The sequence below is a fragment of the Telopea speciosissima genome, chromosome 2 (assembly GCF_018873765.1).
Source record: "Telopea speciosissima isolate NSW1024214 ecotype Mountain lineage chromosome 2, Tspe_v1, whole genome shotgun sequence".
Classification (NCBI taxonomy): domain Eukaryota; kingdom Viridiplantae; phylum Streptophyta; class Magnoliopsida; order Proteales; family Proteaceae; genus Telopea; species Telopea speciosissima.
Genome location: NC_057917.1, coordinates 45,779,347 through 45,851,435, shown reverse-complemented (window position 1 = coordinate 45,851,435; position 72,089 = coordinate 45,779,347). Strand labels below are relative to the sequence as shown.

The following is a 72,089-nucleotide window of genomic DNA, read 5'->3' as shown; positions in this document are numbered from 1 at the left end:
CACTTGCGAGGGTGGTGATCGTCCGAGCGTGTACACGTACGTGAGGTGCAATGTGACGCTTTGATGGCGCACTTTGCACTTGGTTACAATGAGGCGCCTTAATCTTTTCTGGGTCATAGGTTTGTGGACCAGTGCAATGGTTAGGTCCCAACCATTGGATCGGTGTTTGATCAAAGGGGTGCTTAGGATCTGACCGTTGGATCGGTGACTAGTCAAAGGGGGGTGCAACCCTTGGAACAACGTTGAGCCCAGTGGTTGTGACCCATACAAACAGCCAGGTCCAAGCCCATAAATAACCTGAGTTCTGTCATTCAGAAATAACAATTCTTATAGTTTCAAGGTGATTACAGTCTCTGCAAAACAATAATCAAGTCCAGGCCTGTTTTATCTTGGGAGATAGATTTGCTGTAACCCAGTGTAGTAGTATGGGTGCAAATACTGTCTTAAGGATAGAGCGTTCTCATTTGACTCAGTCAGCCTCACCGTTCTCTCCTTTTTTATCTCAGATTTTTAACAGTTGGGTTTGATATTATCGATACTTAGAGGCGAGGGAGATGATATTTCCCCATGTAACAATGATACGATGCCTCCAAGTCCAAGTATGAGAAGGGAGAAAAGTAGGAAATGCTTTTAAAGAGTTAGCTTATATTCTTGCTGCCAAAGAGGTGAATTTAAGGCATCCACAACATAGTAAAGAAGTAACAAAAGACAATGTCATCAATCGCTTTAGGACAATTAAGAAAACCTTCAGAAATCTGCTTATTTGTATAGAGCAAAGTGGGTTTAGTTTTGACCATATGGAGAAGAAATTGAAGGTAGAAGACCAAATATGGTATCCTTTTGCTGCCAAAGTATGGGTTTTAATTATTAATTGCATAAGTATTGATTTAATTTTTCGGCTCATTGAGATTAATATAACAATTACATTTGTTATAGAAAGTAAGAGAATTTATGAAGTTGAGAAACATGTCTTGGCATCTATTCAAACAACTTAAAGAAGTTGTGGGTGAAGATCATGCCACAGGAGAATTTTCTCATTCGAATAGAGATCCCTTACGCCAAACAAAAGATAATGGAATGACTTCTGAAGAATTTGCGTCATACATCCACCAAATAGGTCACATGGAGATTGGTGACACAAGTAGCAATGAAGGGTTAAACACCCAAGTCCCAATGTCCACATCTCAAGTTGGAGAGGGGAGTAGAGCTGGTGCATCACATGACGTGCCTCAAGAGAGAAAGAGAGTAAAAGGTAGCATTGGGTGATCAAATATCTGTTGTCGCTACCTCCATAGACCTTTTGGCGACTGTGGTCTAAGAGAGACATTGTTTATTTATTTCTAAATTATTGTTGGATGCCATACAAAGAAGTAGATGTTTTTAGTGAAGATACACTTGACCACATCTTTGAGTTCCTCAAAACAGTAAGGATAGACAATTACACATAAAAAAACAATTATAACAATCACATATTAATATTATAATTAATTAATCTAATCCTATTAGATTAGATTTGATGGATACACATCAAACGTCTAAATTGATGAAACTCTGAATCTCTTCTCAACTTTATTAACTGAGGTTGGAGAATATTTAGTACAATACTCTATGACATGTACAATAAACAAGAACCACTGAGACACATGGACTACAGAAAGATGCTCCTACTGCACTATGTAATCAATTGAGTGGTCCTACTTCTTTACACGCCCCCTCAAGCACAGCGGGTCCATGACCACAAGCTTGGCTTGAAGTTGGTAAAAAATGTGAATGTGGCAAACTCTTAGTCAATACATCAGTCACCTGATCCATAGTAGAGATAAAAAGCAAATAATAAGACGCTTGGAAGCGACCAACTCACGAACATAATGAAAGTCTCTCGAGATGCTTGGTGCGAGAGTGAAAAAATAGGATTCGCCGTCAGGTAAGTGGTGCCAACATTATCACACCATATCGTTGGTGGATGAGGAAGAAACACACCAAGTTCACCCACTAAAGAGCGTATCCATACAAGCTCAGTTGTTGTGGTAGCGACAACATGAGATTCGGCCTCCATGGAGGAGCGGGAAACAGTCCGCTGTTTATGTGAACACCAAGACACAAGATGAGAACCAAAAAAAGATGGAGTACCCCATGGTGGAGCGCCAATCATCGGGGCAGCCCGCCCAATCAACATCTGAAAAAGCCGTGAGAACAGTAGTATTTTGCTGACCAAAGAACAAACCATAACATGTGGTACCGTGTAAATAACGTAGAATCCGTTTGATGACAGCTCAATGAACATCGATCGAAGCATGCATAAATTGGGCCGCATAGCTTACCGAAGGTGCCATCAACATAACCTAGAAGTTTATGACCATGCAGAAGGGGAATGAACTATGCTTGCCAGAGAAGGTAATTCGTTGCAGTGAGTTTCAGAGGAAGAGAAGGAGAAACATTGAGTGAGACAGGTTAAGCCATGGAGGCAATGGAAGGAGCAGTAGAGTGAATTCTAGAAATAACAGAGGACATGGAACACGCAGGAAAGAAGAAAAATTAGTAACTCGCAGGAAAGTTGGCTCTGATACAATGTAGAAACTCTGAATCTCTTCTCAACTTTATTAACTAAGATTGGAGAATATATAGTATAATACTGTATGACATATACAATAAACAAGAACCACTGAGACACGTGGACTAATAGAAAGATGCTCTTACTGGACTACGTAACCAACTCAGTGGTCCTACTCATTTACATAAATATCCAACAAAAAACAATATATAGAGATCATTCTATTGATACTCTATATCTCTTTCATTGTAATTAGAGGTTTTTCTTCTCTTAAGCACTTAACAATTAAAGAGAATGTGTTTTAAAATTGTTGGTAGATCCAAAAGCCAATGCATCTAAGATGCTGTAATGGGTTCTTAATCAAGTTTCATGTTTCATTGATTAAGAATTTAAAAGGAAGAGGATTCCCTAAAAAACAGCATGAATCATGCAAGAACACATCAATAGGGTTAGGATTTTCGCCTTTCATAAGGTGGGGAGATCATTTCCTACCCCTCTGTAAGTGGGCGCAGGGCCACGCTGCCTCTCATATTTTTTTTTCATTTATTTATAAAATAAGTGCCAATATTTCAGAATCCAGGTTCATATTAAAATCTCAGCACTTTTTCCTCTTTTTAACTCTCCACCGAAGACACTGATTAACACTCGTTCAATTGCCAGCTTTGAAAAGGAAGGATGAAGAAATATCATAAACTCACGCATAAGTTAAGATTTTTCTTTTGGGTAAATTACACATCACCCTTTGATTTTTAAATGAAACTCAGATCATCCCTTGGTTTTTGAAAAAACTCAATCACCCTTTGGTTTAGACCCCAATATGATAAATTAATCCTTACCGTTAGTTTTATGCTGTTAAGTAATGATGTTAGTCAATTAAATAAATTTAAAATCCTAAACTACCCTTGATCAATGTTGAAGATGAAGGAAGGGAAGTATTGTAAATTTAATTCTAATGTTTTAGTACAAGGATAAAATAGTCCTTTCACACCAATAACTAATAGTAGATTAACACCATTACCGTAGAGGGGGTGATTTTATTTATTTAAAAAACCAAGAGTGATCTGAGTTTCATTTGAAAATCAGAGGGTGAAATATAATTTATCTTTTTTTATAAAATTTTTGTAATACGAGGTAAGATAAGAAACCGAAGAATAAAAGAGAAAAAAAATAAACATAAAAGAAAGGTGTCGGTCTAACGAAACCTACTTTTGCCCAACATACGTAGAGAGGACTTGACTCACAAGACAAATTGATGGAGCCCACTCCACCTACTCACCCAACAACCAGGAGTAAGAAGTCAAAATGTCATAGTGAATGGGCATTTTCGTCATTACACAATGAATGTGATCCCAATAGTTTTTCTAAGGATAAAATATCTGTAATCTCACGTCTTGATGCGAGAAATGATGTCGCACCACGGCACCACGGCACCACTATTGGACCCACCAACTTCGGCCACCAACTCCACGAACCTAAAACCCCTAGAGACAAACACTTGAAACCAAATCGAAACCAAATCGATATAACTCAATAATCCACCCAAAATTCATTGAAAGAGAAATTTTTCATAATTTTACGTAGAGATGTAAACACATTGAATTTGGTCGGATAGTAGCATTATCATATTCGTATCTGATTATATTCGGGCGGATTCGAATAATATCCTATTGATTTTCGGATAGTATTTTTTGAATACAGGTTCTCCTAAATGGATATGAATACGGATCGAATACGATTTTTCGACTATCCATTGACATATTTACCGTTTTTATGATGACAGTTAGTATTGAGACTTGAGAGTTCAGTAACTACCCTTTCTTCTACTCTTCTTAGTCTTTTATTCTCTTACGTTTTTTACTTTTGATTTTTTAATAGATATGTAATTACGTGTATCACATTGCATAAAACAATATATATAAATCAATAGCAAATCTAGAAAAAAAATCACATTATCTTAACTTATTAATTTATAAAAATAAAATAACAAAATTCAATAAGGTAACATAAAAGGATAGACAAACACAGAGTTATATTTTAGATATTTTATAACCGTTGGACTGCTAAACGAATCAGATAATAATCGATCGGATAAGGAGATTATCATATTCGTATCCGATTAGTTTTAGACGAATTTGAATTCTCCTATACTAATACGAACGCGGATCGAATACGGATTTACGAATATCCATTTACATCCCTAATTTTACGTACATATATATGTCAATCTGAACCCAAAACGAAAAACCAATCGGATAAAAAACTGATAAGAACCCAAAATTGAATCGATCAATTGACACCCCTTGTTTTAGTCTTTAGATTAGATTAATTCAATCCATCCCTATTGAAAATCTAATGAAGGAGTGTCAACTCGATCAGGCCATGTTGGTTTCTATCAAATTTAATCAGTCCCTTCCAATTTAAGGAGTCTTTCATCGTTTCCATTTGTTTAGATAATCAGATCTTTTAGGTTAGGGAATGGATACGTTTCTATTCAGTTGATCGATTACTGATTTATAATTAGACTTAAAGTAATCAGCTATAATCGAGCTTTGAACAAACTAATTGACTAATTGAACTAAAAAAAATTGTTAATCGGGCTATAAATGATTGATTATCAATCAGTTATAGTATTCAATTGATCATAGTTGGGCGACCATTGTGTCACTACTATGGTTCTAGTGCACGGTATACCAATATGGTATCAAAACAAATTGGTTGTATCAGACAAAATTATCCCTAAATCTCCTTAAAAATAAGTTTTTTGACCATTTTATCTCTTGTCCATACCATATCATCGATATGATATCGACATAGCATCGATTGGGATCGGCTACATGCAAAACCAGTGCATTTAGTAATCAATCGTGTTCAGGGTAGGCATACCATTACATGTCAACTTTTGACAGAAAAATTATCATCTCAATTTGCCTGTTCGTCAATTTCCTCAATTCCTCTACTAAAGGGAGGTGGACCTTACTCGGACAATGTATTCAGGCACGTGTCAGATGATCATTTCCACCTTCTATTAGATGGAATTGTGAAAATTGAGGTGCACGTAAATTGAGAGGATAAAAATTCGGATAAAGATCCTTTTTGACACCCCTTGTGGTTTGGTTTGGAGCAATTGTAGGCAGCCGAAAAATATCTCAAATAAAATAATAAGAAATCATGGTAGAGTAGTTGGTAACTACGGGAAGGAAAAAGAGGGAAATTAAAAGAAAAAGGAAAAAAAAAGGAGAATAACGTCACAGAGGACAGGCTTCAATGCACTACCTTAGATCTACCACCACCCCACGGTTGGCTATATATAGCATCAACAAACGTCTCTCCCTTCGCCCGCTCCCTTCGCTTCACTTGTTCTTCATAGCCACTACTTTGCGTAGAACCAGTCAATCTCCGCAAAGGTACGCTCATTTCGTGCGTTGTCTTTCTTTTTCTCTATTAGGGTTTCTTTTGTAGTTCTTCTTAAGGTCAAACTGATCTCGATCTACGCTCTCAATCTATGTTTTGTGGTTCATTTTTTTTTTAAATTTTGGTGATCTGAGGCAGTTCTACTGGTTAAGTTCGATCAAGGTCTGTGATTTTGCTCTATAGATCTGTTTGCTTCTGTGTGTTTTCTTGTGATTAGTTCGTCGCTATTAGAGAACATAATTGGTAAAACATGAAATCATTTCTAAAATCAGATCCTTGGATTTCTACTCCATTGCTGTCTAATTCTCTACGTATTCGTGGCCGATGTGTTTTCCCGATCTCTTCAATTGTTTTGAATATCCGATTCCCAAGTTTAATAATTCAGAGTAGTGGACTACCTAGATCTGATACTGGATCTGTGTTTTCCTCTGGATCTAGTATTAGGTAATTTTTACCGAGTTTTGGTAGTCTCAGTGAATGGATGTAATAGTGTTTCCCAATCAGGTTTCACGTTTCTCTTCGATTTTCAGATATTAGAGTTTCTTGACTCAACGACTTAGATCTGCATTCTATGAGTTTCTATAGTAAATTTACAGATAGTTAACCAAAGTGCATGTGCATATCCTGTTCTTCCTTTTGTTTCTGCGAGTTTCTATGGTAAATTTCCGCTGATTTGAATCTTTTTAGAAAATCTGCAAATTGATCCGCCACCTTTAATCCCTTTTCCTTCAAAATTTTTTTTCTTATATTTGTCTAAATGCCATTAGTTTAATGTGGTTACTGTTTCTTTTTAATAATTTAAATTGTCCTTTTGATTTTCTGCTTTTGCACCTAGAGATTCTGGTCACTGTTTCTTTTTAATAATTTAAAGTGTCTTGTTAATTTTCTGCTTTTGTATCTATAGTTTTTGTTCCTTACTTTGTGTACCTGTTGAAATCAGAATCTGATAACACTCTGTTTTGGCTGCATCTGATAATCCAGTATAATGGCGTCTCACATTGTTGGATATCCCCGCATGGGGCCGAAAAGAGAGCTTAAATTTGCTTTAGAATCTTTCTGGGATGGGAAGAGCAGTGCAGATGATTTGCAGAAGGTGTCTTCTGATCTCAGGGCATCCATCTGGAAACAGATGGCTGATGCTGGAATTAAGTACATCCCCAGCAACACCTTCTCGCACTATGATCAGATGCTTGACGCCACCGCAATGCTTGGGGCTGTTCCCCCTAGATATGGTTGGACTGGTGGTGAGATTGAGTTTGGCACCTACTTCTCTATGGCCAGAGGGAATGCCTCTGTTCCTGCTATGGAAATGACCAAGTGGTTCGACACCAACTAGTAAGTGACTACTTCCCTCTGCATTAAAAGCTTGACCATTTAAAAGAGTTTGTACTTTACATTGATCATTTATTGAACTATCTTAATGTGTCTTCTCTCCATTGCAGCCATTATATTGTTCCTGAATTGGGACCAGACACAAAATTCACTTGTGCTTCTCACAAGGCTGTTAATGAATACAAAGAGGCCAAGGCGGTATGTATTGGTCTAGTATTTCTTGCTTACTGCTCATCAGGTCTGCAACTCATTTAGTATTATGAGGAGTCAAAAAAAGAAAATATAAACACTATGCTTCATTCAATCAATAAAAAGGTCTTGAAAAGTACGTACCGTAGGGAATCTGATACACTCTCTCTTCCTGTAAACTTCCCTTTTTCTATTGTTATGGGATTGACCACTGGGTGGATGTTGATATACATATGATTAGGTCTTCCTTTCTCTCTGCTTAGTGTGATATGAACTCTTGCCCATGAGAAACGGTTGGAGAGATATATGACACTTGAGCCATCTAATATGATTTTTTGGAGGGTGGGGGTGTAGATGAAGGAATGGACCCAATCTGACGATGACAACTTTGTTCTAGATTTTCCTTAATACCTTGTTATTTCCTTGCCAAAATGTGCTTGATATACATTAATAAGTTCTTAAAATAGGAACAAATTGGCAGAATTTTTTTGTAGGTTGGACCCATTGAACTGTAGAGTTGTCACATTCTGCTGATGCTATTTTTATTAATATTTTCGATGTGCCCCTATTTTCTTCCTGCAGCTTGGAGTTGATACTGTTCCAGTCCTCATTGGTCCTGTTTCCTACTTGCTGCTATCAAAACCAGCCAAGGGTGTCGAGAAAACTTTCTCTCTTCTTTCCCTACTTGACAAGATTATTCCAGTCTACAAGTAAGGACTTGAAACTTGTCTACAGATGGAATTGCTTGATTCTTCACTCATGCAGGTTCTTCCAATTGTGGTTGTATTAATGATTGAATCTTGTGTAGGGAGGTCGTGACTGAATTGAAGGCAGCTGGTGCTTCCTGGATTCAGTTTGATGAACCCACCCTTGTGTTGGATCTTGAATCTCACAAATTGGAAGCATTCACTAAGACCTACTCTGAGCTAGAATCATCTCTATCTGGTCTGAATGTTCTCATCGAGACTTACTTTGCTGATGTTCCTGCTGATGCGTACAAAACTCTCACTTCTTTGAAGGCTGTTACTGGCTTTGGGTTTGACCTTGTTCGTGGAACAAAGACCCTTGATTTGATCAAGGGTGAATTCCCTTCTGGCAAATACCTCTTTGCTGGAGTGATTGATGGAAGGAACATTTGGGCTGATAATCTTGCTGAATCTCTCAGTACCTTGCAGACCCTTGAGGGCATTGTGGGTAAAGGTAGTCATCAATCTTGAATCCGTATGTGATCTATTGCCCAAATTTATTATATGTCAGAGTTGATTTATGCTACCTGGTGTTTTTGTACGCAGACAAGCTTGTCGTCTCCACTTCATGCTCACTTCTCCACACTGCTGTTGACCTTGTAAATGAGCCTAAGCTGGACAAAGAAATCAAGTCATGGCTTGCATTCGCTGCACAGAAGGTAGTTGAAGTGAATGCCTTGGCCCAGGCATTGGCTGGACAGAAGGATGAGGTAACTTCTTTCTTCATCCATATTCCAGAAGTGTTGGAGTCAAATAGTTACACATTGTAATCACTATATAGGAGTCAATTGTAAGATTGATCTTGGAAATGGGAGCCATTGCTGTAAGGGTTTCATTTTTTGTATGATTGTCTTGTCAAAATGGATATTTGTTCTTAGCTTAGACACTAGAGTGAATGTAATACAATCCAGCCAAATTGATTAAACTTGGAGTCAGTTTATTTAATTGAGTTTATGAACATTGGAGGAGACTTAAATAGCATCTTTCCATGTAACCTACTACCTCTTTAAATACAAATTTAAATAAACATACAGAAATTATCCAAGTTTCTCACTGCATTGTCACACCCATCTCCAGGCATTCTTCTCTGATAATGCTGCTGCTCTGGCTTCAAGAAAGTCCTCCCCAAGGGTGACAAATGACGCTGTTCAAAAGGCTGTAAGTGCATTAATAAATTTAGTTCTAATCCTTTCTATCACAGTGCTCTGAATGAAATCTTTTTTTGTACTCATTGATGTGTGCTGGTATATTTCCTTGCACAGGCTGCTGCCTTGAAGGGCTCTGATCACCGCCGTGCTACAAATGTGGGTGCCAGACTGGATGCTCAGCAGAAGAAGCTGAACCTTCCAATCCTTCCCACCACAACCATTGGGTCTTTCCCACAGACCATGGAACTTAGAAAGGTTCGCCGTGAGTACAAAGCTAAGAAGTGAGTGGTCTATAATAAGAAATGTCGTTAGCTGCCATTTAAAAATTTACTTTGTTCACTGTTTTACACCTCTTATGTTCTGCCCATTACAGGGTCTCTGAGGATGAATACGTTAAGGCCATCAAGGAGGAAATCAGCAAGGTAGTTAAGCTCCAGGAGGAGCTTGACATTGACGTCTTGGTCCATGGGGAGCCTGAGGTGAGCTTGTTATTAGCGACATACTATGCTGAGAAGCATTTTAGGCATTATTTATGTTTTTAGGCTTTGTTTGGTATGCATTCTTGGAATAGATTTTGGGTCTAGAGCGCATTGTGAAACAAGAAAATAGAGAAGAATCGGGATTTAGACTGCGTTCTAGACTAGAATCTTTTCCCAGAATGCATACAAAACACAGCCAAAGGTTGGGTGCAATCTTATAGTTAGTTGAGGACATGGAAATGGTGCTCTAATTGTTTGTCATTTCTACCAAATGTAGAGAAACGATATGGTTGAGTACTTTGGAGAGCAGTTATCTGGTTTTGCCTTCACTGCCAATGGTTGGGTCCAATCTTATGGGTCCCGATGTGTCAAGCCACCTATCATCTATGGTGATGTCAGCCGTCCCAAGGCCATGACTGTGTTCTGGTCCTCAATGGCTCAGAGCATGACCAAACGCCCAATGAAGGGTATGCTCACGGGCCCTGTCTGCATTCTCAACTGGTCCTTTGTCAGAAACGACCAACCCAGGTAAAAACATAAGATCCAATTAACTTGCTCTCTTCTTGACTTGTATGGGTTTCAGTGGCAAGTTTTAACATATTTCATGTTTATTCTCAGATTTGAGACCTGCTATCAGATTGCTTTGGCCATCAAAGATGAGGTTGAAGACCTTGAGAAGGCTGGTATTAATATCATCCAGATTGACGAGGCTGCTTTGAGAGAGGGTTTACCTCTTAGGAAGTCTGAGCAGGCTTTCTACTTGGAATGGGCAGTTCACTCCTTCAGGATCACCAACTGCGGTGTTCAAGACACCACACAGGTAATTTATCTTCACTGCTTGGTGGTTTATCAATTTTATGTGTACCCATTTGGTTAAAGCTAATATTTTTTTTTTTGTTTTCTTTCCATGTCTTCGATAGATCCATACCCACATGTGCTACTCCAACTTCAACGATATCATCCACTCCATCATTGACATGGATGCAGATGTGATCACAATTGAGAACTCCCGATCAGATGAGAAGCTCCTCTCAGTCTTCCGTGAGGGAGTTAAGTATGGTGCCGGTATTGGACCTGGCGTATATGACATCCACTCCCCCAGAATCCCATCCCTTGAGGAGATTGCTGACCGGATCAACAAGATGCTTGCTGTGCTTGAGACCAACATCCTATGGGTTAACCCAGACTGTGGGCTTAAGACCCGCAAGTATGCCGAGGTCAAGCCTGCCCTCAGCCACATGGTTGAAGCTGCAAAGCTCCTCCGCACCCAGCTGGCCAGTGCCAAGTGAAATGAAGATACTTTGAACTGAATTTGGCTGGTGCGTTACTCGGCAAATCTCATTAGTGTTCGAGAAATGTTTTCTTTCCATGTGCTCAAATAACTCCCGGGCTTGTATTACAAAGTAGTATCAAGTATTTTAGATCTTCCCAGGGCACATGATGTCTGCGCTGTCGGCAATTTTTTTCCGCATTTTGGTTTTTAAATTTCTCTTTTTGAAGGGTTTGTATTATCTATTACTTGGAAGGCCAATGAGGACCCTAGTGTATCTCAACCAATGGAAATTTAGAAAACTATTAGTACCTCTCTCTCTCTCTCTGTGTGTGTGTGTGTGTCTGTGCATGTGTCTGTGTTACTAATTTTCTGCCATAATTGTGGAGAATTTCAAGTTAAAGATGCATTGGTAAAACTATCCTTATTGCATAATAAAGGTTCACGTATCACCACTGTCCAAAAATCGGAACTGTTCCTAATTTTGGATAGGGTTTTCTTTTGCACCACTATGGAGAGAACGAGTTTGGTTCACCATTATTTTGTTTACCCACACTCGAACAGGCAGTTTTGTAAATTAATTTTTTTTTAAATTCTCTATATAGGCACCCTCTCCGTCACCACCGTCGGCTGCCCCACCTCTCTCTCCTTCACACAGCCTCCACTCAGTAATCCCATCTGCAATCCTTCCCTCAACGACGTCTACCTCTCCCAAAAGCTTCCTGCAGTTTCATGAAACTAGTTTTTCCGGGGAGCAACAAAGTAATGTTCCTACTGGGATGGAGGCTGGGAAAACTGCCTACAAACCATCCATCTTCCAGCATACCACTTCCCGCACCCTATCTTTCCCCACCGTTGGCCACATCTCCTATCTTTGCACCTTGGAAACAACCATCTTCCATTATATGTGATATAACATATTTACCCATATTCTTACATATTGTCCAAAGTTAGAAACAAGGTGTTTGAGTTAAAATAATATCGCAAGCATACGGGTCAATCGTAGTTACGGGTTGAACAATATGTCACTCTATTTAACTAACTTAAAAGTAGTACAAAGTGAACCAAATTAAAGTGTTAAATTAAACTAATCAAACTAATGAAAATTAATGCATCCTAACTCATAAGCATCTAACAAAATTAAGGGATTAAGTTGGTGTCCTAACACATGAGCATCTAACCTATCAAACTAACGTAAATTGGAAGGAATAACAAAAACGCAGCCACATTTCATAATCACATAAAAAGAAATAAGGGAATAAAAGTGCATCCACATACCACAACCATATAAAAAAATTAAAAAAAAATAGAGGGAGAAGAAGAAGAAGATAGAGAGAGAGAATGAGATTAAGGGTTTAGAGAATGAGATACATTGATGTGCTTGAACCGGATTGAACTTGCTTGCATGAATACTTGAATAAACTTATCATGGCTTCCTCTTCTAAATCTCCAAGTCTTGTCGTCAACATAGGAACTTAGAATATGAAGCTTTAAACTAAAATTATTTCAACCATATTGAAGATATTTAAGCAAAACCTATTACAACCATTAAACTAGACTTATGAAATCAAAACTAAGAACTTGAAAGAACTAATCTTATGAAATCAAAACTAAAAATTAGAAAGAACTAATCTTATGCTAAAAATTAGAAAGTCAAAAATCACAATTTAGAAGGAAAAAAAGAAAAGAAATTTCACTAAGTGAATGAACAACATTACAAAAGAGAGGGTAGGGGTATTTATAGGGGGAAGAGAGGAGAAGAGAGAAGAGGGAAGTGTAGGAGAAATATTCCCTAAGAAAGAGAATATTCTCTTCTCCTTCCTATTTTACAATGCCTTGAATCCCAAGAAAAAAAAGAAAAAATAGAAAGAGGGAGAGAAGAGAATATTATTTACATAAACCTTCTATTTTTAGAAAAGTAAATTTCTAATTCTAACTTGTGCTTCTTTTTCTTTGTAGATATCTTCTCCAAGCAATAAAATCAAAGCATCTTTGATTTTTCAACCTTCCATAGATGAGAAAATATATTTCAAAATAAATCTATCCCAAGTGAAGTTCCAGGAGTGCCCTTAAAAAGTTGGAGGAGAGAGAGAGAGTGATGACTAGGATTCCACTCATAATTATTGAAATGCCAAATCTGTCCTTCAAAAAACGTGAAGCATGGGGTGGTTATATAGGCCTCACCATTGTGGTCCTTGCGAAAAATCACCCAAAATATACCCAAATTTCGTCCAATTTGGAGTTGGGGAGCCTAAGATATCTCAAGTTGAAGTTGGACTGTCCAGAGCCCTCCAAATGGAATCTCTCGGCTAACAGAAAAACTTCTCAGAATTGTGCTAAAGCCCCTCGAATCCGAACTTCTGCTTTACTTTGTCCCCGGCCGACTGTCAATAATTATAAATAAACCCTTGCAGACCATTTTCGCGCGTCGTTACGGAAATTTTCATAACTTCTTCGTTTCAATTCGGAATCAAGTACCGTTTGAACCGTTGCGAAGCTGGCTCGATGGGCTACGCATCCATACTATTAACACATCTAAAGAACTTAAAAATATTTTCTTAGCATCATCTCCTCCATTTTCACAAGAATTCACCTAAACCCTGAAAAACACAAGAAAGCACCGAGTAACTCTGTCCAATGTGGTAAAATATATGTTTTATGCCTTAAGATTTCACACATAAATGTGTTTATCAGATTCCCCCACACTTGAACGTTACTTGTCCTCAAGTAAACAAAAACAAAAACTAACCTAGAATGCAGAAAATCCTAACTCACTTTTGTAGGAATCACGGTTGCACTTAGCATGTGCAACAAGCCTTTAAACCCCTAGGTTACCCCTAGTGGACGAGTTGTGTCTCGTGGATGTTTGCAATGAATACACACCCAAAATTCAATAAAGCAAAAGGAATGATGTAAAATTTTCTCATGGCATAAGTAAGATAGTGCACACAGTCTTAAAGAAATACTCAACTAAAGATTAAAGAGCCAAAGATTCCCCCACACTTGAATTTTATCACCCCAGATCAATTCAAGCAATTAGCATATATCAAGATTAAGGGATCTCCTCTTATCTTCTGAACACTACTCACCTTCAGGTAAACCACTCATAGCATCGATGGAACCAAAGACTTAGGCTTTGAGTATTTTTTACCATATTTTCTTTTCAGGCAATAAAGTAGAAGTTTTTTTTTTTTTTTTTCTTAACCATAAACTCTATTTCTACTCCACTACTGTTCTCAATGACATGGTGGAGCATACACCAGACACCCAAATACTTGGTAGGTTCGCTTGTTGCATATATCCATAAGACATTGAGACATTGCTGCAAAAGTTTTTTTTTTTTTGAGTTTCCTTCCAAGGAATTTCGATCAAGTCACCCTACTTCATGAGGCACAGTACCCTGTCTAGTCCCAATGAATTCCACTTTTCTTTCTGTTTCTCTCTTCTTTTTTTTTCCTTTCACTTTCACTTTTATGCCTTGCCATAAATAAATTAGTCTCAACTACTAGCCAAAAGATCAAAGGGGTCTATAAACACATAGAAGAATCTAACCATCAAATGAAATAGCACTCATATTTTCAGACTCAATCCCCATCACCGGATACAAACCAACTACCGTCCTTGAAAAGAGATTTTCTATTATTTCGCATGCTAGGGCACCTAATTCTCTCTTTCTCTAGCTTTGCAATCAAAGAGACTTATGCACAAAACCAAAACTACTGCCATAATGAAAATTCAAAAAATTCACCAATTAAGCCCAATACACCCCCCACACTTAATTCGTGCAGTGTCCTCAATACATGCAGAAAAGAAAGAATAAGAACAAGGGATGAGATGGGGGGATTTACCAGATATAATCAATAAAGAGGATCATGAAGAGTCATGACCTCTACAAGAAGTACTAGGGGCAGCAACAGAAATCTCAATCCATGGTCAGTAAATGTAGAAAGAGCTTCAGAACCAGAATATACTCGACCATGAATTTTAGTAAAGTGAGACATAAGATAGAAGTTAAGCACAAATGAGAAATATCCAACAGGAAAATCTGTCCTCATGGGACAGTGAAAAATGAAGGCATTGAAACTCAGGCCATAAATCCTCCCATTCTCTCCCGTTTGCAATGTAGAACACATGTCATTATCATAAAAATTGATTAAGAATGGATCACAGTAAGCATAAAAAGGATTATGAATAACCTCATCCAAATAATCATAAAAAATTAGAGGTTTACTCAAATCAATCATAACAATACAACTATCCGCCCTTTGCATAACTTGGTTTGCCAAATAAGAATCACGATAATATGCTTGGGGAGCATCATGACTAACATTGTCATCCTCAATAAAATCATCATACCTAAGAGGTTTGGACAAATCAACATACTGGACAATCATGGGAGAATCAAATATGAAGGGTTGAGGAATGGAGGTGGATAGGGGTCCAAGGGGCTCCAATGGTGGTTGGATGCTCCAGACCTCAGATAAAGTGGTATCATCAACACCTTCTAAATCCTCCAAACAGCCCTAAAATTCCGAATCAAAATCAAAAAAGAAAGTCTCATCATATAGGAATTCCTGAAGCACATGTACCTCTTCATCCATATCAGGCTGCCTGCCCAACCTGAACACATTAAAATCCACAGAAGTATTACCAAAAGAGAGCTTCATAAGACCATTCCTGCAATTGATCAAAGCATTACTAGTAGCAAGGAAAGGTCTATCCAATATGATTGGGAACTGGTCCTTGAAGTTAGCAGTAGATTGGGTATCTAAAACAATAAATTCCACAGGAAAAATAAATTCTTCAACCTTCAACAGGACATTCTCAATCATTCCCTTAGGAACTTTAATCGACCTATCTGCAAGTTGAAGAGTAATTCTAGTCGGTTTCAGTTCTCCCAATCCCAGTTGTTGGTAGACATGAAAGGGTAACAGGTTCACACTTGCACCAAGGGCCCATAGGGCATGATCAATAGTAGTGTTGCCTATAGTGCAAGAGATGGTGGGGCTTCCAGGGTCCTTATGCTTGACTGCTATTGGCTGTGTGATAAGAGAACTGATATTGATAGCCAAGAATGTCTTTTTTGGTACATTGGTGGTCCGCTTTTGGGTACATAAATCTTTGAAGACTTTAGCATAAGCGGGGACTTGGGCTATAGCATCCAGTAAAGGAATGTTCACTTGAACATGTTTAAAAACATCAAAATTTTTTTCCACAGAAGGAGACTTCTTGCTAACCAATCTATTTGAAAAAGGGGCAGGTGGGGTATAAACTCTTTCAGGGGTAGTCCTTTTCTCTTTCTCAACAGAATCACCTTTGGTATCCTCAACCAAATCATCTGGAATCTCTTCAGGTTCATCAGACGAACCAAGAACAATAGGCACTTCAATGGCCTCATCAGAAGGGGGAGAATCAACAGGAGTATAAGATGGTAAAGACTGAGGTGTACTAGCCTGTTGATACTCACGGCCGCTCCTTAAAACATATACAACATTAACCTGGGTGAAGGTCCCTTGAAGCTGTTGGCCTTGCACCGGGTTGAGTGGGGGGGGGCTTGGGTACCTTGCTGAATACGAACCTGATGCCTAGGATTTGGCTCAGGTTGGCTAGGTAACTTTCCTGTTTTCCTATCATGTACGATGGTGACAAGCTGGATGAGCTATCTCTCTATATTATTTTGGCCTGTCATGAGAAAGGCTATCTTGCTCTCGATCTCACTCATTCTTGTTGCCTCTCCTGTATTGGTAAATCCTGGGGGTTGCTAATAAGGTGCAAGGAGAGGAGGCCTAGCAGAATTCACAGAAGGTCCTAGATGAGGACGAGGGGGAAAGGGGTTAGGAGACATGCCTTGGCTTTGTGGTGCATAGTTGGGCCTTTGGAGACCAAGCTGGCCTTGATTGTGAAAGTTGAATGGGCCTGCTTAGTTTCCTTGATTCCAGGAGAAATTAGGGTGATTTCTCCATCCTAGTTTGTAAGTATTGCTATATGGATTATTTTGGTAGAGAACACTTATATTCTCAGTGTTGGAATTGTCTACCAAGGTGTTGGGGCATTCCTCCAAAATATGTCCAGGTGTTTGGCACCAACTGCATATTGACCCCTGACTGACCTGATTAACCGGTATAGACTCTTTTAGAACTTTGGACTCCAACCTTTTTATGAGGCTGTCAAGTTTGGCCTCTTTTGCTGTCGTACCCTCAATAAGATACCCCTTAGTGGTTCTTTCAGTCTCTTGGGATGATTCCCACTCCCTAGTCTTATCAGCCAAGTTGGTTAAGAATGTCCATGCATTATTCTCCTCAGAAAAAGAAGTAAAGCCTGCTGGACACATGGACTCTACAAGTTGCTTGGTCTGATAATCAATACCCTTATAAATAATTTGGCATAGCTGCCACAAATCGAAACCATGGTGAGGGCATTCTAAGAGGAGGTCCTTAAATTTTTCCATTAATTTAGAAAATGACTCATTTGGTTTCTGCCTAAACTGGAGTATGTCACTCTTGAGTTTATTAGTCTTGTAAAGAGGAAAATATTTTTTCAAGAAGACAATGGTAAACTGATCCCATGTGGTGATGGAATTAGTAGGTAGTCCATAGAGCCACTTCTTGGCCTGATCTTTCAAGGCAAAGGGTATAAACCTAAGCCTAACTGCATCATCAGTCAGCTTTTAGACCTTAATTAGAACACAGACCTCCTCAAATTCCCTAAGGAAGAGATATCCATCCTCATTAGCCATCCCATGAAAATGGGACAGCATGCTGATGAAGTTGGTCTTGAGTTCATAGTTATTCCCTGTAACAACATGTAGACTAATGTATGAGGGCTGTGCAGTTCTGGTAGGGTAGAACCTATCCTTAAGAATCTTGGGTTGGTCACCCATGGTCAAAGGTGGTAGAGAAGGTGGTCTTCTAATAAGACGATTACTTGAATCACGAGTCCATACCTTAGCCACCTAAACAGATATGAGGTCTCCTTTAGAAAAATTAAAGAAAAATAAAACACTTAAAAAAACTAGAAACAAGAGGGAGCCCAAGGTAGATAGTGCATCTATCCCTCAAAAAGCGAGACAATGGTTCAAAAGTTGTAAGGATGCCATATAGGTTGACAGCAAGGGAACCCGTATAGTCTTCTATAGCCACCTACGTGCGACTCCAATATGGATTCTGATGTAGAGTGGAGGTCTACTATACGTTTATGTTTCCAACACTCTCACTATGTCGCTTTCCTGTTATCAAGAGTGATCACTTTCAAAGATAAGTCACATGTCAATCCACCCAACCAAGTCAAGATGTAGCGTCATAGGTAACTTAATCCTATGAGGGACATCAAAAGATGGAGGGTTGAAGCATATGAAGGACTTTAGATTAGGCGCACACTATTTGAAATAGAAGAGAAACAAGAAGAGGTTTTCAGAAAAAGAAGAGAAAATAATAAACTAAAACACTTCGAACTACTTAAAAATAAAAAAAATAAAATGGACTATAATCTCCTCGGCAACGGCGCCAAAAACTTGTTTGAGTTAAAATAATATCGCAAGCGTACGGGTCAATCGTAGCTACGGGTCGAACATGAGGAGATATACGCCACTCTATTTAACTAACTTAAAAGTAATACAAAGTGAACCAAATTAAAGTGTTAAATTAAACTAATCAAACTAATGAAAATTAATGCATCCTAACTCATAAGCATCTAACAAAATTAAGGGATTAAGTTGGCGTCCTAACACATGAGCATCTAACCTATCAAACTAACGTAAATTGGAAGGAATAAAAAAAACGCAGCCACCCTTCATAACCACATAAAAAAAAATAAGAAAATAAAAGTGCATCCACATACCACAACCATATAAAAAAATTAAAAGAAATAGAGGGAGAAGAAGAAGAAGATAGAGAGAGATAGAGGAGAGGGAGAATGAGATTAAGGGTTTAGAGAATGAGATACCTTGATGTGCTTGAACCGGATTGAACTTGCTTGCATGAATACTTGAATAAACTTACCATGGCTTCCTCTTCTAAATCTCCAAGTCTTGTCATCAACATAGGAACTTAGACTAGGAAGCTTTAAACTAAAACTATTTCAACCATATTGAAGATATTTAAGCAAAACCTATTACAACCATTAAACTAGACTTATGAAATCAAAACTAAGAACTTGAAAGAACTAATCTTATGAAATCAAAACTAAAAACTAGAAAGAACTAATCTTATGAAATCAAAACTAAAAACTTGAAAGCCAAAAATCACAATTTAGAAGGAAAAGAAGAGAAGAAATTTCACAAAGTGAATGAACAACATTACAAAGGAGAGGGTAGGGGTATTTATAGGGGGAAGAAAGAAGAGGAGAGAAGAGGGAAGGGTAGGAGAAATATTCCCTAAGAAAGATAATATTCTCTTCTCCTTCCTCTTTTACAATGCTTTGAATCCCAAGAAAAAAAGAAAAAATAGATAGAGGGAGAAAAGAGAATATTGTATACATAAACCTTCTATTTTTAGAAAAGTAAATTTTTAATTCTAACTTGTGTTTCCTTTTCTGTGTAGATATTTTCTCCAAGCAATAAAATCAAGGGAGAATTTCTTAGATCTACTGGATAAAAACATAATTTACAAAAATGGTAGATGTAAAAAATGTTTTACAATCACATGATACCACCTTGAACAGATTTACCAAATCTCCATATGACTAAAAAAATTTAATTGAATTACCTAAAATACCCTTAACCTCCTTTCTTTCACTTTGATTTTGTTTCTTTATTCAATCTTTTCATTTTTTTAATTTTTTATTATCCCTACCATTCTTCTTCTTCCTCAGACGAAGGAACACCCACAGCCACTCTCTCCTCCCTCTCCCTGCAACAACCCACACCGCCTAGAAAAGGAACCTCCTTCCACATCAATAGTCTTCAGGGGAACCCATCTATGGATCTGCCGGGCCCCTCTCCTTCCTCCCTCTCCGTCCACCCAAACCGCCTAGAAAACGAACCTCCTTCCACTTAAATAATCTCCAGGTGAACCTGTGTGGATCTGCCCAGCCCTAGTGGTGCCATCCTTCTCAGCCAGAGGGCGTGATAGCCCGAGAATTGAACACACTGGCAGCGTGGCCGGAGGGGATAGGGCCGTCCAATCTTTTGAGTGAGAAGATGAATGATATGATATATTGACAATTTGAGAAAGACTAAGACATAGTGAAGGATTGTTCACGTTTAAGGCTTTTAACCTGTCAATTTTCTCCTTTTTTGATCCTTAATTAATTATTCATGGATAAGTTTTTACTCTTTAGTGTTTAAACATTTATGAGGTATTGTAGTATAAGTCTTCCTGCTGTTTTTTTATGGAAACGTTTTCCTGCTAATTGCTGAACAGGGAGTTTGGTGTTGGTGTCTGCAGAAAAGTGAGGATGTCTGTATCACAGAAAGAAAGCCTATTTGTGTGGGTGGGTTATAGTGTTCCAACTCGAAGAACAGTGAAAATGGTGGGTTATAGTGTTGCAACACGGAGAACACTAAAAATAGCAAAGAAGACATGGAAGGAGTTCCCTTTTCTCGGCGAATCTCACGCTTCATTTTCTCTTTTCTTCTTTTGTATTAAGAATCTGAAAGACTATTGACATGGAAGGAGCTTCCTTTTCTGGGCGGCGTGGGTGGAGAGAGGAGAGGGGAAGGGGAGGAAGGTGGGAGATAGGAGGAAGAAGGGTGGGGGTCAGTAAAAAATGGAAAGGTTGAATACAAAAATAAGAACGAGGGGAGAGAGGGAGAATGATGCTGAGGGTATTTTGGGTTGTTTGTTTAACTCTTTTTACTTACACGGGAATTTGGTAAACCTTTTCAACTTGGTGACTTGTGATTGTAAAACATAAGTTTCATTTACCAATTTTGTAAACCTTTTCATAATCTAAGTAGATCTAAATAATTTTCCCTAAAATCAAAGCATCTTTGATTTTTCAACTTTCCATAGATGAGAAAATATTTTTCAAAAATAAATCTATCCCAAGTGAAATTTCAGGAGTGCCCTTGAAAAGTTGGAGGAGAGAGAGAGAGAGAGAGTGATGACTAGGATTCCACTCATAATTATTGAAATACCAAATCTGTCCTTCAAAAAACATGGAGCAGGGGGTGGTTATATAGGCCTCACCATTGTGTTTCTTGCGAAAAATCACCCAAAATAGACCCAAATTTCGTCCAATTTGGAGTTGGGGAGCCCAAGATATCTCAAGTTGACGTTGGACTGTCCAGAGCCCTCCAAATGGAATCTCTCGGCTAACAGAAAAACTTCTCAAAATTATGCTAAAGCCTTTCGAATCCGAACTTCTGTTTTACTTTGTCCCCGGCTGATTGTCAATAATTATAAATAAGCTCCTACAGACCATTTTCAAGTGTCATAACGGAAATGACCGTAACTTCTTTGTTTCAACTCGGAATCAAGTGCCGTTTGAACCGTTGCGAAGCTGGTTCGATGGGCTATGCATCCATACTGTTAACACCTCTAAAGAGCTTAAAAACATTTTCTTAGCATCATCTCCTCTAGTTTCACACGAATTCACCTAAACCGTGAAAAGCACAAGAAAGCACCTAGTAACTCTGTCCAATGTAGTAAAATATATGCTTTATGCCCTAAGATTTCACACATAAATATGCTCATCAGATTCCCCCACACTTGAACGTTACTTGTCCTCAAGTAAACAAAAACAAAAACTAACCTAGAATGCAGAAAATCCTAACTCACTTTCGTAGGAATCACGGTTGCACTTAGCATGTGCAACAAGCCTTTAAACCCCTAGGTTACCCCTAGTGGACGAGTTGTGTCTCGTGGGTGTGGCCAAGTAAAAAATAGTAAATCATTTTACTTCATTCTTTATAGTGACGTATAGAAAGACCTACATTTACATATATTTATCTAAAAAAAAAATTAGGGATATTACATGTTGAAAAGTTTTCCAGTCTCTGAAAATTTTAAGCACAAACGTATCCTTTGCAATGAAAAACGGCCTCACTTTAAGATTATTAGTATTGACTATGTATTGTTCGATTCAATTCTTCATAGAAACAAGATCGTTTTGGGCTTTTTGATTTAACAATTAACCACTGATTTTTTCCCCCCCGATAGATTCATAGATTGTACATAAAGATGCACTTAAAATTGACTTCCTACAATTCCAAGTCGTTATCATGGATCTGATTAGGGTTTTGGATGGTGACAACCAACCCAAATTGGATGTACATATAGATAGCACATTAAACCTGTTGGGTACACGTGCTTGCGCCATGAATAAATCGAGATTCATGTAAGGGAGAACGACGAAAAGTACTAACTGCCCAACATTCTCTTTGGTCTATGTTGTATTCAAACATAAATAACACGATAAGAGAGACCTTGCTAAGTTAATGGGACTCATGACTTTATAGACACATTTAGTCGAACACCTTGTTCTCCATAGAAATATACTAATTTTGATAATAAAAAGGTAAAAAGCTCATAAAATCATTAACCTTTTGTAATGCCCCAGAATTTTGGAAACTTGAAAGTGTTGATAAATAATTAATTATCTATATACAAGGGTATTTTTGTAATTTTATATTTCATGGGCAATTTCGTCAATTTATGTTTATGCTTTCCTTAATCCCATTAAGTGTAGAATTTAATCTTAGTTATAACCTAGTATTAATTGGCACAAACGTATATGAGATATTTAAAAATTATAGTACTGATGGCATAAATGTATATGAGATATTTAAAAATTATAGAGTACTTTAATTTTATATTTAAATTGATTTGTAGGTTTAATAACCAATTGAAGTTTAGTATAGTAGTTGTCACGTTAACTAGTGAGAGGTTTTGAGTTAAAGTCTTATAAGCCTCAAAGAGAGGTGGGAGTTATAATTAAGCTTTTATTTATATTTTTGGATTTAAGTCCAAGGTGGATCACACCATATCTAGCAAATAAATCGTGGAGGGGGGGGGGGGGGTTGGGAGGAGAAGGAGAGAATTCTGAATCGAGAATAAAATTGCGAATAATTAATCAAACCATTGTTGGAAAACCAGGTGTTGACTCGGATGACAGAGGCAAAAATTCACAAAACCTTGTCAACAGTCATGTAGACTCGACCAAGTTAAAAAATGACCAGACTCAGTCCATTTAGTTGTTTTCCTTGAGTCACATAAAACTCGACAAGTCAGCTAATCTTTTTAAATATGATCTAACACAAATATTAATCTACTCAAACTTCAACAAATCCAATCCAATCTCGACTCGTCTCTACCCAACTTGAAATTTCATTTTCCAAAACGTGTAATCAGGCTGCAAGCCCACAATAGTATTATTTAAGGGAAGTAGTTTTCTATCCGGGGGTGTGACCTATGCCAGCACTCCCATGTGTCTGTATCTCTCTTTCTTAAAATAAGGGGGCAGAGGTGTCTTTTCACATGGAGAGGAGAGAGATAGACTCATGGGAGTGCTGGCGTAGGCCACACTCCCCGACAGATCTTTTTCCCATTATTTAATTATGATATTTATGACATGAGATAAAAGGCTTTAGGGTTTCGTTCACTCACTCCATTCCAATTCTTCAATGTCTTTATTGGGAAGCGAACAAGCAACACGAAACAAGGAACACCAAGTACAAAAAGGGTAATGAATTTAAACTTCTCCTAGGATATGAAATTACCATACTATCCATATAATGAAAAAGAGTTCAGTTTTAATTGGAGGGGTATATATGTACTTTTATTAAAAACTTAATAATAAACACAACTCACTTTGACCAGGTTTGACTCGCCTGGTCACTAGGTTTTGAGCAGGGCGAATCGAGTCTAAAAACCTGATTTTGCAACTATGAATTAAACTGTAAAAAATTGAGATTAAATAGAAGGGAAAAAAAAAAGGGAAAAAGGGAAAGAATAGAATCGATCGAGAGAGAGAGAGAAGCTGCAGAGGGAGGTGGGAATTGTTATTAAGCTTTTATTTATATTTTTGGATTTGAGTCAATGGTGGACACCATATCTATGTTGCAATTAATTAAATCGTGGAAAGGGGTTAGTATTCTGGATCGAAAATAAACATGGGATTTATTAGTCAAACCATAGTTTAAAAACCAGGTGTTGACTCGAACAACAAAGTCAAAAATTCACAAAACTTGGTCAAGAGTCATGTGGACTCGGCTAGATTAAAAATGATTAGATTCGGTCCATCTATTCCAACAGAGACTCGGTTGTTTTCTCTGAGTCACATAAAACTCGGCAAGTCAGGTAATCTTTTTAAATATGATCTGACACAAATATTCATCCAGTCAAACTTTAAATAATCCAATCCAATTTCTATTCGTCTCTACCCAACTTGAAATTCGATTTTCCAAAATGTAACGGTTAGGCAAGGGGATCCTTTGTCCTCTTATCTTTTTGTCATATGTGCTGAGGTTCTGTCTACCAAATTAGCAATTGCATTGTAGGATAAGAAAATCAAGGGCATACAGATTAATAGAGGAGGTGAGAGAATTTCTCATGTGGCTTTCGTTGACAATCTCATTCTCTTTGGAGAAGCATCTATGTCGGAAGTCAGAGCATTGAATGAGGTTATTCGGGAATATTACAGCTTCTCGGGACAAGCGATAAACCTTAATAAGACCAGGGCTTATTTTAGTCGGAATGTGAATTCTGACATCAAAAGACAAATAAGGGATTTTTTTTCAGGTTTGTCCTTCCTCTGCGATTGATATTTATCTTGGTATTCCTTATGTGGGGGGGGGGGGGGGAAGATATTCAAATATCATTGCTCAAATTTGATTGACAGAGTCAATAAGAAGCTTTTCCTTTGGAAATTGCAATTTCTTAGCCCTGTAGGGAAATTAGTGATGATCCAATCTACTTAAACTGCGATGCCATTATATGTGATAATCTTGTTTCAACCTCCCTACCTCTATTCATAAATCGTTGGATGGGACTAGCAGGAAATTTTTCTGGTCCAATGGTAATAAAAGTTTGGTTCCTACCATCTCTTGGAATACCATCTGTAAGCCCAAGAGATTCGGAGGTTTAAATGTCAAACAGTCTAATATCATGAATCAAGCGCTTCTTGCGAAGAAGGCATGGGAGCTTATATTTCTTAATAACTCATTGTGGGGCAAGCTTATGAAGGATAAGTACTTTCCATTTTCATCTTTCTTAAATGCCAAGTGCCCATGTACTGCTTCTTGGGGATGGAAATCAATTTGCTCGGCTAGGGATCTTATTGGCTATTTAGTCAGTTGGGTAGTGGTCAATCTATCAATCCCTAGATTGATTATTGGATTCCGTCAATGCCGCCCTCTTCTGCTCCCTTCCCGCTGCCAAGGGAAGCCCCTATGTTGGTGTTGGATTTAATAGATTTTTAAATTGGGAATTGGAAGAGAGATCTGATCTTTCAAATGGTGGCCCCCTGATAGTGCATTTCACATCATCTCAATTCCTATTCCTACTTTTCCTGATCATGATAAGTTTGTTTTGGCAGCAACTTCAAATGGTGTGTTTTCTGTTGCTTAGCATATAGCTTAGCCATCAATGGGAGGAATAAGGCTCTGACGCTACAATGGCTAAGGATTTGGCATCTCCCAACGGCTCCTAAAGTGCAGCATTTGATTTGGAAGCTACTTCATAAAAAATTGCCGCTTCTAGATCTTCTTATCAATAAGGGAATGATGCTTAATCCTTTTTGCGCTCTCTGCCAGGCATGTCCCCAGTCTATGGATCATCTTTTTGCTGACTGCATATGGGCTTGGCAGGTTTGGCAGCAGACGGGTCTACTTCAACATGGATAATCATTCCATCACCTATTTCATTACTTCTATCATAAGAGGCCAGAATAATTCTAGCAGAGATAACACACTGTTGACTGCTTACTGTTGTAGTATTTTATGGAACATCTGGGTGAGTTTTTGGAATAGGATCTTTTCGAGAGAAGTGTTTAATCCTAGGTTGATTGTTCTAAAATCCATTTCAGGGGCTAAAGAGGTGGTCAATCACTTTCTCTTTTCTTCCAGCAAAGCCAGTCATTTAGTCAGATGGGTTCCCCCTCCTCTCAGCTTCTTGAAGTTTAATGTTGATGGTTCTAGCTTAGGAAATCCTGGCGTTGCTGGAATTGGAGGAGTTTGTCGCAACTCGGATTCTTCTTTCATTCTCGCCTTTTCTATTGGGATCGGCTGGAATCATGCTCTTGTTGTTGAAGCTATTGCAGCCAAGTCACCTTTGCTCATTACAATCTCTATGAACTTCAAGAATGTTATTATTGAGAGCGATAATCTCTTAATTGTTGGCCTGCTGAGCAGATCTTCGTTTGCTACTCCATGGAGGATTGCTTCTATTTTGAATGATTGCTTCAAGCTGTTTCACCCGTTCGAGGATATTAGATTCTCTCATGTGCTTAGGGAAGGCAATGTCGTGGCAGATTCTCTTGCATCATTAGGTGCTTCATCCCAAGGCTGACACTTTTGGTTATCCCCGACCCCCCTCTATTTCACCTTTGCTGTTTGCAAACTCCATTGGAACTTTGTTCCTTCGTCAATAAATTTCTTATTATCAAAAAACAAAGAAGGCTTTATGGTTTTGTTCTCTCACCCCATTCCAATTCTTTAGTGTCTTTATTGGGAAGCGAACAAGCAACACAAAACAAGGAACAACAAGTACAAAAGGGTAATGAATTTGAACTTCTCCAAGGGTATGAAATTACTATACTACCCATATAATGAAAAAGAGTTATGTTTTAATTTGAGGGGTATATATGTACTTTTATTAAAAACTTAATAATAAACATGACTCACCTTGACCAGGTTTGACTCGCCCTGGTCATCAGATCTTGAGCAGGATGAGTCGAGTCAAAAAACTTGGTTTTCCAACTATGAGTCAAACCATAACAAACTGAGATTAAATAGAAAAAAAAAAAAAGAAAAAAAGAGAAAAGGGGCAGAGTAGAATCTTGAGAGAGAGAGAGAGAGAGAGAGAGAGAGAGAGAGAGAGGACTAGTGAACATATAAAATGGGGGGAAACAATAAATCAAGAAGAAGATGACAAGAGAGAGAGGGGCCTTGCAAGTTGCTTCTACTAGAGCTGCAACAAGGTCGGGCCTTTTAAAACCCCAACCCAACCTGAGTCTCCTTAGCTGGGCTAAGGCCCGATCTAGCCTTGATTCAGGGCCAGAATAATCCACCCTTGACCCGCCCTCAAGGTCGGACCAGGCTGACCTTGATTGGCCTTGACCATGGGGAGGAAGGGAGATGCATGTGCTGGCCAAGGTTGGAAGAAGAAGCTAGGAACAAGAAAGAAGAAAGAGCTAGACGAAGAAGAAAGGGTCAGGTCAGCCGGGCCGGGCTTAGCCCTAGGCCTCAACCCTAAACCAGCTTGGAAATTCCCAACACTGACCCACCCTCAGGGCCAAAGTATCTCAACCCATGCCTTGTTTGGGCTCAGAGCGGGCCAGGGCGGGCTCAGGCCGTCAGGGTCAAACTTGCACCCCTAGCTACTACTGCAAGTTGCTGCAACCGCTGGAGATTAAACTTAGTTGTTGCCCAGGGATTTTTTTTGTCTTTGCTGCAGTTCCAACCAACTATTCTGGGCTTATCCTGGTATTTTTTCCTTCAACCTAATTTGATTAACCACTAGAGTTTTATGCATGTACGCATGCAATCTATTTGCTATTGTTCTCTTGGTTTCCCCATATGATTTCTTGCCCACTGTTCTCTTAGTTTCCCCATAATATGATTTCTTGCTAATTGTTCTCTTGGTTTTCCCATATGATTTCTTGCCCATTGTTCTCTTGGTTTTCGTATATGATTTCTTACCCATGGTTCTCTTGGTTTCCTCATATGATTTTTTGTTTATTGTTCTCTTGGTTTTTACCATATGATTTCTTGTCCATTGTTTTCCATATTTAACCTAAAATTTTAAAATTGAGTACTTGATTTATCTTCTAATTTCAATCTTTGTTGTTGATCTTTCCGTTGAGACTCTTCAATCTATGAGAACTTTGGTATATTGAGTAACTGTAGGGTGGAAAACAATGAGTCTCTCTCATCCAGATTAGGGTTTCCACTGGTAATATCAAAAAATTAAAAGAACTATTGTGTAAAAGTAATGATCGTATTTGTGAAGATTGTGGTGTCCAATATCCAAATTGGGAGTTGTGATTAATTCAAGTACTTGGAATTTGGAGGTGTTGAAATTGTGTGTCCATCAAACCCGAATTATTAAATTATTGAATTTAATTTTTATATTGTATTATTTTATTTGGGCTTATAAGAATGTTTCATAGGTCTTTACCTAAAATTGGTCTGGACTGGGAATGGGACTGGGCATCCTATTTATATCGTTTTCATATCGCATATCATGAGAAATGGTGATTTCAGTGCATGGATGTGTGTACAGGTTGAGAATGTATATAGATGAGAATCTGGTACGTAGATCTTATGTATTGCTACTGGTTGTGTGTGTGATATACTTACCCACCACTCAATGGCCCTTTGACCTAAAATATTCCATTTGTTGCAGTGTGGCATTACCGATTTTGGTAAACAAATGGTTGATGTCCAATCAAACTATAAACCGATATACTGGTTTCGTGATCTTACATTGTAAGCAAAGAGGTTTCTAAACATGGAATCCACTATTTGTTTACGGGGAATGTACAGGAGAGAGAAACTCGGTGATTGGTCGGACAGAAATCTAGATCCAATGTTTATTCAAAATGTTTTATAAATTTATTTTCAATAAAAAATTATTATATAAATTATATTGAGAATTGATTTCGAAGTTTTTGGCCGTTCGATCATGATCACGTATTCTCTCGATCAATGTACATGATGAATTGGGGATTAGTAGCATTAAAGTACATATTCTATAATTCATTATGGGATATTAGGAAAGTAGAAGGCCCTATGTGTAATAAAAAAGTTTATTGGACATATGACATTATATGGGAGAACAAAATATTTATGGTTAAATATCTTTTTATGTTATAGCAAGAGATATTATGAGAATATCTCACGAACCATAATTTAAAAAAATTGTATCCCTTTTGAGATTCTATGTCTTCACTTTAATAGCAAATTGGAGTTGCAAAAAATTAGAAGATTCATAAAACACCAAAATGGAAGATTGAGCCAAAGCCAAGATGGAAGGGGATTGCTTGAGATCCAAGGATCTCCAAAACTATAAAAAAAGGAGAGGGAGGAGCCTCTCCATGATTTTGGTAGTGCTCTCTCCCCCTCCCCCAATTTCTCTCTCTCCCCTCTTTTGTAGTGGTGTATGTGAGAAGTGAGTTTGAGAACTCAAGAGGCTTTGGTGATTCTTGTGTTCTTCTAAAAAGTTGCAAGGATTGAAAAAGCATTCAAGTGTTGAACAAGTTTTCAATCTCCTAGTTTGCACAAGTTGGAAGACCTATTATCTATAGGAGGAGTTACACTTGCGACTCTATGGTAACCATGAATTTTGTTTTTTGAAATTGTTTCTTCCCTACTCTTGATTGTGAACTACAAGTATTGACCTGATCCAAATTTCGCTGTGCATCGGATTTATTTCCAACGGGAGGGTCGGATTAACACATTCACAAATTGAAATTAGTGAAGAATAGTAGGTGTACACCACAATTATGTGATATGGTTGACTTAAGTTCGATTTGGTATGCTTGCTATTGTTGAAATATGTTAATAGATGGTGATTTGAAATTATGATTATGAGTGATATGTGGTTATGTGAGTAATGTTTAGTGATGTTAAATCGTGTTCTCTCTAATGTATAATTGTATAAGTGATGCCTAAGGGCTAGTGATTATTGCTTGGATGCTTTGGTATGAATGTTGACAGGTTATATTTAAAACATGTATGTGTTTAAAAAGTGAAATTAGAGAGAGCGTTTGAGGGCAAATAGACTGCACCGTGTCGGTGGAGAGTCATAGCCACCAGAGATAGAGTGTTCCGTGGGATCGTAGAGACATCCATAGTCACAGAGTGGATGACAATGGAGTATACACATAGTCACAGAGTGGGTGACAATAGAGAGTGATTGCAATGGGCCATGTTTCTCTCATGTTATGGGCGGTGCCAGCCTATTTCCCTCAGTGCTAGCTAGAGCTTTTGGTGGAGAGTTTGAGAGTGACACGAAGATCTATTTTCATTAGTTACTATTTTATTTCATTACATTGATGTAATAAGGATCAGTTTGAGAGGTAAACTCTGATAAATTGGTTTTTGAGATTTTTAGTTTGGACAAACTTTATACTGCCACTAGTTGGAGTCCGTGAGTGATTTTTATTGTGAATGATTCTGTTTGGTTTTAGCGATCGTTTGATCAGCGCCCGTGAGTGCTGTACCCCTACCTATATCCTAGTTGGGTCATGACACCTTCTCCACAACCATCGACTCAAAACTATTTTCTCTGCTTATTGGGCAAAAGATCATTACTCTGAGATAAGTGTTTCATCTTGACTCCATGTTGAACTTAAGATCTATCAATGAAGTTACACCAAACTCAACAAATCCTATCTCTCGAGCTCAACCTTACATGTCTAACACTCCTGCTCAAACATTAGTAGTGCAACCATAGTTGGGTTTCCTTGTAACAATGTAACAGTCCTTAAAGTTCCATCTTATCTACACTTCTTGTAAACAGTTCTAGTCTATCCACTATATTTGTACAATGTAATCACATTGGATATATATATATATATATATAGACACAGACACACACACACACACATACAATCCCAACCGTAAGACTTGAGGAATTTAAATCATATCTCAAGAATCATATCTCAACTCCTTACATGGTATCAAAGCTAAAGACGAAAGTCCCCATCGATCATGGCATCTTCAGACCCAACAACAACAACCACTACCACCTCTTCTCCTGTCCTTATTCCTCCATCCCATATTGTTTCACTTCTTCTAGTGAAACTTGACCGACCGAACTATGTTTTGTGGAAGTCCTAGTTCATACTGCTTCTCTATGCATATGACCTGTATGGATACATTGGTGGTTCCCTAGCTACCTTGTCCACCCACAACTCTCATACCCTCTACGGATTCTTCATCCTCATCTTCTTCTTCTCTTCTATCTATCAACCCTGCCTACACCCAATGGTGCCACCAAGACTAGATTATCCTTAGTTGGATAATCTCCGCTCTCACTGATCATGCTCTTGCCCATATTGTCGGTGTCACCAGACTCACCACCTCTCATGCGGCATGGGCAGCCTGGAACGAATCTACGCTTCCCACTTAGAGGCATGCATCTTGTAGCTCAAATATCAATTTTTACAAATCAAGAAAGTCACTCATTCCATGCCTGATTAAATTCAACGAATCAAGGATCTACTCAACCACCTTGTTGCTGCGATTAGTCTCCGAGTCTGATGTCATTCTAAACATCTTACGTGCATTTGGCTCAGACTATGCGTCATTTGTTAACATCAGTTACCACATGGCTGGATCTACTTTCTTTAGATGACTTCCTGGGATTGCTACTCAATTAGGAGATTCTTAAAGAACAATGATCTCCTCATCTTGATCTTCTCGCTTCTGAAGGCAACACTACTGCTACCACCTATCAGTTAAACTCTTCTACTGCTCACACCAACCGGGATTCCATCTCTTGTCAATCCTTTGGCCAGCGCTATCCCAACCTTCATGGCCCATGTTGGGGCCGCGTGCCTCTTCAACAGTAGGGGTTTTACTCACTGGGACTTCCTCCCTCTGTCGATTTTTTCAGCTTTGCAATCACTTAACTCTCTCCTGCTACATTAGGTTCAACCCTGACTTCCAAGCTCCTAATGATCAAACTCGAGTTGCTTCCCCACATGCTCTACTTGCGGCTCCCACACTCCAGATAACTTTGCTTGGTACTCGGATTTTGGAGCCACCCACCACCTCACTGTTGATCTAGAAAACCTGGATCTCAATACTCCCTACACAAGTTTTAATCAATTTTGAGTTGGTAATGGGGCAGGTTTGCATATCAAACATATTGGCACCTCTTGTCTCCCTTCTTCTAATCAAAATTTTCACCTTACTGATGTTTTGCATGTCCTTGCTATAACCAAAAATCTCCTTTTTGTTCATCTCGTTACAGCTAAGAATGGTGTTATTTTAGAGTTTCACACTACTTGTTGTTATGTGAAGGCTCCTCACACAGGGACGGTTCTACTTTGCGGAACGACTAAAGATGGACTTCCAAGCCCGTCATCCCAACTACCTCTTCTTCCATCATTATCGCCTCTTCTTTGTCTTGGGGAGTGTGTGTCTGCATCCATATAGCATGATTGACTCGGCCACCCCTCCTCCAAATGCCTAGATTCTCTCTTGTCATATTAACTTGTTCGTGATTCAACACCACCCTCCATTTGTGCATCTTGCCAAATGGGCAAGTCACACAAGCTTCCATTCTCCTTAAATAATGCTACTACCTCTTTCCCTTTTCAATTAGTACACTCGGACATTTGGGGGCCAACCCTATCAAGAGAATTCTTATTACATTTCCTTTATAGATGATTTTAGTAAGTTTACATGGATCTTTCCCCTTGTACATCGTTCTGACGTGTCTACCTTTATTGCTTTTCATGCATATGTGTCCAATCACTTTAAAATTAAAATTCAGATTTTTCAATCTGATGGTGTTCGTGAGTACCGGGTGTTTGATATATTATTTCAAGTAATAGGGCATCTCTCATCGATATTCATATCCACATACACATAAGCACTGTCATATCGTAGAAATAGGCTTAACACTTATAACCCATGCATCTACTCTAATGTCTTTATGGGTGTGTGCCTTTGAGATTGTTCACTTAATCAAAAGACTCCCTACCCTTCTTTTGCGACACCACTCCCCTTATGAGATGTTATTTGGGCGTGCTCCAGATTACTTGATTTTACGATTTTTGGGTGTGGCTGCTACCCCTACAACAAGCACAAGCTCCAGTACTGCTCTTCATGGTGTGTTTTTTGTTGGCTACAACAACGCCCACGAAGGCTACAAGTGCTTCGATCCAATCATTGGGCATACCTACATCTCACGACACATACCTTTTGATGAGATTGTCTTTTCGTATGCCACCAATACTTCCTATACTTCCCCCTCTCCACCCCTTATAATCACATTTGATAATGTACTTCCCCCTCCCCTTCCTTTGATTCATGTATCATTCCCTCCCCTCACCGAATGTACCCTCTAAATTTAATCCCCTTGGCTGGGTGCAGCCTACCACCTGCCTCCCCTCAATGTGATTGACCCTCCCCTTTGGCTCCATAAGGCCTTCCTACACCTTCCCCTCCCCATCACACCCCATGTTCACACGCATTCGGGATGATGTCACCAAACCCGTCCCTAAGATCAACATCCTTGCCACCAAACATCTACTTCCCCATGGCCTCCTCACCACCCTCTCCCTCATTTACATTGAACCCACCTCTTACACTTTGGACAATAAAGACCTTCGATGGGGGGCTACCATGAGTGATGATTTTTTTTTTTTGGTATTAAGAGAAAAGTCATTCATTAGAATTTCGTGGAATACACAAGGCCTCTAGAACAACTAGCTCATGAAGCCAAGGAATGGAATGCGGCCAATTTGTCTTACACGAAATTGACAGGTCCTTCCTTGCCAGACTATCCACATTACTATTGCGTGTTCTGGAAATACAAGAGAATAAAACTGACTGAAAAGAAGTTATTACAATGATAATGTCCTGGATACAAGGGTCAATACTGAGATGAGTAGTGGTTCTTCTAGGATTTGTAAGAGTGGAAATAACCTCCAAATTATCCGATTCCACCATAACGTTATCTAAACCCATTGATTTAGCATGAAGAAGTCCCGCACGGATTGCAAGAGCTTTACCCACTACTGCAAAATTGAATGCAACATAATCTGGAACTACCAGAGATTTGTATACCAAAATTATCCCAGATAATGTAACCAATACCTCCACTTGTACCATCATTTGGGAATGTGACATTGCAATTTAACTTAACAAAACCAGCTGAAGGTGGCTCCAAACCTACATCGAAGGATGTAGGAGAAGACCGGAAAGGTGGGGACTCTATCTTTACCTTATTAAATTCATAAAAAGACTGTTCCGCATGCCATACCACCAGGGAGGAAATGTTGCCAATTTTAAATTGTTAATTCAACTTCAACGCAATTAAGCACTAGGTTAATCATATTCTCAAATTAAATGGCCTTTTTTTTAGTAACAATCAAATTAAATGGCTCACATGCTCAAACAAATAGCCACCCAATCATTATGAAAAGAATATGGATGAAGAGGAGGAATCCCTTCACTTATCTTCTTCCTCCAAAAACCCTAAAAAAATTCTTTTCTTTCTCCTTTTTTATTATTATCTTTTTAAACAGGGTATATAGCACAAAGCTACACAGGGACGTCTTGGCCGCACATTGTTGTAGCAGCTGCGGGCCACGGCCTATTGTTGTTGTCGCCATGTGCATAGGACTGCACACAGGCAGAAAAAAGGGCTAGGGAGGGGACATAGGCACGAGGCGTGGCCAGACAAGGGGGAGGGTGTGTGAGTCGCGACCAGGCAAGGAGGCGTGGCGCACAACCAGGCAAAGAAGGGGGCGTGGCTTGCAGTCACAGAAGGGGGTGGCAGCCGCAGCCAAAAAACACCTTTTCCACACCCCCCCCCCCCCCAAAAAAAAAAGAAAAAAGAAAAAAAAGAAGCTTTCCATACATTCACAGACTATAAAGGCGAATCAAAAACCCCATTAGCCTTATACCAATATCAATAATAAATTACGTTAGGGTGTTACCTGAAACGTCAATGATATACAGTGGAGACGGATCACAATGTTATTGATTACAAGCCACACCAATTCTTCTGTGAATCTTCCTTAGAGACTTTCTACGTAGTTCTCGAAAGGCATTTGAGACGACTCAATTCTCCACGCTCCAAATCTAGAGGTAAAGATGGAAACCTCTAGAGAATACACTCACACTTACAAGTTCATTGAGAGTGAAAAGGAGCAACAAGAGAGAGAATGAGTGTCGGGGAGTGAGAACTGCAACAAAGAATCGTGCCACCTCCCCTGGGCCGGCCTATGATATAAAAGACGGGTTGCTTTGCTTGAGCTTCAGTTTCATTTCTCCTCTCATTTCTCGAAAGTCTCACCACAGCATGATAATAACAAAGTAACATAAATTTTGGGACCTTCAGTAGTCACTTTGCTTCCTTCGAACACATCGGCCGCCACTCAATAAATCATTTGAAAGGGAAAAATGGGTTTGAGAGAGAGGGAGAGAGCCCTTGCTGCCTCGTGGAGGAAGATGTTGGAGGGAGGAGGGTAGAGGGATGTAGCGGCTGAAGAGGTTTTAACAGAAAGGATCGAACAGAGAAGAAAGGGGGAAGAAAGATGGTTTTATAAAGGGATGTTATAGACTTAGAGTCAACAAGAGAGAGAATGAGTGTCGGGGAGTGAGAACTGCAACAACCCACCCAAATGGAAAATAAAGCTATGCCAATAAATCATTTCCTCCCCCTTTATGAAATATACTTTAATTTATGTTAAGGGTAGAAGAACGCTGCCCGATCGTGTGGCTCTTGCACCTAAGGTTTTAGTTTATCGGTATGGGTATTGATTATCAGTATCAGCACCAAACCGGATCGGTTAGTTTTACCCTTGTTTTCTTCAAAAAATTAGATTTTTTTTATAAATATTTTTACCCTTGTCCAATACCGACTCTTGAAACGATATGAATCAGTAAAACAATACCAATTCCTCAAACCATGGCTGCACCAGGGAAAAAAAAATAGAAACAAGAGCTAGAAATCATACCAAACACCTACAGAAATAGAAATGTTTATTTGATACATTTCCCAGCAAATATAGGTGATTAAAATACTCAATACTCCTAGACATGACAATAACCTTACCACAAGGAAACCTTTCTTCGATTGATCAGGAGCATCCAGTTAACTATATGAATGAGACTACCAGGACCCCATATTACAGTTTCAACCAATATGTCACGCACATCTAACCGAAAGAAATAGGAGTGTAAATGAATAGTTTAAATCCGTTTCCGTATCCGTTTAGCACTATCCGAATCCGTCCAAAAACTAAACGGATGCGGATACGGATAGACTATAGCTATCCGAAAAGCTATATTTACATGTAAACGGATAAAATATCCGATCCGTATCCGTGTTCGTATCCATTTAGCACTATCCGAAACCGTCAGATAGCTAATCAGATGCAGATGCGGATATAGCACTATCCGAGCCGAATCCGATCCGTTTACAGCCATAGAAAGAAATAATGTTATACAAATAAAACGGATCAAGAACTTGCATGCTGAAAATAAATTGACTGCCCTGATTTCAAGATTTACAATGAAGGTGGGAAAAAACTGTTGACTACGCTGAGTTGAGATTTGATTCTTTTCAAGTTCCAATAATCCTAACATTGCCATCCGGTCCAAAGAAAAGTGAATTTCTGAGTAAATCAACAACAATAAGTCTTGATCTAACAAATGTTAGAAAGAGCAAACAAGTATCAATACTGCGACTCTGCTAGCTAGCTTGATCCAATGGATATTTGTCAGTCTGTGACAAGCAGAAAACTGTCAGGAGGATTAGAAGACAACAGACCACAGGAAGAGATTACAGTGTCAAACTAAGCTTTGCCAAGTGCTGAGATCTAAGCATCACTCTGCATTGCAGATCCATCATCTACAGTAACCACATTCCTAATGCCCACAAATCAGGACCTAGGGCTGGATCACTGCCACATACAAACTGCCTACTACACTCAAAAACCAGAATGATCAGATGATATCAATCCATCTGATCTCTGACCTGTTTCTTTTGAGTGTATTAACTCCCATAAAATTCTTTTTGTCTGTCTTAATGGAAGGAAAAAAGGAAATGGTTGGGATCGTCTATTTCCACTGATTTCTGGTCCAGTAAATTTCTTGTATGGGCTCCAAGCTATCCCATGTTTTTATCTAATTATCATGACATATTGTTTGCACCACCCAAAAAAAAAAATTCATGTGACATTACAAATTATAGGCACCCAAGATCATGTGATGGGTCCAGCAGACCAAGATCCAAGAAAATGCAAGACAATAATTGCTGATAAAACAATATTTACAAATCATGCTTGTGTGAAGATGTGTGAAAATAACTGTAATTTGAAATAATAATAGAAATTACAAAATAACACAAAGCTATCACAGGCTGTCAATTCTAGAACTTCATTTCTTTAAGCAATTTGGCTAAAGATTAGCTCTGGTAGCTGATTTAAGAGTATAATAACTTACATTTACGATAAAGGCCACTTCCATAGGGAGCAGCTCCTAGTTTTGTCTGCAGAATAAGATCAAGAGAACAATGCAAAATCTTAAAGGAAAAATTACACCAAGAAAAGAGAAAACATGAAAATAAAGAACAAAGAGAAAACTCAATAAGAAAACCCAAACAACTCTTTTTGTGCTGAACAGATCGCTCCAAAAGATTATAATCTCCTATTTTTGCATCAGGAGCAAACCAAAACTATATATGCAGAGTTAACATCTAAAATCCAAGATAAATGATGGTTCAGATAAAATCAAGGTCACCTGCCCAACATAGTATCAGGGATGAAAGAATGCTAATATTAACAAATAAATAAGAAGACTATAGTAATACAGAAAAAATTTTAGAATACTGACTTTAACCCCACTACCTAAAAAAATAAAAAAAACAAAAGAAGCAAAGAAACATATTTACACGTACACATATTTTTTCCGGCTTCTAGTAAAACATGCTATTGATAGATTTTTATGTTTTCTGCATATCTATTATCTAGTGACTAGTATGCTATTTCATCCTCAAGCTTCTAGGAACTAACATTCGTAATAAGAAGATCTGACTATATTAAAACACTATGCTTGTCAAATACACAAGATGAAAAACTAGGGTAGTGCAAAGAGTGCCATTATTAGAATTGATAGAGCCTATACCTGGAGATATCTTGAATGATCTGCAGACCCATAAGGTGAATCTAACACAACCCAAAAGAAGTCACTCCATGTCAAGTACAAATAGACAATAAGATAATTGATTGCTAATAATAGGAAGGATTTAGCATACCGGGTTTGTGACCAGGTATTGATGGCTGATAATAGAGGAGGGATGCTCCACTTATACCTTGGGATAATATACTGTAACCATACAGCAAGCGAAACAAAAATAATTCATTGCATGTGCAAAATAGTTTTCATTCAAATACGCATACTATTGATCATAGGATCCATGCCTCTATGTTTTGGTGATGAAACAACCATGGATGATAAAATTGGGATTACTAAAATGTGTTTGATTGTGAAAGGTCTAATGTTATCCCATACAGTGAGTACTTGGTGAAGTGAATACAAGCATCATGTAGCAAAAGAGCATACTTGTCAAGTATCGACTGGAGAGCTTCAAAACCCAAGATGAAGGACTCAAGTCTTTGAAGCATCATGAAGAGGAAAACAAAATTAGCATAAGTTTTTTGTGTTTTATTGTAAATCTTTGTCATCTATGATGTATTGTCTCTCAGTAGCATTAAAGCTATTTAAAAGCCACTAAGGACCTAACTGGAATACCCTTGAACTTAGATAGCTAAGAAATCCGAGTAAAATCTGTTCAGACATCAATTTTGTTGTCTGCAGCCCATACAGAAGTCTACTGACAAAGGCTATGTCTGTTTGGTCATGTAGGCGTTTGGTTAAACTGGAGTATTTTTCTAAGCCCTTTTGTCAGAGGTTGTTCGGTGAAGGAAGAAGACGCCCGCATAAGGATGTAGACGTCCAGTGAATCACGCAGACGCAAAACCAGTAAGCCCTGACTCTCATACATGTCAGAGTCCCTCAGTCAGACAGACGTTGCAGACGTCCGCACACCTATACGGACGCCAATGTGACATGTATTTCAACGGTAATAAAATTGACTGTTGGGAGTCCAACGGCTAGATTTTTTAGCATTGGAGTTCAACAGAAGTCTGATTGCAGTCAGCGGTCGTCCGCTTAGTTTTTTGCACAAATCTGGAGTATTCTCTTGTTAACACCATGAGCCTATTTAAAGGGGACTGTTAGACATTCTAAACAACTTTTGACAACACTTTTTATTGCGCTTACTTAGAATTACTTCAACCTTGGACTTTATTGTTTTGTGAATTCATACCGGGTGATCCAAGAATTTGCCTATGATTTTTTCAACTAATATGTCGATATAGAAAGATCTCCTTATTTCTTCACCATGGGTTCTCGCATCAGTGGGACACTTTCAAATGAGTAATGCTTACCATTCCATTATTCACACAAACCCCTTCAATGAGTTATTGGCTGCCTTGCTTGAGGAATAGTTTCACAAAATGGAGAAGAAGTGGAATAACGTCCAATCTTGTTTCTGGATTGAGTGGAAAAGTACGGGCAATTTGTGAACAGCTAACCATCACACTGTAAAAATTGGATAGGTTCGATCTATGGTCATTGGGGCTTACTAAAAGGATCTACTAAATTCATCAAGTTGTACCAAAGGATCAAAACAGCCAGTTATTAATGGAATTCCTTGTCGGCTCTCTGTAAAATACTTGTTTGGCTGAGGGCTTCCAAATATATTGTAAGCTAAACCCGTGCTGACAAATTGGGGCGGTTATGGGCGAGGAGGGATTTGAAACTCCAACACCGTGGTTCGTAGCCACATGCTCTAATCCTCTGAGCTAGAAGCCCCACCCCATCTCCATTGGATCTGTTGAATAAGATGACCTTGTCATTGTTCAATTTTTTCTTGTTGAGAAAGAGATTTTCCTGGATGAAATGAAACATTTGATTCATGCAACAGGAGAAACATTTTCCATTCCTTGGCTGAAAAGATATGTGGCCATGAAAGAGGGATAAAGTGGAACAGAATTGACAGGGTGGTAAGAGTCGTGCAAACACTTGTTTCCTCCATCCTACATATTTTGGGCCTTAGCTCCATGGAACAATATGCTACAACTGAAACATGGAAGAATTGAAATCTTAGACCAAAACACTATGTATGGACGGTAAGAACTGCCTAAAACATCTTGAGCTTTATTTTGCCATCCCATCTACTTAGAGGTTGTATCTTTTTCTTCTCTCACTTTCTTGAAAGTGTTGTAAGTTTCTTGTGTGGAAATTTGTCCGCACAAGACGAGTCATGACGTGACATTGTTGGGTTTTTGGTATGAGCCTTGAAAAACACTTTGGGTTTGTAGTGAACCATGTAAAAACTAGAAAGTGTAAGGGTTTGATTGCTAACTATGAAAGCAATTGAGCTATTGGAAAACCTAAGTACTTGAGCAGCCTTGGTAGTCGATGTAGGGAGTTGCCCAAACCACTCTACTTCTCCTATGTTCTCTCTTGCTTATTTCTATTTTCCCCCTTGCATTTTCTTGAGAGTGGGTGAGAGTTTAAAACTAATAGCCTCCGCATTTATCCTTGTACAAAGTTTTTGAACTTCTTCAAATTTCTATAATCCCAATTCACCCCTTCTTGGGAGATCTCTGATCCTAACAAGTGGTATTAGAGCCTAGTTCTATTCAAAGGATCTAATCAATCTGAAGAGTAAGATGACCTCCCAAACTTGTTATGGTTAGAGTGATGGATTCTCCACAACCTGTCCTCCGTCATTCAACCAGGCAAAACTTCAACTACTGGAAAACAAGATGACAAAGGAAGTGTGAAAAGTGTTGGAGGTAGCGCATAAAGGCATAGTTTGAAATCTCAGCGAAATCTCGAAAATCTCAGATATCTCGACCTGCTCGAGACGAAACCATATACGAAACATAAGACATGCAATGTTTTGACCGATACAACTGAAATTTCGGTACTGTTTGTACCATCCCACCGAAACATTACAATGCCTCGTATAAAAAGGCATGGTCTTGCGAGTTTTGTTCAAAATTTTGACAGAACTTGATTTTTTCATGGGTTTTGACCCATAGAAGGGGGAAAAGCCTGGAATCTTGATTTTGTTTTTGCCACATCACCACTCACTACTACTCGGATACACTCTAATGGGGGTTGCCATATCACTACAAAGAGATCAATTGTTGCTTACTGGGGAAGATTTGGCTGCATTCAACTATTTTGGAAAAAATAAGACAAATACTTGTTGTATGGGGGTATATTTTTTCATAGTATGTGTCTTTATCCATTATTGCATAATTTACTTGTATAAGGGTTCGACGTTTACAGCCAACCAAGCTTGCAAATCCAAAACACCAAATTGGGTGCTTCTTTTTACAATTTGAAGATTTAAATGTGTTTATTAAGCCTAAAAAAAACTTCTCCTAAAGTTTTGGAGCCAACTATGGCTATTCTCCCACCGAAATCAAGAAATTTCACCAAAATCTTGATTTGGTTCTCGACTTGGTTGAGATACTGAAACGAGACGAGTTTTCGAACTATGCATAAAGGTACATCATAGGTAAAAGTCTCAAGAATCAATCTTTTAGTTCATTCATATGAATTATTTAAGATAAACAATGATGAGTCTTTTAGTACCATGTATTCAAGATTCACCACTATAGAGAATGAGCTTAAATTGTTGGGTAAAGTTACCCACCGGTGGAACTTGTCACCAAGATCCTTAAGTCCCTACCTGAAAAGTGGGAGCCAAAGGTTACGACTATAGAAGAGGCCAAGGATCTTGCTAAACTACCTCTAGATGAGCTAATTGGCTCTCTCCTCACCCACAAGATGGTAATTGGTAAGACCAATTAGAAGAAGAAAGACATAACACTCAAGGCCTCTTCGTTGGATGATGAAGAGGGCGATGATAGTGATAGTCCTTTTTTCTCTTACAGATCATCAGAACTTCATCTGGGCTCGAATCCTACTGAGAGGTCCACTAGAGATCAGAAATTGTTGAAGAAAGAACAATCTGTTTCTTTTGTCCCTTCTAGGCAATCAAAAATAATGAAACGGTTGATGTATTCAAGATAATTACGTATTTACAAAATACCATCTCAATTCATCCTATTTTATCATAACCCTCATGACCCATAAGTTCAACAGGTTTCTCAGATTTAATAAAAAGGGCAAGGTTGGTTCTTCATCAAGAGGCAGTCAATGTTATAACTGTAATAGGTTTAGCCAAATGATCAATGAATGCAAAGTAAAGAAACCCTTAGCTGAAAAGACTGAGAAACCTAGGAGAAGGAAGAAGGCTTTGTCCAGTACATGGGACGAAACGGAAGAATGTAACATGTGCTTTGTCGGTTTACTAGACCCAATGACAATGAAACAAATGACCTTGAGGCAGCTGATGATCCCTCATATGAGGAATTATTAGATCGCATCAAGGATTTGCACTCGAAGTATGAAGCAATGTACAAAAAATATGAGGATTTAAAGTCCAAAACCTCAAATATATTATTCATTGAAAGGCTTGGTAGAGACCTTGTGGACAAAGAATAAGGAATCAAAGAAGCATTGGTCAATACAAATCAACGTATAAGCTCAGATGGGAACTGTTACAAATCCTGAGAAGAAAAGGATAAACCAGAGAAGAAACGATAGGAGAAGAAGAGATGGGGAAGAAAAGAAGAGAACTTGATGCACAGAGTTCCTCTCCCACAGTTTGTATTTATAATAATAACCAATTGCATCAAAATAGGAAACTCATTCCTTGACAACCAAGAAACTAAATATAATAAGAAGCTAACCCTAACTAGGAAACTAACATAAAACGGAGGAAACAAACTAAGAAAACAAGATAGGGACAATCCCCCTACTCATGGTAAATTACCCAAACTACCCTTGTACCCCCACGGCACAAGGGCCCATTCTCAACAGGAACCAAAGGTATCATGTAGTGAAGGTCGGAGTTGAGACCTCACCCAATCTCACCTAGCCTTAAAATCCCCTTTATGCTTGCATGCTTAGATTAGGTTTTGTATTGCATGTTTAGAATAATCTCAGTTCTTATTATGTTGTATTGTGTTTCTAGTTGTTTTTTTAGTCTTCTTTTGAAATGTTTAGTCACTATGTGTTTAGAAAATTGTTTTATGATGTTAGTGTTGTTCTCCTTGCTGTGTTACCTTATATGTTAATGCGTGTTTTGTTTTGGTGGGACACACTCTGGTTCAGAAAAATAAGGAAGCCTGTTGCAAAATTTATCTCATGGACGTCCGTTGAAAAAAATTATATCGGGCAGAAGTCCGCTTGGTGATATTAGGATTTCAATAACTCTAAGTCACTATTTCATGTTTTATGATATGCTTCTTTTTGTCTTCTACAGAATAATTATGATTATTTCATGTTTGTCCTCTTGGTGCATGCCCTGACTATTATTTTTAATTTCCCTGCTATCATTAACAGGTCAGACGTTTGAAAAGGAAATCAAATCGCACAAATGCTCAATTATTTAAATTTTTGGCACGACATTTTCTATTTGCATATAATGCCTCTGCATGTTTCTTTGTCTTCCTACTCTTTTGATCTTTTCCCTTCTGTTTATTCTCTCTTTCCCCTCCTTTTCATCCATTCCTCTCCTAGAAACCCTAGGTTCTTCTCCTTCCCTCCATGGCGCCGCAAAGGAGGTTTCAGCACGGCTCTCCCTCTAATCGGATGTGGACCCCTCCTGCTGTCCCTATCGAAAGCTCTTCATTCAGAAGTCAGCCTCCCTTCTCCAATCATGACTCCACATTGAGAGGGGTTCCTGACAATCCATATAGTGAAGCTTCTGTGAGCAAGAGTGTAGGACAAAGTGAGCAGATGAATGAATATCCTCCAGGCTTCAGGGTTCAAGGAACAGAAGCATGCTTTTTCCAATGAAACCTTCAACGACATGATGCATGTGAGAAGAGTCCAGTATCTTCTCAGAAATGATATTGAGAAGTTTGAATCGAAGGTGGAAGAGAAGCTTAGGCAGATGCATAACTTTCTCCCCATTATGTCAAGCCAAGTCCAAGGAAATACACCTCCACTTCTGCCTCCTCCAAGCTGTCAGCCTCAGCCCCCTTCTTCAGGCCCTAGAAGATCCTGCTATCTTAATGGATGAACATTTATCCATTCTCATGTTTTTCCTTTTATGATTCTCTGTCTTCATTTCTTTTTTTTTAGTATGACTCTTGCTACGCAGGAGATTTCTTTTTTGAATGAGTTCTTGGAACTCGATTTCTTCTTGTGCACCCCTCTATCTTTTCTTTTCTTCCTCAAATATGTAATCTGTCTCTTCTTATGGTAATGAAAGTACTTCGTTTCCCTATTTATGTGTGAGCGATTGTTGAGATTCCAGAGTATGGGTACAAATACTGGCAAATGCCTTAAAAATGGTCTTGTTAAATCTGTCAATTCAATCTGTGGACTATTTTGTATGCTTCATGATATTTCCAAACAGTTACTATTTACGATGTTTGTTTAGTAACTCATGTTGTCTTAAGTGTTTCTGTTAACAAAACAGGAATTTCGTGAATGGCTTGAATGATCAATGAGATCAGTCAAGCTCTCTATTTATAATAATAATAATAAAAGAGATTACAAAGGGAAACACTGTTCACGGCACTGTTCATGACACTGTTCATGTGAACAGTGTCACAGCCCAAATTACAATCCGACCCTTGTTCAAAAGTACATAAAAAAAGCATAAATAAAAAACCAAAAATACCTTTATAATATCGGATAACACATCTCAACACTCCCCCTCAAGTTGGGGCATAGATATCACACATGCCCAACTTGACTAGACTATGATAAAACAACTTCCCACTCAACCCTTTGGTGAAGACATCAGCCAGTTGATCTCCAGACTTCACAAAAGGAATACAAATCTGCCCACTCTATAACTTCTCCTTGATGAAGTGTCTGTCAATCTCCACATGTTTGGTACGGTCATGCTGCACTGGATTGTGGGCAATGCTAATTGCTGCTTCGTTGTCACAGTACAACATCATTGGAAGATGAACAGAACCACGGATATCAAGGAGTAAACTCTGAAGCCACAGTAACTCACATATGCCCTGGGCCATAGCACGGGATTCAGCTTCAGCACTAGATCTTGCCACAACATTTTGCTTTTTACTCCGCCATGTGACTAGATTTCCTCCAACAAAAGTACAATAGCCGGAGGTAGATTTCCTGTCAGGGTTACCACCCCAGTCAGCATCTGTGTAAGCCTCAATGCGAAGATGGTCATGAGGAGACAAAAGGATCCCCTTTCCTGGAGCTGACTTCAAGTAATGGAGAATACGAAGAACAGCAGCCATGTGATTGGAATAAGGATCATGCATGAACTGGCTCACAAGACTCACAGCAACAGCAATATCAGGTCTGGTGTGAAAGAGATAAATCAGCTTACCCACCAATCGTTGATATCTGCCCTTATCAACAGGTTCACCATCCTTCTCTTGCAGACGGGTAGTAGCTTCCAAGGGAGTGTCACAAGGATGACAACCAAGCAAACCAGTCTCTGATAGTAAATCTAGAACATACTTTCTCTGGGAGAGAAAGATGCCTTTTGGAGAACGGGCAACTTCAATCCCAACAAAATATCTTAGCTGTCCAAGATCTTTTATGTCAAATTCCCGTCCCAAGAAAGCCTTCAAGTGAGAAACTTCATCTGTATCATTATCAGTAACAACTATGTCATCAACATAAACTATGAGAAGAGTGACCTTTTCTCCCTTTCGCTTGATGAACAGAGTGTGATCAGCATGACTCTGTTTGTATCCACAGGAGACCATGGCTTTATGAAACCTACCAAACCATGCCCGTGGAGATTGCTTCAACCCATAGAGTGCCCTTTTGAGCCTACAAACTTTCCCATGGATCTTGTCAGAGGAAAAACCCGGAGGAACATCCATATAAACCTCCTCTTCCAACTCCCCATGAAGAAATGTATTTTTTACATCCAACTGTTGTAGGTCCCAGCCAAAGTTGACAGCACAAGACAGTAAGACCCGGATAGTGTTCAACTTGGCAACAGGGGCAAATGTCTCCTGGTAGTCGATCCCATAAGTCTGAGTGAAGCCTCTGGCCACAAGCCTGGCTTTATATCTATCCACTGTTCCATCTGGCTTCTGCTTGACAACAAATACCCATTTGCACCCGACTGGTTTCTTACCCGAAGGAAGAACAACTAGCTCCCATGTCTCATTTTTAAGTAAGGCCGTCATTTCTTCCATCATGGCTGCTTTTCACTTTGGATCTGCAATCGCCTCCTGCCATTTCTGAGGAATAGAAACAGAGGAAAGAGAAGAAACAAATGCACGATAGGAAGGAGATAAAGCATCATAGGAAACAACATTGGAGATGGGGTGTTGGGTGCATGACCTAACGCCTTTACAAACAGCGATAGGTAAGTCAAGGGAAGGATCCTTACCGATGATGTAGTAGGGTCGGATCCGGATCAAGTGCGGACGATTGTGGAGGTAGTATGGTGGTGGTGGTAGTCTCAACTTGTCTTGCGCTCCCGGGTATATACCTTATCAACAGGGATTTGACTGACTGGTCTACGCTCCCCCCTGAATAGGAGCCACTATAGGAGCTGAAGTTACAGAGGGCTCCCCCTGAATAGAAGCCGGAAGAATAGCAGACACATCTTCAAAACCCTGATCCTGCTCCCCCTGAAGAGGTGTCTGGGAATAATATGACAAGGACTCATGGAAGACAATATCCATGGAGACAAAAGTAAGACGAGAAGGTGGATGGTAACACTTGTATCCTTTCTGGGTCGCAGAATAGCCCAGAAAAATACACCGAATGCTCCGTGGATCAAATTTCCCATGAGGATGATGATTGCGGACATAGCAAACACAACTAAAAACTTTGGGGGGAACCACAAAGGAGGAGGAACCCTGAAGGAGATCAACGGGGGAACGACCATCAAGGACACGGGTAGGCACACGGTTGATGAGATAAGCAGTGGTAAGAATGGCATCACCCCAGTAGTGAGAAGGAACCTGTCGTGCAAACATAATGGCCCGGGCTACCTCAAGGAGATGTCTATTTTTCCTTTCAGCAACCCCATTCTGGGCAGGTGTGTCAACACAGCTGGTCTGATGGACAATACCATGTGTAGCCAAATAAAGTTGGAACTGACCCTCCATGTACTCTCTGCCATTATCACTGCGTAAGATGCGCAAGGTGGCATTGAATTGGGTCTGAACCATACGATGAAATAACTGAAAATAGTGGAAGACCTCACTTTTATGGCTCATCATGTACACCCAAGTGGCACGAGTATAACAATCAATAAACGAGACAAACCATCGATGACCAGAAAGGGAAGTACAACGGCAGGCCCCACACATCGAATGAACCAAAGCAAAAGGAAACTCACTTCTTTTATTTAATGAAGAATAATCGAACGAGTCTGTTTGCCAAAACACAAGCCTCACATAAAAACTCATTCCTATTACAATGCTTAATCAAGCTCGAAACAAAAGAGATAAAGTACTAAGGGATGGATGACCAAGTCGGCGTGCAACGATGAAGGTCGGGGGCGAGGTGGATCAAATGATGAGTCAGAGAGGAAGCCGAATGCAAAGTAGAAGGCTGACCCGGGTCAAGTAAGTAGAGAGCACCCTGCATCTTACCACCCCCAATCGTGCGCCCCGTCTCCAGATCTTGTATGACACAATGAGAAGGGAGAAAAGTCAGTTTGCAGTTCAAATCTCTAGTTAGACTACTAATAGAGAGAAGGTTGGTAGAAAAGGACAGAACATGCAAAACAGATTTTAATGAAAGGGTAGGTGAGCAGCGTATGGAACCCTTCCCATTAATAGGAGAAAGGGAACCAATAGCTACTTGAACACTGTCTTTGCCAGAAGATGGAGAATAAAGATGAAATACATGGGAGGAGCCAGTCATGTGGTCGGTGGCACCAGAATCTATAATCCAAAGACTGGATACAGCCGATGCACACAGACTACTGACTGGAGTACCCGAGGCAAAATTAGAACCAGGAGGGGCAGCAGGTGTAGATGCCGTAGTGGAGGCAGTGGAAGAGGCCTGTAGCATGCGACGGAAAGCTAGGAACTCATCCTGAGTAAGCCCAATGTCAGATGAAGGGGCAGCAGCAGCAGTAATAGGAGAATCAGCCATATGAGCCTTGGGCTTAAACTTCCCACGGGCTTTCTTTTCCTCAAAATCAGCAAGCTTCCCATGGAGCTTCCAGCATTGAGCCTTAGTATGATAGAGCCTGTTGCAGTGTTCACACTTGACAGGACCTTTAGGGACAGCAGTGCCACCATCAGTAGTGGTAAGAGAAGGAGTACTGGAAGCAACTTGCAAGGCAGAGCGATCAACAGTAGAGGAATGCAGCATAGCAGCCCGATGAGATTCCTCATTATGAACCAAGGCAAAGGCCTGCTCTAGAGATGGAAAAGGGGACTGCCCAAGTACTTGCACCCGAATAGGATCAAACTCCATATTTAGTCCAGCCAAAAAATCATAGACACGTATTTTGTCAACGAGTTTGCAATAGGCAGCCAGATCAGTAGCAGTAGAGGGCTGATAGTCGGAGTAATGATCCAATTGATGCCACATGTTCTTGAGGGCAGCATAGTATTTGGAGACAGAGAACTCCTGTTGGGTAGTGGCATTAGCCTTCTTTCTAATCTCATAGACCTGTGCATCATTCCCCGTGCGACCATAAGTCTCTTTGGCACCATTCCAGATAGTATGGGCAGTGTCCAGTAGAAGAAAATTGTCTGAGATATCCCCTTGCATAGAATGGATCAAGTAGGACATCACCATCGCATCATTCGACAACCACTTGTTGAGCTGAGAACCCTCTTCCACTGGTTTAGTTGTTGTCCCAAGAAGATGGCCAGAAGGCCACGCCACCATCACAAATAGGTAGACCGAGAGCACTTCGTAGTTAGAGCCATCAAGTTTGATTGGGGCAGCAAGGGGAAGAAAATCAGTCCGGGGCTGGCCATCAATGCCGAAAGAGGCCAAGAAGAATCTGAACCAGTCATTGCAGCAAGTAACCAATCTTCAATGAAGCAGCAAACAGCCAAAAAATATCTAAAAAAATTCTGGACTCGACCCCCAGTAGAAAAGGGCTGTATTGGAGCAAAAAATCTCAGATATGTAGGCTGGGAATGATGTTGAATGAAGGCAGCAAGGGTGCCAATCAGATGCAGCAGGAACCAGCAGCCCAACCCCAAGATCGATTAATGTCAAGGTTTTGAAAAAAACCCTGAGAAGAGAGATCGATAAGGGGTCAGGGTCTTAAACCAATCGATGAAGTAAATAGGGGTTGAGAACAATATCAAATAAAGATCCCACAATAGAAGATGCAGCCGAAACAGATGTAGAGGCCTGATCTCCAAAAAAAATAGGAATCTTCAAATCGCAGACAGTGCTTCAGCTCCACTCGATCCAAAAAAAGAGGCATAAAAAAGGAGGTATATTGGGGCACCAGCTAGATCATTACGATCACCTCAGTAGTGCTGCCCTAATGGGAGAAGAAGAACCAAAAGAAAGGAAGAAAGAAGAAGGGAAGAAGCTCGATGGAGGGAAGGAGAAAAAAATCGAAGGGAGGGAGGTGGGTTTTGAAAACCTAGATCAAAGTGTATTTGGCTCTGATGCCATGTTAACAAAACTGGAATTTCGTGAATGGCTTGAATGATCAATGAGATCAGTCAAGCTCTCTATTTATAATAATAATAATAAAAGAGATTACAAAGGGAAACACTGTTCACGATACTATTCACGACACTGTTCACATGAACAGTGTCGCAGCCCAAATTACAATCCTACCCTTGCTCAAAAGTACATAAATAAAGCATAAATAAAAAACCAAAAATACCCTTATAATATTGGGTAACACATCTCAACAGTTTCCAAACAATTAGTAAGGCCCTTGGTGCCATGTTGTGTGTTCTTTGAGCTCTAGGTGGAAAGCTCACCACATGAACATTTCTTTTTGTGTAATGTGCTGTTATGTGATGTTTCCTTGTGCCTTTGAGATTGTGTGTTTATCATCTTAATCTTAATCTAAGTCTATATTGATTATTGATTAGGTCTATGTGTCTCTCTTTTTACGTCTTTATTCTCTCTGTATTCTCTTTGTATGCCTCATGTTTTGTTTTCCTATTGTTTTAGTGAGTCTCTTCTACTAACATGTTGCTCTACATTATGTGTTTGCTGCGTTTCTATTTTTTTTATCTTTAGTAATCTGTGTTGTATGTGTGCTCCCTCATTTGTGTTGTTACTTGTCCTCCTTTTCTCTCCGTCCTTGTCCTTGTATGTGTGCAGTATATCTCTTAGCATTACCCCTGGTGTTTTATTCTTGTTCTATGTCCCTGTGTTGTTCTTATCTTAGTCTATGTTGTTTAAGTTCTTATGTATCCTTGTCTTTTCTGTGCATGTCCTAGGAAGGATAAGTGATGAAAAAGATAACTTCAAAATACTTTATTTTCTTTTTCCCTATGTGTTCCTGTGCCTCCTTGTTTACCTTGTGCCTGTGCCTTTTCATTTGCACGTGCTCTTTTTTGTGTGTGTGTGTGTGTGTGTGTGTGTGTGTGTGTGTGTATTATGAGTGCGCCATGTTTCATGTATGACTTCGAACAGAGTTGATTGGAGAGCAAAGATCCATCTAGCCGACCCCATTTGTTGTTGGGTAGTGTGTGCATTTGGGGCATTAGAACTCTCTTTGAGAGCCTATTAAGTCCATTTGAGGCCTTAGACTTACATTGCTTGAAATGGTTAAATCTTTTAAGATCTATGTAAGTCCATTTGAGGCATTAGTTCCTTCTTACTTTTATTGGCATATCTTTTGGGTTCTATGGAAGACCATTAGAGGCAATAGATTTGTGTGTAAATGATATATTTTTGGGTTTCTATGTAAGTCAAGGTGTGGCAATAGTTTCATGTGCTTGAATGGTATATTGTTTTGGATTCTATGCAAGTCCAATGGTTTGGGCCTTACTATTCTAATTTTACCCTGTTTTGGATTTTATTAAGTTCAATGTGAAGAGCACCTGCTCTTTAACACATAGTTGTCAAGGTGCCTAGGTGACGAAGGCATTGGAAGGCCGCCTAAGCTCTTAGGCAACAAGGCGCCCTTGTATTTTTTTTTTGTATCCATTATATCTACTATAACAATAAAACAATTATGCTTACAACATTAGAGCAACAACAATACAGATTGAAACTATGCACTAATTGTCCACAATATCTAGTAACATCATTACAACAACAACATTATGTTAGAAACACTATTCTTTAGAAGAAAAAAAAAAAACTTAAGTAAATAAGAGAAGGAGAACAAGAGAAAACTAGTGAAGTATGATTTCTTTCTTAATTAATTAAAATTTTTTTTGGGGGGAACTTAGTTATCCCATGCTTCTCACCCATACACAAACTTGGAGACAAGTCAATAAAAATGTTAGAAACAACAATATTTAGAGGAAAAAATGTAAGTAAAAAAATTCGACCACCTACAGACCCAGGCATCCCAAGGCACCCGCCTTGTTAAGTTAGAATAAGGCTGGTAACCGCCAACCCTTGGAAACCCGCCCAAATGCCTAGGCGACGCATTGACAACTATGCTCTAACAAGAGGTATTAGTGCTGTATTTGGTAAACTTGTGTAACAAGTGTATATCTTTTATTTCACCCCTCTTCGTATTTGTCAATGACAAAAAGGGGGGGGGGGGGGGGTTGGGAATATGAGCATGAGGATGTGAATATATACATGAAGATATGATTGATGGCTAGTACAAGGGGAAAGTAGGTTGATCATGGGATCCATGTCTACCTTGATGTTAAGTAATATTATGATGAGATTTCTTATGGTTGATGATGGTATATAATTGGCTAAGTAGGATGAATCTTCAAATTTGCTCATACATGCTTGTATCATGTTTAATTAAATGAAAACTCATCTTCGTTGATTCACTTTATAGAGGAGGAGATTTTTGTAAAGCTTCCACCATCAGAGTTTATCACCACCAAAAAGAAGGAGAATGTTGTTCATAGGATCCATGCCTCTATGTTTTTGAGATTAAACAACAAAGGAGGATGATAAAATTGGTATTACAAACATGTGTTTGATTGTGAAAGGTCTAGCCAATCCCATACATACATTGACATCAAAGAGAGTACTTGGTGAAGTGAATACGTGAATACAAACATCTTGAAGCAAAAGACAATGGTTGTCTCAAGTATCAACTGGAAAGTTTCAAGACCCAAGATGAAGAACTAAGTCTTTCAATCATCATGAAGAAGATGACAACCATTAGCACAGGTTGGTGTGTTTTATTGTAATCTTTGTAACCTATGATATATTGTTGCTCACTACAATTAAATTTAAAGCCCTCTAAAAGCCAGTAAGGACCTAACTGAAATAGCCTTGAACTTATATGGCTATAAATCCGGGAAAAACCTGTCTAGACAACAATTTTGCTGTCTGTGGTTGTTCGCTTCCCCATGTAGATGTCCACTGACAAAGGAGACGCCGCTTGTTTGCGGAGGCGTCTGGTTAAACTGGAGTATTATTCTAGCCTTCTAGGTCCTTTTGTTAGAGGTCGTCCAGCAAAGGAAGGAGACATCCGCATACCCATGCAGACACCCAATCAATGGTCAGATGAAAAATGGGTCTCTGAGTCAGGAGACGTCTGCACAGGGATGCAGATATCTGTCCTCGTAAGGTGACATCCAGTGAATCATGTAACCCCTGACTTCACACATGTAAGAGTCCCTCAGCCAGTTAGAAGTTGCAGACATCTGCTATGCTGATGCAGACGTCTGCACACCTGTATGGACGCCTACGTGAAATGAACTTCAATGGTATTAAATTTGACCTTTAGGAGTCCAACAGCTAGACTTTTTACCATTGGTGATCAACGGACATCTGCTTGCAGTCAGCGGTCATTGGCTTGGTGTTTTTGCTCATATCTGGAGTATTCTCTCACTAGCACCATGAGCCTATTTAAAGGGGACTATTACTCATTCTAAACAACTTTTGACAACACCATTAATTGCACTTTAACTGAGAATTCCTTTAAACTTGGGCTTTAATGTTTTGTGAGAGCTCTTGAGCTTTATTTTGCCATCCCACCTTCTTAGAGGTTAATCTTTTCTCCTTTCACTTTCTTGAAAGTGCTGTTAGTTCCTTGTGTGGAATGAGCATTGGAAAACACCTTGGGTTTGTACTGAGTTGTGTGAAAACTAAATCTGTAAGGGTTTGATTGCTACCTATGAAAGCAATTGTGATATTGGAAATCCAATTGCTTGAGGAGCTTTGGTAGTGGATGTAGGGAGTTGCCCGAACCACTCTAAATCTCGTGTTCTCTCTTGCTTATTTCTCTTTTTCCCTATGCATTTTCTTTAATGTGTGACAATTCAAAGACTCATAGCTTCCGCATTAAACCTTGTACAAATTTTTTGAACTTCAGTTTTTAGTCTTCAAATTTCTATAATCCCAATTCAACCCCCCCCCCCCCTCTTGGGAGATCTCCCATCCTAACACATACCAAAAGTTACATATGGCAGAACATGCAAAATGGGAAATACCTGGAGCTTGGAATTGAAAAAGAACTATCCAAACATGCACGAGGATATGATCGTGGGTCTGAAAAATGTACATCACCTCCCTGCAGCACCCAAGGAATTGAGGGAATGTCAAGCAGGCAGGATAGCTCAAAAAAAGTACATCTAATCACCAAAATTTGAATTTACCAGCGCAGAAAATGAGCGTTTCCCTCCAGCCATGGGGTATGCATAATCTTGATCTCTATAGCCTGGAAGCAGAAATTGAAAGTACTTCAAAGGAACTCCTACGTATTGACTGCTTTGTTCAATGACCAATGAACAACGAGATAAACTAGGAAATCCAGAATGCTTAAAGAAAGAGAAATAATCACAGATTACAAACCAGTAGAAACACTGGCACTTATACCCACATTGGATATATCCATCGGGCATAAGTACAATGGTCCTATTAGTGTCTAACAGAAATTGACCACATACACCACATTTCAACTTTATCCATAATGATGGGATACAACTACTTTTGAATAACATGCTTATCTAACAGAAACCTAAACATGCACAAAAGAATACAGATGACCCTAGTACATAAGACAACATGAACTCAAGCAACCCCCGAACCCTTTCCTCCCCCCACCTACAAACCAACCAAATCACACACACAGTGAACAATTATTTCCTTAGCTTTCATCAGCAGAATCAGAACATCAAGCCAAACAAGACCAAAATTATGAACATCCAAATCAAGGACACCAGAATAATGTCAAGAAAAAAATTATTTATATGACAAAAAAAAATAAAGGTGGATGTCCGTTTCCTATTCACATAACTAATGATGCTAATACTGGCTGATCAATTGTCCTTCATAACCTCCTGTTCCACTCTATTAGGAACACGGAATTCAGAAAAAAATTATCTGGGGCAAGGTCTCCCAAAATCTCAACCCCGAAGTATACTGGTTGGGCTATTGAGCTTCCTCACATTATACTCCTTTCAAAACCTTGGAATTCCCAATTTGTGCTTTAATCAAACACAATTGAAAGGAACCACATTTATTGCTCTCCTCAAAGAGAGACTATCATAGCAAGTAAGGTTGATAACATTTCCAAACAGAAAACATTATCAATCATCAATAATTAGAAGAGATGAGCCATTTTCAACAAGAAGACTAAAAAGATGCTGACATGAGAGCAGTGGATAAAGTGCTTAGCAAGACCTATGAAAAGTTCAGGAAGGACACCAGGGAACTTTTTTGTTCCCCTGAAACCATGCAAAGAGAATAGTTGTCAGAAAGTGTTAACAAAACAGGGTTTAGTGAATGGCTTGAATGATCAATGAGATCTCCAAGCATCTTTATTTATAATCTTCCAAAGAGTGGCACAATTACAAGTAAACCCCCACATAGTTGACTATACTAGCTATGGGGGAAAAGGACAGAAAAATACCCAAAATACCCTTATCCGGTTACATAACTAAACAGTAAACACTCCCCCTCAAGTTGGTGCATAGATATCACACATGCCCAACTTGACTAAACTAAGATCAAACAACTTGCCACTCAGCCCTTTAGTGAAGACATCAGCAAGCTGATCACTGGACTTCACAAAAGGTATACAAATCTGCTCACTCTCGAACTTCTCCTTGATGATGTCAATCTCCACATGCTTGGTACGGTCATGCTGCACTGGATTGTGAGCAATGCTGCTTGCTGTTTTGTTGTCACAGTACAACATCATTGGAAGATGAACAAAACCACTAAGATCTTGGAGTAAACTCTGAAGCTGGGTGATTCTATTAATCCCGTATTAAATGGCTGGAGCTGGGTGATTCTAACTCGGCCTTCTTTCATTGTTCTCTTAAAGCCAGGTTGAGCTCCAACTCCATCACCCTGCTCATTGGTCGAGATGGATCCTCCCTTTCCTCTGTCCACGATATTAAGGCTGAGGCTGCTTCCTTCTTTTCCTCCCTTTTCAACCCCCTTCTCCCCCCTTCCTCTCCCCTCCCTCCTGGTCTCCTCAACAAATTTGTCCCCCTCCTCCCTGACTAGCTCTCTCCTTTCTATCCCTTCGAATGAGGAGATTACCAAGGTTATCTTGTCCCATAAATCTAACACCGCCCCCGGCTCTGATGGTTTCAGCATGGGATTTTTTCTTAGCTGTTGGGACTATATCAAGGATGACCTCATAAAAGCCGTCTACAGTTTCTTCTTTAACCCCAGTCAGCTTGCCCAAGTCAATCAGACTTTCTTTGCCTCATCCCTAGAAAAGATGGAGCATCCTCTCTCTCTGATTTCAGACCCATTTCTCTCTGCAATCTCCTCTATAAGTTCATTGCCCAAATCCTAGCAAATAGAATCTAGTTTGTCATCCTATCCCTGGTCAGCCCCAACCAATCTGCCTTCATCGCTGGCAAAAGCATTGCGGATAACATTATCCTCTGCTTTAAAATTGTGCATGGCTTTGACCGAAAGTCCCACTCTCCCGCTGCCCTCATGAAGATTGACCTTCACAAAGCTTTTGATTCCCTTATATGGGACTTCATCTACCATGTGCTCTCCAAGATGGGCTTTTCCCATGCTTTCATCCGTTGGATTTTTGCCTGCATTTCCTCCCCTCTTTCTTGGTTATCGTCAACGGTTCCCCCGCTAGCTTTTTTCACTCCAAAGTTGGAATTCGCCAGGGATGCCCTCTCTCCCCTTTTCTCTTCTCTTTGGCCCTGGAAGTTCTTTCAAGAAGCATCCAAGCCAAAACCGACCTTCACCTTATCTTCCTGCTTCCTAAATGCAAGCACCTTAATCTCACCCACCTGGCCTTTGCGGATGATCTTATGATCTTCTCCAAAGCTTCCCCTCTTCCATCTCCGCTATCATGTCCTCCCTTCACCTCTTCGAGAGTTTCTCTGGCCTCCGCATTAACCTCCTTAAATCCAAACTCTTCCTCTTTAGTGTCTCTACCACCGTCAGAGACTCCCTCCTCTACCTCACAGGCTTTTCTCTGGGCTCCCTCCTAGTGAAATACCTAGGTCTCTCACTTATCCCTACTAGACTCTCTAGTTACCATTGCACCCCCATGCTTGACAATATTCGCAAGCGTCTCCAACTTTGGAAGGGTAAACTTCTTTCCTGTGCTGGTCGGCTTGAATGTATCAGATCGGTGCTCCAATCTTCTTACATCTACTGGTGCGGCATCTTTGCCCTTCCTAAAGCCACCACCAAAGCTATGGAATCCCTCTTTCGTGCCTTCCTTTGGAAAGGGAAGGACTCCTCCAGATTCCTTGCCCTGTCAGTTGGAAATCCATCTGCCTTCCCAAATCCGAAGGAGGCCTAGGAATTCGCCGTATCTGGGACTCCAATACTGCGGGAATCCTGAAGCTTATTTGGAAAATTTCCTCTAAGCACGACTCCATTTGGGTCTAGTGGATTTACTCCCACCTCCACAAGAATGACTCCATTTGGGCCGTCTCCATCCCTGCTGATTCCTCCTGGGTCTGGCACAAGATCCTCCTCTTTCGCCTTCTGGGTCTTAGAGCCACTTCTTCTTCCATTGTTGATGGGTCCTCCACCTCCCTCTGGCTTGACCCCTGGCAGCCCATCGGAATTCTCTATAACTTCTTTGGGGGTAGAGCAACTTACTCCTCCGGCATTCCCAAGTTTGCCCCCCTTTCCTCCATCATCTCTGATGGATCTTGGTCACCTCCCTCCCCCTTCCTCCCCTGCTCATGAGGACAAGGTTATTTGGCTTCCCTCCTCAAACGGCCTCATTAGCTTTAGATTTGCCTAGAACCTAGTTAGGTACCAAGCCCCCGCTGTCCTATAGCACAAGCTAGTCTGGTTCAAAGGTCACATCCCTCACCACAGCTTCCTTGCCTGGAGAACCCTTACCCTATGTCTTCCTACCTAATCTTTCCTCACTCACCAAAAAATCCCAGTCCCCCCTTCTTGTATTTTTTGTTGGGATGATACCGAAGACATTGACCACTTTTTTTTCGCTTGCCCCTTTACCACTACCACCTGGAAAAAAGCCCTGTTGTTTATCTGGGCTCGTAGCAGAAGACACCTTCCCTTCGCTCGGGAATGGCTCTTGCTGATCATGACTTTCCCTGGATGCACTATCTGCGACACTGTAGGCAAGCTTGTGTTTGGCGCTACACTCTACCACATTTGGATGGAGAGGAACCTTACAAGAGAACCTGAATGTTGCCAAAAACTCAGAAATAGTGGCTGGGAGCAAGGTCGAGTGGTCCTCTTGGATGATGAAAACTCCTCTAAAAAAATCAGCAACAATGAAGAACCCTAACCCAAATACCGAGAGGTGTCACTAAACCCTGAAGGTTGAGATCGATTTTGGTAAGGGGCTCCAAAAAACTTGTGCTAGAGTTGGATAGTTGCTGGCCAGGAACCGCAGATGAATCTCCAACCATCAAGGTTTAAAGAGGCTTGATCTTCAAAAACAAGGAGAACTCCAAAATCGCAGAGAAGGGCTGCAGCAACTATCGAGCAGAAATAATCTTAGATCATTAAAAAAAAAGGTAGGTTTGAGGGGGCAGCAGCTAGATCATATGATCACCTCATTAGTGCTGCCCTAAGATGAAGGAAGAGAACCAAGAACAAAAAGGAGAGAAAGATCGAGGGAAAGAAAGAAGGAAGAAAAAACGATGGGAGGGTGGGGGGTTTTGAAAACTTAGATCAAAGGGAATTTGGCTCTGATGCCATGTTAACAAAACAGGTTTTAGTGAATGGCTTGAATGATCAATGAGATCTCCAAGCATCTTTATTTATAATCTTCCAACGAGTTGCAGAATTACAAGTAAACCCCCACATAGCTGACTATACTAGCTATGGGAAAAAGGACAGAAAAATACCCAAAATACCCTTATCAGGTCACATAACTCAAGAGAAAGATACAAAGAGAATGTTGTGCTCTGGAACATGGGCACGGAGAAATTGAACAAAATTGTGGTGAGAGACTTAAATAGAAGCAAGGTTGGCACTATTCCAGGAAGCTCCATGTTGAAAAGCATAAGTTCCATGTTGTGGATAGCAGAGAAAGTGATTCCCATGGCAATGCAGTAAATGTAGAACACCTTTTTTTAATAAAAAAATGAAAAATTATCAATACTTGGAGATAGGATTATATCCATCACACTTGTGTTAGAGAAAGAGGTAGTCAATATTATCAGTGCTTACGCTCTCCAAGTACGATTGGACAGAAGTAATTAGTTACAAGTCTGGGAACATTTGGGTGGATTAGTGCAAGATATTAGTCAAGGAGAAAAGATTAATATAGGGGATGATCTGATTGGTCATGTAGGGAGCGATTGTAGAGGCTACGAAAGTGTGCATGTAGGGTATGGATTTGGTGAGAGGAATGAGGAGGGTCTCTCAGACTTGGATTTTGCAGTTGCTTACAATCTGCCCATTGTAAACACCTACTTTGAAAAGAGAGAGGAGTATTTCGTCACCTACAAATATGGACATCATACTAGCCAAATAGATTTCTTCCTAATTAAAAGGTCTAACAGATTGTTAAGGACTGTAAAGTTATCCAAGGGGAGAGCTTAACCACTCAACATAGATTGGTAATCATGGATATGTGTTTCTTCACGCAGGATCGTGAGATAAGGAAGCCTATCTGCCCTAAGGTAAAAGACTCCTTGAAGTCATTTACTGACAAAGTGGTCAAACAAAGAAAGTGGGACTTAGAGGGAGATAGTAATTTGATGCGGAACAAGATGCCCACGTGTATTAAGAAGGTGGCTAAGGAGGTCCTAGGGGAATCAAAAGAAAAACGTCATTATCCTAGGGAGGCTTGGTGGTGAGATGATGAGGTCCAAAGAGCCATCGAGACTAAGAAAGCTAGTTTCACAACATGGCAAAGGAATAAGGATGTAGAAGATCTAAAAAGGTGCAAGTCTGCTAGAAATGAAGCCAAGAAGATTGTGGGGAATGTAAGGGCAAAGAAATACAAAGATCTATATAACAATCTGAACACCAAGGAAGGGGAAAAAGCTATCTATGAGATAGCTAGAATGAGGGAAAGGATGAGTAGAGACTTCGACCATGTTAGATGCATTAAAAGTGATTATGGTAGAGTTTTAGTCAAGGATGAGGACATCAAGGAGAGATGGAATGGTTATTTCTACAACCTACTTAATGAAACAAATCTGAGTAATAGTGAATCGGAAGTAGGTATCATATATCAAGTCACCTGACAAAGGTATATACGTACAATTAGGGTTTTGAAGTAAAAGAATCACTTAAAAAGATTAAAATAACCAAGGCTCCAAGCCCATATGGGGTCCCAATAAAAGTGTGGAAGAGCTTATGATTATGTGGCTTATCTTGGTTAATTGACTTGTTTAACAAGATTATGCGCATTGAGAGAATGCCAAACGAATGGAGGAGAAGCATTGTGGTCCCGATTTACAAAAATAAAGGTGATGCCCAAAGTTGCAACAGTTGTAGACGTATAAAACTGATGAGTCATACTATGAAATTATGGGAGAGGATTATTGAAACACACCTGAGAAAAGAGAACGCTATTTTGGAGAACCAATTTGGTTTTATGCTAGCAAGATCCATAACAGTAGCTATCTACCTACTTATGAGACTTTGGAAAGATTTAGAGATAGAAAGAAGGATCTCCATATGGTCTTTATTGTCCTAGAAAAAGCTTATGATAGAGTTCCTAAAGATTAAATCTAGCATGAACTAAGGAGGAGAAATGTTTCCAGTAAATATATGAACATAATTAAAGATTGATGGTGTGGTGACTAGTGTAAGAACCGTAAGGGGTCAAGGTAGTAAATTCCCAATTAAAGTTGAGTAACATCAAGGATCAGCATTCAGCCCTTATCTATTTGTGCTTATCATGGATGAGTTAACCAAAGGCATCCAAGATGAGGTTCCTGGATGCGTGCTTTTTGCTGATGTCATTGTTTTGGTAGATGAGACAAAAGATGGAATTAATGTCAAACTGGAATTATGGAGAGCAACATTGGAATCAAAAGGTTTTAAGATAAGTACAACGAAGACGGAGTATATGGTATGTAACTTTAGCAACTCTGGGACGGATAATGAAAGTGTGAACGTTGATGAGATGGAAATTTCGCAAAGTGGCCTTTTTGGGTATCTAGGATCAATCATCAGTAAGGAAGGTGATATAGAAGATGATGCCTCACAGAGGATTAAAGTAGGATGGCTGAAGTGGAGAGGTGCATCTAGAGTGTTATGTGATCGACGGATTCCTTTAAAGCTTAAAGGAAAATTTTACAAGATAGTCATAAGACCAGCTATGATGCATAGCGCGGAGTGTTGGGCAGTTTAGAGGCGTCATATATAAAAGCCAAGTGTAGCGGAGATGAGGATGTTGAGATGGATGAGGGGCAAAGCCATGAACGATAAAATAAGGAATGACCATATTAGAGTTAGTTTGGTAGTAGCTCCGATTTAATATAAGCTACAAGAAAGTCGCCTGAGGTGGTATGACCATGTTCAACGGAGGCCACCGGATGCTCCAGTTCGGAGGAGTGACTTGATTCAGATTGAAGATACTAAAAGTGCTAGGGGCAGGCCTAAAATGAACCTAGGAGACGTGGTGAGGAAAGAAATGGATAGTTTAGGCCTTGTTTTCTAGCATGACTTCGAATAGAGCTGATTGGAGGGCAAGGATCTGTGTAGCCAACCCAGTTAATTTGTTTTAGACTGATTTGTAGTTGTGGTTGTTATGTACCCTTTCTAAAAATTCTTATTATTAATCCTCTTTTTTTTTTTTTTTTGTAAGGATCCATGTAGCCGACCCCATTTAGTTGGTATAAGGCTGAGTTGTTGTTGAAAAATTAAAAATTATGATTACCTTTGGATGATATGTTCCATCACAAAATGTTGGCCATTTTTATCAAAGGTCAATTAAAGAATATGATTACCTCCAAATAGGTTCCATCACAAATCCACCGGGAAAAATTGGAGCCAACAGGAGAATCAAGTGCAATAATTGAATCTTTGTGTAACCCTAGACAGCCATTTTATGGATCTACAACAACTCAAACTTATCCCTATATGGCCATTCTATGTATATACCCTTAGTTAATTTGATCAAGCCATCCATTTTGCTTCATTCTATTTCTAATTAAATTACACTATTGATATGAAATGAATATTTTAAATAGAATGAAAAGCATGCACCAAATAAAATGATATACCGAGTGGAAGCAATAATGGGGGAGAAGAAAAATAAAAACACCAAGAATGAAAGAAAGAAAATTCAAAATTAAATTATACCTCTGCTCAAACTTATCTGTCCTGGCCTCCAAGGTGCCTGTTCCCTCAAAACCTGTGTAAGTTCATGGGAAGTAGAAGATCTTCTGTCTCTCGTATAACCATAAACTACTTCAGACATTGCTTTGTTGGAGGATGCATTTAGGTTTGTGTCACCTGAAGCAAACAAAGGATATAAAAGAATATAATATCTCACCACATTATTAAAAATCCTTGGTGATGCCTTTGTTAAATACTTGTTTCTTAATTATACATGAGACCATTGCCAGCAGATCGTGTGACCAAAATCCAAGTTACACACACAAACAACCATCAGCATCTACTGGGTAGCTCATAAACTCAGCTGGCTGTAAGCCTATCATGATTGGAAGAAGAAAGATGCACTCACGTTGGGCTGTCTTTGGCTTCTCTTTGGAATGATCCTTTGTAACTGGCCTTGAACCACCTTTGTTTTGCTTACCTTTCGGTATAGGTTTTGCAAGTGATGCCCTCACATTTAACTAAAAAATTTACACATGGTCAAAATAATTAATAAAAGGAAAAACATAGAACTAACAAATGTTATATAACAGTACATATGACAAAGCAGAACCTTGGTCCTTTCATCAGTCAACCCTTCCTTGTTGATTGACTCTATGCATGCAAGAGCAGCTTCACGAGTTGTATAGTTAACAAAGGCAAAATCTTTTCTCCTAGCTGAATGCATATTACGTGCAAGAACAACTCTATCAATCTCTCCAAATTTTTCAAAATGCTTCTTTACATCCTTCTCATCCCAATAGGATGGTAAACATTCAGCATAAACTGATTTTACCTACAAAAGTAGAAGCTTATTTAACCATCAAATAGATCATAACAGAATAAATAAGATTCTCCTATGAAATCATTAAAGCCTCCAGAGATCTGAATCTGTAATAATCTTAAATGAAAAAGCAGTGGGTGGGGGGCTACCCAGTCATCAAAGCACTTGTTAAATAACTAACCACTCGTCAAGAAACAAAATGGAAATAAATATTCTGGGACGTGGGGAAATCCTGAATAAACCAAACACAAACCTTCAGCATCTCCTCTTCATCAGGCTCATTCAGAGGTTCAGCCCAAGCAATTTTAATATTCCGTCCCTTTCCAAAAGCATCCTTCTTTTGAAGCTTCTTGTAAGCACTTTGCGCATCTTTGTTAGTATCAAGTTCAAGAAATGCATATCCACGATTATATTCAGCATTATTCGGATCAGTAACTAATGTGATTGTGTCAATTTTCTCAATTCCAATATCATGCAGCAGCTTAACAATCTGTTCAATTATGTAGTTCCATTTTAGAGATTAAAAATACTTCAAGAATTAATTGCTGGAAGAAAATTTCAACAAAAATAAAAACTTACATCTTCTTTCTTCCATTTTTTATCAATATTACCGAGAAATATTCTGTCATTTACCCCCACAGGTTCAGTTCCACATTGCTTTCCACAAATCTTAGGTTTCATCACAAAAGAAATTGAATTAGAAGGTAACAACAATGTCTCTTAACAAATATGTAGAAAGTGAATAAATGACTCAAAAAAAAACAATATTAGCAATAAAGTGATTGCAATATGATTGAAAACTAAATTTGACATCATAACAGATTACATGACGAGGACATTAGATGCAGAGATACCAAAACATAAAAATAAAATAAAATGAAAACATATACTTAATGAGAAAATCAATAGGTAAGCTGTAAGTGTAAGATAGGGCACTTTAGTAAATCTGGAAATTATTAAATGATCCACTTTTTAAACGAATTCTGAAGTAACGGCCACCTTACTTGCTATTACAGATTGGAAATTCAAGAATTTAAAAGTTGGACTCAAGATGTAGAAGACCCATCTACAAGTGCACTCTCTACAATAATTATCACAAACCAATATGTTGTGGACAACTTATTGAGCAATTTCTTATTGAATTTTCAGAGACTGTTTTGGAGATCACAGTTATGCTTCAACTGGTGACGAAGACAGTGTCCATTGCGATCCAGAACAAGTAACGGTTTAATATGAGCTAGAATAAATTGTGGTGACCAAAGAAGAATAACATGATGTTCATCCAATTGATTTTAGTACTCCAGACTAGGTAGATGACATAGTGGGCGAACCTTGGTGCAACAGTTAAGTAAGTTGCACTATTGCAACTTGTTGGTTGCCGGTTCGAAACTTGGAAACAACCTCTCCTGTGAAGCAGGAGGTAAGGCTGCATACATTTGCCCTTCCCAGACCCTGCAGTAGCGGGAGCCTTATGCACTGGGTTGCTGTTATGCATCTTTATTTTTATGTAATAAAGCCTCTTGTGGCTGGGTCAAGTTGCTGTTTTCATTTAGAAGTGTCATAAGATTGTGGGAGTCATGTAACGGTTGAAAGACTAAGAAGTAGTGGAAGTCATGTGGTCATCAAGTCCTAGTCTTTAGGGAGTTGGGTGAGAAGAGTTATTCTGTTGGAGTAACATTACAGAGGAGCTATTCTTTAGGAGATTGGTTATTGAATGTAATTAGGAATATAAATCAGAAGTGGGGAATGTAACGCATATCCAATATTTGAATTACAAGTTTGTTTTAGGAGGTTGTTTACCCTCGAAGTAAACTATTTTCTTAACATTAGTTCTCTTTGTTTCAAGCATTTTTACCCAAAATAGGTAAGAGGAACAAGAACAGGGGAAGTAGAGAGTTAAGATACTTATCTCAAGAAAGTATCCTTAACAGTTTGAGCTCTTCCACCTCATTTACACGTTCAGAAGGTCGAGACCAGAACAGTTGCTCTTTTTTTTTTTTAAGACTAGGTAGATGATATTGGTATTCCATTAAAGGTTACTGCAGTATCTTTCACAATTGCACAAGTTCAAAGAGAGTTCTATGACATAAAAGCCATGGAAAATTTATGCAGATTTTTTATGTCATGCTTCTTTAAACCTTAAGTTTTTTTATTTCCTCAACAAAGGGAGATTGACACTGAGCACTTTTCTGCAATATTATAATGCTTCCGAACATGTGAACCCATGTTTCTATAGTTTTTTTAATTAATTAATGGACCGAGTTTCTCTCCACCCACAGTGAATGAGATCCCATTCACCGTGGGGCAGGAGAGGGCGGGAATGGGTATCGGGTGGGTATTTTGGAACATACTAGAACCCTAGGAGGGGTTTGTGAACCTTAGGATGGTGGGTGAACCGTCCTCTATGGGTGGAGGGAAACTTAGTCCTCAATTAATAATAATTAATTAGATAAGTTCTTTAGTCTACACAAGAGTTTAGCTTTAATTAAGCTGTTAAAAAAGTCTTATTTTAAAGTAATCTAGTTAGATTAGACTGTCAGTAACGGGGTACTGGAAAGGGGAAGAGGGAATCCTGGAAGAGATGAGATTAGCAGGGGAGAAAGAGAAGAAACTGTGAGAAGAAGAAAAGAGGGGGAAGGGGGGGGGGGGGGGGGAGAGGAGTGCACACGCACACAAACTCAGCTGTAATTCATTCTTCATTCATTCTATTCTCTTCAGTACGTTGGTTAAAAGCATATAAGAAAATAAAAGACTTAAACAAGGAAACAACTACTCTAGGACTTTTAACCAAAAAAAAAAAAAGAGACCAATTTAAAATTACTAAAACTCATCCTATGAATCCCACCCAAATTAGAAGATCTCCTTACATAATTATCCCAATAAAATAAAAAATAAAACCCTAAATATCTACCAGAATAAAACTCAGAATAAAACCATATTTGGATCCAGTTCATCTCCATCTGGATACGCAAGTACGCAACTGGGTTTGGGTTAGCCCGGTCCAAGATTCTCCTGCATCAATTCTCCCGGAGTATAGAAAAACTCGTGCACAAGTTTTGTAGAACGAGAGAATCAAAATTGTGCGATCGATGTCAACTATCAGTCCACGTCCAACTTGTATAATATCCACGAGCCGAAATTCGTGATTGAAGTAACCATGGTAAAGCACATATTCAAATGGCTCAACTAAGCGATCAACCGCCAAGATTTTTTTTTATGTTCATCGGCCAACGGCATCGCCTGGATTGAAATCTGATCCGTCACAATTTCTTGATGTTCACCGGCCAACGGCATTGCCTGGATTGAAATCTGATCATGGAATTTCAATTCTTCGATCGGACCGGTGATTTCATTGTGATCTTCAACTGCCTGGGTCGAAATCTGGTCATGGAGCTTTAACTCAGCCTTTAATAATTCATGGTTTGCTTGATGGGCTCTTATGGCTTCGCCATGTTGTTGGAGCTTTAACTCAGCCTTCAACAATTCATGGTTTGCTTGCAGGGCTCTTATGGCTTCGTCATTTTGTTCAAGTATTCTGGCTCACTGTTCCGGACTCAATGGGGTAGTGGATTTAGGACGTAAGAAGGGGATATACTTGGAAGAACAATAAAAAATTGAAAAGGAATAAGTTGGGGCAGGGGTACTATGGGAAATAAAAACAGAGAATGCGAGTTAAAAAGCAAAAATGAGAGGTGAAAAGGGTGGGGAATAATTCTGGAAAATAAAAAATTAACTTAAAAGTAGGCAACCCAAGACGCAAGAGGAGGGGCAGTTTAGGAAAGAAAACATAAATAAATAAAGAAAATAGAAAAAGTGGGATCATGGGTGGGGGTTTACCATCTCCTACTTGGAGTCTTACTCCAGAGAGGGAAAACAGCGAAGAGGAGCTGCGGGTTGCGACTGTCGACAGAGAAGGGCATGATGCAAAGGAAGAGGACTCTTCGCGAATTCGAAGGGGGGTTTGATTTGTTGATGCCAACTACTCTGGAGAGGTAATCAATCCGCTGCGAAGAAGCCGACCAGGGAGGGCTTCGAACCAGTAGGTTTCTATAACCAGGTAGGAGTTCTCTCATGTCTCTCTCTTTTTTTTTCTGATCTGTCTCACTCTTGCCCTCGCTTTTCTTCTTCCCCCCCCCCCCCCTTTATTTTGTCTGGTTGTAACCCTGCAAAAAAAGGGTCGGTCGATCAGTTCACAGAAGGAAAGGGAAAGCGGTTAGGGTTCTTCTAAGTGAGTCAGGAGAGATGGAACTGGGTTTCAGTAGTAACTGGGTTTCAGTAGTATCAGTGGTTGGGAAAAGCCAATAGACTTTTTTTTTTTTTTGGTCAGAACCTTTGAAGGGGGTCAATTGAGGTTACTGGAAAAGGGATGGCGGTGGGGAGTTGCCTTTGGGGATTGGGAGGAATGGGAATGGGCACTGGGTAGTGAGCAGTGGGTTATGGAAAGAAAGAGATGGAGTTCTCTTTATTTTTTTATTTTTTTTTTGGTGTTTTCACTACTAATATTGGCAGAACAGTGATGGGGATAGAGAATAGGGAAAGGGGTTACTGCTTTAAAGTGTTGTTCGATCAGAACCACAGAGAAAAGGAAAAGAAGGAAAAAGAACAGAACAGAGAGAAAGATCACTGAGAAGAATCAGAGTTGCAGGGGAAAAGAGAAGAAATAGTAGGGAAGAGAGACGGTGAAGAATTTGAGAAAAAGAGATTCACCCAGGTTTGGGCTCTGATACCAGATAATGGAGGACTGGAAAGAAGAAGAGGGAATCCTTGAAGAGATCAGATTAGCAGGGGAGAAAGAAAAGAAACCGTGAGAAGAAGAAGAAAAAAGGGGGGGGGAGGGGGGAGGAGTGCACATGCACACAAACTCAATTTATACGTTGGTCACAAGCATATAAATAAGAAAATAAAAGACTTAAACAAGGAAACAACTATTCTAGGACTCTTATAAAAAATACAATTTAAAACTTACTAAAACTCATCCTATGAATCCTACCCAAATTAAAAGATCTCCTTACATAATTATCCCAATAAAATAAATAAATATTCCTAAATACCTACCAGAATAAAACCATATTTGGATCCGGTTTATCTCCATCTGGATCCAAGTAAAACTTCCCCACTGACAATGTTTTATTAAGGAAGGAAACAAATGATGCAAAATAGGAAAAGAAGGGTGCCCCATACGGTGGTGCCATTGATGTAACTGCTGAAGATGACTGTCAGCCCGAAGAGTGCATAGAGACTGGAGGAGATGGAACACTCACTGAATATGAAGGTAATGATCACAACAACAATATAGAAAACCAAAGTCACCAAGGCAGCAAGCACAAAAGTACACAGCAGCAGGTGTATAGATGAAGGTAGTAGAGAGGCCGGTGTTGAGCCTATGTAAGGCAGCAGAAGTGCAAGCGATACCAGGCAGATCGGCAAGAGGGCCTGCAGGGTTCAGGCAAGATGGCAGAGAGCCGAGGAGGTCTAGACAAGGCTAGGCAGGGGCGGGTCTAAACAGGGTGGCAGGAAGCCATGAAGGCCTACACAGAAGCTAGTGTTACCGGGAGTAGGCAGAGGCAGCAAGGGCCGCTGGGGGCCAGGAGGAGGCGGCGGCACAGATGCCGCATGGCCGCTGGAGGGGCCAGGCAGAGGCGGCAGGGCCACTGGAGGGCCAGGCAGAGGTGAGGGAGGCCACTAAGTGCCAGGCAGAGGTGGTCGAGGGCCAGTAGGAGGGCACTGGGGCAGGCGAAGGTGCTAGGGGGCCACAAAGGGGTCGGCGCAAGGCGACAGGGCCAGGCGAGACTGGTAAGTGGTCGGGAGGATCAGGCGGGAGCCTGGAGGGTGGCCGGCAAGCAGTAGGGGGCAGACATAGGGCCTGGAACCCTTGGTGAAGGCAGACAGGAGTCTGCAGTTGGTGACGGTGAGTGGACAGGCGGTGGTGACATTCATCGGTATTGATAGTGTTTAGCGTGGAGCGACATGCTTTAGCGCATGTTCAGTGATCTATGCCAAACACGGCTGAAACTTAGGCGGCGGTGAAAAGAAAACCCTAGACGAAGAAGTTTTTTAACACAAAAGTGGATTGAACTCTGATACCAAGTTGAGAAAAGAAAATGAGAGAATAATCCTCTCAGAGTGACAAAGGACACTACTTTATTTATAACTTGAAATGGTTACAAATATGGAATGATTGACTCAATCCTTACCCAGCATATTTAACATGTGCATAATGAACCTAGACACTACAATGGACCTAGATACATTACACACTCCAACAAGGCTACACTTCAACATTCTTATTCTCTCTTCTTTCTTCTTTTTTTTTTTTTTTTTTTTTTTTTTTTTTTGGGGGGGGGTGGGGTGGATCATTAGATATTTTATTTACGAGGGTGGGCCTCGGCCATAGTTGTCAAGGCATCGCCTAGGCATCCCGGCGCCTTGGTCTCCTAGTTGGTGTCGCCTTGCTTTTAGACCCTCTCCTATGCCTTGGGTTGCCTAGATGTCGTGACAACTATGGCCTTAGTGCAACGGTGAGGTTGCTCCATTGGGACCTAGTGGTTGGGGTTCAAATTGGGAGTCTCTCCATGAAGCAGGAGTAAGGCTGCATACATATCTGCCCCTCCCCCCCCCCTCCCAAGTGGCAGGAGCCTTATGCACTGGGCATGCCAGGGTCAATGGACAGGCTATGGCATTATCACAGCAACTGCAGTGCCCTAGAACTCCAACATAGTTGATCTAAGTTTTAGATGCCGAGAATATCTTCCTCAATGGGGTCACCGACGGCAGGAATCTCGGACTTCTTAAAGGGGTTTTCTCTGCAATTTGTTTGCTGTCTTCACAGGCAAAAGTTCAAAACAGGATCCAACCTCTGACAATACTTCATGTTTGGGGTTCACCCATCCCAAGTATTATGTTTAGATTATAGGTTCATTCATAGTTTAAGGTTTCAAATTCATGGTTTAGGGTTTCACATTCACAGTTTCAGGTCTACAAATTAAGGTTTCATTTTAGGTTTAACTCTGGCAATTTAGTTGGAGGAGGAAATGACAATTTAAATTCTAAGAAATAAAAAGTGCAGATGAGTTTTTAAATCTGCAATAGACACCTAGATCGGCTTGTGAGATTTAGTACAAACAGTTGTTACAAGAATAACCTCCCCCCCCCCCCTCCCCAAAGAAAATATTAAATTGCCATTAGGTCAAAGGGCAACTTTTTTCATTTTTCAACCACCTAAGGTTTTTCCTTTTGGATACAAGATCAAACCAATAAAGAACATACAAACATCTTATAATTTGGACCTTCCTTAATTTTTTTTTTCTTTTTTTAATGAGGGGGATTTACTTCAGAATCTAAAACACTGATATACTGTTTCAGAAAATATTCATGTTATAATACAACTAAAACTTAATAAACCTATACACAGTGATTTGAAACTCGACAATAACAGCACTACAAAGCAATTATTTTCATTTATAATTCAAAGCACTTACAGTAGTTAAAAAATTATCGAATTTAAAATATCAATGCAAGAAATTTGGTGACAACAATCTAGTAAAATAGAAATAAAAAACCGAAGGACTTCCTGTAGAAAAATAGTTCCTAGCAACAAAAGCAACAGTGCCACAGAAACAAGAAAGAAGAATAACCGGAAATTGGAGTAGAGGACAAAGTACCTCAACTTTGGAGTATTTAGTCAAAGCCCTTTTCGCATCAGCTGCCGAGGCATACCTCAAGAACGCATAACCCTTATTCTTCCCAGTCTGGTTATGCTTCATCAGCCGAACCTCCACAATTTCTCCAATCTTTTCGAAAACCTTCCTTATATCTTCCTCCTTGGCATCCTTACCAAGTCCCCCAATAAAAATCTCAGTTTTCCTCCTCTTACGCCGCTCTGAAACATCTGTTTCCTCGTCCCTAACGGCACCATTCCCCTTGTCATCTTTCTCCTTATGACCACTACCATTCTCACAATTCTCCACCTCTTCCTCCTTAGGACCACCACCATCCTCACAATTCTCCACCTCTTCCTTGAGTACCGATTCTTGACCATCACCTCCAACACCAGAATCACCATCAATGTTTCCATCTTCACATCCATCATTCCGAGTTCCAACCGGCTCCGCATTTTGCACATTGAGCTGAGTTTTGGTAACCTCGTCACTCTGAACTACAGCCGAAACTGATTTAAAACCTTTGGGCTCAGGAAGCTGGGATTGCTTAGAGTTTTCAACTTCAACTAGACCCGAAACCGAAGGATTATTTCCCTCGCCATTGCGCAGAGGAAGCTCTGGTTTTGGTAATTCTACACTGCAATTAGAAGAGACATCTTGAGCCTTCGGGACTCGTTTGAGAACCTTCTTCTTAATCACTTTCTTCACTTTTCTTACAGTCTTCTTAACGACCTGTTTTACAGCAGTTTTGTCCGCTATTTCCTGCTCTGTGGATTTATCAGCCGTCTCTTGTTCGGACAGTTTACCCGAGGCCTCTTGAGCAGAAGTCCCAACAGTTGTTTCCGTTGCAGTGGTGTCCAGAGGAATTGTTGCAATGGTGGTTTCCGGAGAGGTTCTAGCGGAAGTTTCTAGAGGAGTGGTATCGACGATGGTAGTGGTGGTTTCCGGGTGGATTGTTGCAAGGTTGGTTTCAGGAGCAGTTTCGGCAGAGGTATCAAAGGGAGTGGTTTCAACGTCGATTGTGATTTCCGAGGGAGTGGTTTCGACGACGGCGGATGTGGTCACTGCGGTGGTTGCAGCAGGAGTTTCAGGGGAGGTCCCAGCAGTGGCTTTACGGGCGGATTTGTTGGTTCTCTTTGCTCGCGACTTCGGAGCCATGTCTGTTTTGGGTGATTTTCAGTGTTCTCAGAGAGCGATAAAACTTAAAATGGATCGGAAAGAATGGGACTCTGGGAGATTCTGAGTGTTCTAAATAAGGATCGCGGCGAACCGGGAACGACAAGTCGGGGCATAGTAAAAGTACAATAATAACCCTAATCTCATTTTTTTTTGGTAAAAGAGGAGCTTATTTTTTTTTTGGTAAAAGAGGAGCTTATATTATACAGTATAAAATAATAGTAAGATGATTACAATCTGAGACTAGCCTCTTGACAGCCTCCCTGATTGATTTAATAAGTGTGCAGCCATAGGTCCAAGGTTCAAGATGGGGAGAGGAAGAGAGGATTACAATCTGAGATATCTCTTTCCCCTAACATCATTCTCCACAATAGCAGAAAGAGCCGAGGGAAGAGAGTCAACGGAAATGGAAATCTCCATGGAAGAACCAACCATAGATGCCAAGAAATCAGCACAACCGTTAATACTAGCCCAACCAAATACAAAAAACATCAAATTATTCATACTAGCCCAATCAAGAACAGCCTTACGCTTACCATGGTCATTCATCCTCCTGATATTCCAGGCGCCAAACCTCATCATTCTGA

The 72,089-nt window shown here is 39.6% G+C and overlaps 2 protein-coding genes and 1 non-coding gene across 4 annotated transcripts in view; 2 read left to right on the top strand and 1 right to left on the bottom strand.

Annotated features, from left to right (window-relative positions):
- LOC122649760 (5-methyltetrahydropteroyltriglutamate--homocysteine methyltransferase-like) overlaps positions 1-11,436 on the top strand; it is a 21,519-nt gene extending 10,083 nt beyond the window's left edge. Inside the window, exons 3-14 of one of the 2 annotated variants that reach the window (XM_043843001.1) lie at positions 5,941-5,955; positions 6,944-7,297; positions 7,405-7,492; positions 8,066-8,193; positions 8,292-8,683; positions 8,776-8,939; positions 9,307-9,387; positions 9,492-9,658; positions 9,751-9,856; positions 10,134-10,384; positions 10,475-10,676; positions 10,777-11,436. In XM_043843001.1, the coding sequence (XP_043698936.1) occupies positions 6,948-7,297; positions 7,405-7,492; positions 8,066-8,193; positions 8,292-8,683; positions 8,776-8,939; positions 9,307-9,387; positions 9,492-9,658; positions 9,751-9,856; positions 10,134-10,384; positions 10,475-10,676; positions 10,777-11,145 (2,298 nt within the window). In that variant the 5' untranslated portion in view covers positions 5,941-5,955; positions 6,944-6,947 and the 3' untranslated portion in view covers positions 11,146-11,436. Of the gene's footprint in view, positions 1-5,800; positions 5,956-6,943; positions 7,298-7,404; positions 7,493-8,065; positions 8,194-8,291; positions 8,684-8,775; positions 8,940-9,306; positions 9,388-9,491; positions 9,659-9,750; positions 9,857-10,133; positions 10,385-10,474; positions 10,677-10,776 lie in introns of those variants that run through there. The other variant, XM_043843000.1, reaches the window with a different exon arrangement.
- A 6,091-nt stretch (positions 11,437-17,527) lies between these two features.
- Positions 17,528-17,634, top strand: LOC122653346. Its single transcript, XR_006331778.1, has one exon. It is a non-coding gene; the product is annotated as a small nucleolar RNA R71 (small nucleolar RNA).
- Positions 17,635-36,442: 18,808 nt separating this feature from the next.
- On the bottom strand, positions 36,443-71,484 carry LOC122650757 (nucleolin 2-like). Its single transcript, XM_043844144.1, has 12 exons — positions 70,330-71,484; positions 63,248-63,337; positions 62,922-63,158; positions 62,459-62,680; positions 62,255-62,366; positions 61,870-62,022; positions 53,781-53,842; positions 53,616-53,695; positions 38,228-38,298; positions 38,098-38,138; positions 37,417-37,462; positions 36,443-36,697 (listed from the first exon to the last, which is right to left on the bottom strand). Exons 1-12 carry the CDS (start codon positions 71,482-71,484, stop codon positions 36,693-36,695), a joined length of 2,274 nt encoding a protein of 757 aa, XP_043700079.1. The 3' UTR covers positions 36,443-36,692.
- Between the last annotated feature and the right edge of the window lie 605 nt (positions 71,485-72,089).

Bases quoted from the DNA above. Each gene is read 5' to 3' on its own strand.
- LOC122650757 (XM_043844144.1), bottom strand. From the start codon at position 71,484: ATGGCTCCGAAGTCGCGAGCAAAGAGAACCAACAAATCCGCCCGTAAA. The intron at 63,159-63,247 runs GTAAGTTTTTAT...ATAATTGAACAG, and splicing joins AAAAATGGAAGAAAGAAGAT to ATTGTTAAGCTGCTGCATGA. The intron at 38,299-53,615 runs GTATTTCCCATT...GTATGGTTACAG, and splicing joins TTTTCAATTCCAAGCTCCAG to TATATTATCCCAAGGTATAA.